Source organism: Rutidosis leptorrhynchoides, chromosome 9 (assembly GCF_046630445.1).
Source record: "Rutidosis leptorrhynchoides isolate AG116_Rl617_1_P2 chromosome 9, CSIRO_AGI_Rlap_v1, whole genome shotgun sequence".
In the NCBI taxonomy this organism is placed as follows: Eukaryota; Viridiplantae; Streptophyta; class Magnoliopsida; order Asterales; family Asteraceae; genus Rutidosis; species Rutidosis leptorrhynchoides.
In genome coordinates, this window is record NC_092341.1 from 92,986,364 (window position 1) to 93,058,452 (window position 72,089).

At 33.7% G+C, this 72,089-nt stretch overlaps 1 protein-coding gene across 1 annotated transcript; it reads left to right on the plus strand.

Moving 5' to 3' along the window:
* Positions 1-26,065: 26,065 nt before the first annotated feature.
* On the plus strand, positions 26,066-28,590 carry LOC139866901 (probable serine/threonine-protein kinase At1g01540). The gene is made up of 7 exons (XM_071855195.1): positions 26,066-26,783; positions 27,040-27,144; positions 27,244-27,366; positions 27,448-27,618; positions 27,715-27,844; positions 27,942-28,151; positions 28,232-28,590. The coding sequence occupies exons 1-7, from the start codon at positions 26,155-26,157 to the stop codon at positions 28,343-28,345; spliced, it is 1,482 nt and encodes a 493-aa protein (XP_071711296.1). The 5' UTR covers positions 26,066-26,154; the 3' UTR covers positions 28,346-28,590.
* Positions 28,591-72,089: the final 43,499 nt, after the last annotated feature.

Here is a 72,089-nt window from a genome sequence, read left to right on the forward strand (position 1 = left end):
CAGTTTTGTCATAATTAAATTCTTAATTATTTTGGGGACTCAACAAGAGTCCTCAGTCGAAATCCAAAGCTCGATAGACTTACTACAACCGGTGTACCTCGGTCGATCTTACATTGTATCCGATAGACTTCTCTTACCAAGGGGTGACACAGATAGTGTACTCTGAATCGGGGTTCGCAACTTCCCAATAACAGAGCCTATAACTACGTTCTATTAGTTGGAAAATCGATTGAGTTTAAAGCATAATCGGAAAGCATTTCGACAACATACACAAACCATAATATTATTTCGGCATTATAACTGCTTACATCATAGCATAAACTAAAGATAACTACTCGTTAATCATGGCAACAATATCATAAAACATTATATAAGATAAAGGATAGAAGTACCAGTAGATTAAACGAGTTCCGAATACAAAAGTGACAACTTCAAGACTCCAGACCGCTCCTAATACAATCTTCAGCGTTCTTCTCCGGGTACTAGGTTTCCCGCACAGAGTCGAAGGCCTTGAGAGTATGACTAATATTGTACAAGAGAGAGAAAGAAGTGAATTGAAGTGTGTGTTGGAATGAATGACAAGACCCTTTAAATAGACTTGGAATTTGCCAGAATACGCCTGGCAGGCCGCATGGCAGGCCGTATGGTGGGGCGTATTTGGCAGCCCGTATTGCTGGCAGACCGCATGGTGGGCCGTGTGTTGGGGCGTATTTGGTAGGCCGTATCCATACAGGCAGGCCGTATGGCAGCCCATATGGCAGGCCGAATTTGATGCTGGTCAGCCTTGATTCCCTGGATCGTAACTTGATTTCTTGTCTTTCACCGTTTTTGCTCTAGAATCTTCGTTTTAGCACCGATTCTCTTGATTCTTTTTGCACCGCCTTCGTAATTACTTGTTCTTCAATTCTAACCGACGAAGTGGGTATTTTGCCGACAAAGTTCGAATCTTTCTTGTTTTTGGGCCTTAATACCGGGGTGAAAACGTGACTTTTTAGCCGATATCAATGTAATTTTAGGAATGCCAAGATATGCTAAATTCCTGAAAGATCTAATCACAAATAGAAATAAAATGGAAGAACTCTCGGCTGTTACTATGAATACTAATTGTTCTGCAGTGATGTTGAATAAGCTACCAGAAAAACTTTCAGATCCAGGAAGTTTCACAATTCCATGTTTTTTGGGTAGTCTTAGTTCAATAGAAGCATTGGCAGATTTAGGTGCTAGTATAAATTTAATGCCGTATTCACTATACACTAAACTAGACCTTGGAGAATTAAAACCAACACGAATAAGCATGCAACTAGCCGATCGATCAGTAAAGTATCCTAGAGGGATAATGGAGAACATGCTAGTTAAAGTTGGTACTTTAGTATTTCCAGTAGATTTTGTTATTCTGGACATGGAAGAAGATTCTCGAGTTCCTCTCATATTAGGAAGACCATTCTTAAACACGGTTAAAGCAATAATAGACGTTTTCTTACCAAACTGACCCTAAGTATAGAGGACGAGAGTGTTACCTTTTCTGTTGATAGAGCCATGCAACAACCGCAATCTGCAGAGGATACATGTTATTATATTTAAACTATAGATTCACATGCAGAATTGTTAGAAGAATTTCCAGAATTACAAGGAACAGTAGAATGTTCTTTAGGAGAAGGAACTAAACCAATTGATGAAGCTGAAATGTTAGCCGCACTCATGGCTAATAATTATGAACCAACAACAGAAGAACTTCAAATGCTAAAAGAGGAAGACAGATATTGATACAAATCATCGATAGAAGAACCACCGACATTAGAGTTAAAGCCACTTCCAACCCATTTGGAATATGCTTATTTACATGATGAATATGAATTACCTGTAATAATATCGTCTTCTCTTACGGAAAATAAAAAATATCGACTCATTTCTATGCTAAAAGCTCATAAACCAACTATTGCATGGAAGATTCATGATATTAAAGGCATAAGTCCTTCGTATTGCACACATAAAATCCTTATGGAAGAAGGTCATAAAACGTATGTGCAACGCCAACGAAGACTAAATCCAAATATGCAAGATGTTGTTAAGAAAGAAATTATTAAACTGCTAGATGCAGGTTTAATTTATCCAATTTTTGATAGTCCATGGGTAAGCCCAGTTCAATGCGTACCTAAGAAAGGTGGCATGACTGTCATCACAAATGAAAAAAATGAGTTTATTCCTACTAGGACTGTAACAGGATGGCGTGTTTGTATTGATTATAGAAAATTAAATGACGCCACCAAAAAAGATCACTTTTCCTTACCTTTCATTGATCAAATGTTAGAAAGATTAGCCGGGAATAGTTACTATTGTTTTCTTGATGGTTTCTCCGGATACTTTCAAATTCCAATTGCACCCGAGGACCAAGAGAAAACCACGTTCACGTGCCCTTATGGTACTTTTGCTTACAAGCCATTTGGACTTTGCAACGCCCCTGCAACCTTTCAAAGGTGCATGATGGCGATTTTTCACGACATGATAGAAGAATGCATGGAAGTTTTCATGGATGACTTTTCAGTCTTCGGTAATACTTTTGAAACATGTCTAGTTAATCTTGAACGAACGCTTATTAGATGCGAACAATCAAATCTAGTACTTAATTGGGAGAAATGCCATTTCATGGTTAAAGAAGGCATCGTTCTTGGTCATAAAATTTCAAAAGAAGGAATTGAAGTGGATAGAGCTAAAGTAGATGTAATTGCTAAACTTCCACATCCCACCAATGTTAGAGGAGTTAAGAGTTTTCTAGGGCTTGCCGGTTTTTACCGACGTTTCATAAAAGACTTTTCTAAAATTGCCACTCCTATGAATAAACTCCTTGAAAAAGATGCTCCATTCATCTTTTCGGATGAATGCATCAAATCTTTTAATATTCTTAAAGAAAAACTCACTAATGCGCCGATCATGATAACTCCAAATTGGAATTTACCATTTGAACTTATGTGCGATGCAAGTGATTTTGCAATGGGAGCTGTTTTAGGACAAATGATTGAAAAACAATTTCAACCTATCTATTACGCTAGTAAGACGTTACAAGGAGCACAAACGAATTACACAACTACTGAAAAAGAACTCCTTGCTATTGTCTTTGCTTTTGACAAATTTCGTTCATATCTCGTTCTAGCTAAAACGGTGGTCTATACCGACCATTCTGCTCTTAGATACATATTTTTGAAACAAGATGCCAAACCACAATTAATCCGTTGGATCTTACTCTTACAAGAGTTCGATATTGAAATTCGAGACAAAAAGGGAGAAGAAAATCTCGCCGCTGATCATCTTTCTCGTCTTGAAAATTCTGAATTAGAAGTTCTAAATGAATCAGCTATGCAAGTTAACTTTCCTGATGAATATCTATTGAAGATAGATTATAATGAAATTCCATGGTTTGCAGACTATGCAAACTACTTAGTATGTGGATTCCTTGAAAAAGGGTTGTCGTACCAAAAACGAAAGAAATTCTTTAGTGATATAAAATACTATTTTTGGGAAGATCCACATTTATTTAAAAGTTGTCCCGATGGAATAATACGCCGATGCGTATTTGAAGATGAAGCTAGTCAAATCTTAAACCATTGTCACATAGGACCAACAGGAGGGCATTATGGGCCTCAACTTACAGCAAGAAAAGTCTATGACGCTGGATTCTATTGGCCTACAATTTTCAAAGACGCACACCTTCTTTGTAAATCCTGTGATGCTTGTCAAAGGGCCGGAAAAATAAGTCAACGTGATGAAATGCCACAAAATGTCATTCAAGTATGTGAAGTATTTGACGTTTGGGGTATTGACTTTATGGGTCCATTTCTAAAATCTCATAATAATCTCTATATTCTCATTGCCATTGATTATATATCTAAATGGGCGGAAGCACAAACTCTCCCAACTAACGATGCACGAGTTGTAGTCAACTTCTTAAAACGTCTTTTTGCTAGGTTTGGAACACCAAAAGCTTTAATAAGTGATCGGGGTACTCATTTTGGTAATAATCAACTTGAGAAAGTTCTCAAAAGATATGGAGTAACTCATAAAATCTCAACCGCTTATCATCCACAAACAAGTGGACAAGTTGAAAATACCAACCGAGCATTAAAACGTATTCTAGAGAAAACCGTAGGATCAAATCCGAAGGAATGGTCAATAAAATTGGAGGATGCACTCTGGGCTTTTAGAACAGCCTAAAAACTCCAATTGGCACCACACCTTTTAAACTCGCTTACGAAAAAGCATGTCACCTTTCAGTAGAAATTGAGCATAAAGCATTTTGGGCTTTGAAGACATGTAATCTTGATTTGCATGAAGCTGGACGTCTACGGTTAAGTCAATTAAACGAATTAGAAGAATTAAGACATGAAGCATACGAAAATTCGTTAATCTATAAGGAAAGAACGAAGAAATGGCATGATAAAAGAATCAGAAGTTCAAAAGAATTTAAGGAAGGAGACAGAGTCCTTCTTTTCAATTCATGATTCAAGCTATTTCCTGGAAAATTGAAATCAAGATGGTCTGGACCATTCATAGTAAAAAAAGTTTTCCCATACGGAACAATAGAGTTAATAAATTCAAATGGGACTGAATTTAAAGTTAATGGTCACAGAGTTAAACATTACATACATGGTCCAATGGAAGTTGACAATGAAGTTAATCACAATTTCAACACCACAGCTAACTAAGTGTGGGGAGAATCAAGTCTTTTTAAGGATAATATTTATTTATGTTAGAGTTAGATTTTCTGTTTTCGTATAGTTCTCGAGAATGGAATCCGAATGGTCTTTCCCTAGCAGACCCTAAAGAACTAGTCTTCTCCTTCCATTCTGAATTTTTATTTCTTTTAGATTTTACGAGATGAAGAATTCCTTTGATCTGAACCATGGTCTACTACTAAACGCTATGATTACTAAACGTAATAATAACACTTTCCCGAGTGAACTGGTATCATTCATAAGAGGCAAAATGGACGAAGTAAGGAAAGAACTCGGGAAAGATCATCATAAGACACATTTTGGTAAAGGAAAATCAAAATCCGCAACAAAAAGAAGAGCACGACACCTTGAAAGATGTCATAAATGCGGAAAATGGTCACACGAAGGTAAATGTTCGAACAATCAAACATATTCAAATACTGAATTTGTTACTCTATGCAGAGAAGGACCGTTCATATGTTTAGAAGAAAAGTTATTGAAGAATCGAGGTTACGCTTATGTAGCTATGGAAAACCAAATCACACGACTCTCCTATGAGTCGGCTAAAGCAGGTCTCTGAGAATTCTTTCTCATAGGTAAGTATGTACAGTTTTTATTTTATTTTATTGCTTTTAACCTTTTGATAATAAACGCTGAATCGTTCTCTATAAAGTATTAAATTGATATTCAATAAAATTAGGTATGCGAAACCGAAATTACTGATATCATACAAAAATTTATTACATTACTGCGAAATTTACCGTTCATTCTTAAGGTATAAATATCTTTAATCAATCAATCCAAAATATTTCAGAAATTCGTCAGGAGTAAAACTAGGTAAAATAGCTGAAATTACTTTACCCAAAAGAGGGGCGTATATTTTTGATAATATTTAATTAATTAAAGTGGGATAAAAGACCAAAAAGATTTTTAATTTTATTTTTACCTTGTTTTTAAAATTAATATATAAATATTAAATTAATATTTTAAATCTTTTTAAATCAATATATTTAAGTTTTTAAATATTTTAAAAATTAATATTTTCAATATAAAGTTTGTAAAATTAATGTATAAAAATATTAATAATATTAATATGAATTTTTAATTTTATGCATTTTAAATTTAAGTTTGGTGTGAATTTAAAAACAAAAATTTACTTTATTTCATTAAGTTAAAAATTTGATATTTAAAATTCGTCGTGAGTTGAAGACTAGGTCGTTGAACCGAAATTGCTTTACCCGAGGGCGGGACGAAAAATTTTGTTATCATTATTTTTTCTTATTGATTTAAAGTATGCCAAAAACATTTAAAAAACCCAAAAATCTTTGCTTTTAAAACAAACGCTTTAAAATGACAAATTTTAAAATTTTGTCGAGGGACGGACTAGGTAAACGTACCGAAACAACCTCGTCCTAAATAAAAAGGAAAACAAAATTTTAAATTTAATTAATTGTTTTAAAATTTAAAAAAAATTATTCATTTAAATTGTTTTAATAAATAAAGGATTTATAAAAAAATTATAATAAAAATATTATGTATGTTTGTAGTTTATCTAATGTAAAAAACAGGGTAAAACATCGCACTTTCAAAGACTGGCATTAAGTTCAGCAAAAGCTATTAATTTTGACGACAAAATGAAAAACAAGTGTGATGTAACAACAGAATGAATGAACAAATGATGTGTACCATTTATCATTCAACACAAACAACAATATGTTTGAAAACTTTGGTAAAATTTAATCGTTTTTCTACGCTAATCACTCTCAATAATTTAAATTGTTACTGATTTCTTGCAAATGAGGGCATTGCAAGATCTTAAGGGTGGGAAGGAGTTAAATTCTTTCAGATTTTTTAAAAAATTTAATTTAAACACTTGGTTACCATTAAAAATACTAGTAACGCAGTAGTTGTATTAGAATCTAGTGCTCTCTGATAATAAAGTACAACCCTAGTCTTATATACTGACTACCCAATTCTAGTAAAAATTTTCAAAATTTTCAATTAAATGAACTTAAAATCATGTTTATACATATTTATGAACGATAAAACTAGGTGTTAACACCGCAATTACTGTTACCTCGGAAAGGACATAAATTGAGAAACAACCCAAAATGCTTGAATTCATTTAAAATGGAATAGAGGATAATAAAAAGGCAAAGAAAGGAAAATAAAAGCCAAGTGTGGGAAAAATTTACCAAGTTATTTAGAACATATATCACATATTTGTATACAAATAATTGAAGATACTTTTGTTTTGGACAATTTTATCAGTTTTACCCGATTTCTTATAATATATTTGAAAGAAATGTGCAACTTGATTTAAAAGGAAGTAAAGTCTTCCGAGAAAAAGACACGCGCTTCTTGATTTAGGTCAGGAAGTTGTCGTCCAGACCAGTTGTAGAGTCTACGAAAAACCTTGAAAAGTTTTCTCGAAAATCAGCTGGAAATCCACGAACCTCAGCATCAAACAGGGTCGCCAAGTGGTCAGACTTATCCTAACCATGAGAGGATCTGTCTCGTACAATTGGGGGGCACCGTGAAAATTATCTTATAAGACTAATGAATCAGATCCCCAGAAAGGATAATCTCCTTAAAAGATCAAAAATCAGCTTTTAAGCCTGATATTACTCAATCCTTGAGATTGACCTTAAAGATTGAGAATTCAAACTCATGGAATTCAATGATATCTAAACTCGAGCTTGAACGAGAAAATATTTTGATCAAATTACAAACCGATTTGTTTTCTGAAAACCTATTTTCAATGCGTTCATTACCATTGAACGTAAAATCCTAGGAATTCACCTGGAATTCATTAGGTTACCTGAACCAAATCGGGTGTCAACCGTAAGAACGGTGGTTGCATAGCATGGTTAAAGACAGGACCTTGTGCCAGACCGAAACACTATAGGGTGATCTTTACTATTGCTCCTACCAAGGATAGTAATTGCATCCGACATGATATAGACCATAATCAAAAGCATGTCACGGGACATTGCCTTAACAGTTGCTTGTTCAACGCTTTCCTTTACAACCGGACGGTAGTTTACCGAAAGGTAATATACGGAGCAAGTATACTGGACGTGTTGCTTTCCTAATACAAGATTAGGAAGTGGGTGACACAAAACCGTAAGTTTTGAGCTAAAATTTTCAAATCTGAAACCCACAAAACCCACAAAAATATTTTGCAAACACCGGTGAAGGGTTATTCTAAAAAACTTATCTAGGGTAAAAGCTAGATTGAATTTTCAAAAAGATCAAATGTTTTCATAAAGATCCAATTTCCTAAAGGATCTAAATTTTCATAGTCATGTAGGACTGTAAACCACATTGTTACTACCATTGTTCATACCGCCGTATTGAAATCACTGATGTACAAAGTGTGAAGAATAAATAAGTGATTCTAGTATGTTTTTATTCAAGTTCTATATTGTTTGAGGACAAGCAACGCTCAGTGTGGGAATATTTGATAATGCTAAAAATAAACATATATTTCATAGCATTATCCTTCAAAAAAGATAAGCATTTAGTTGCAGTTGTTCTATTTACAAGTTATATTCGTTTAAATAATAAAAGGTGAAGACAAAAGATAGACTCGACGATTTGAAGACGCAAACGACCAAAAAGCTAAAAAGTACAAAGTACAATCCAAGTGGTTCAAATTATTGATGAGAAACATCTAAAAATGGCAAGAGTACAAGTCGCAAAATTCAAAGTACAAGATATTAAATTATACGAAAAGGCGTTCGAAAATCCGGAACCGAGACATGAACCAACTTTCAGCGTGCGACGCAACGGACCAAAAATTACGAGTTAACTATGCACAAGAATATAATATAATATATAATTAATTATATATATTATTATATATTATAATTATACGCAGCCCACATTTTGAATTTGATCTATGAGCTGGATACCAGACCTCCGCACTCGCGGAGCTTTGATGAAGAAAACCTCCGCACTCTCGGAGCTCAACAGTGAAACGTGGGCCTATAAAAGGCCGCGCATTCTGATCAATTCATTACCCCTTTTCTTTCTTTTATATATATATTTTATAATTTTAATTTTAATTTAAGTTTAATAATAATAAGGTTATAGTGGAGAATGTTGTAAGTTTGTAAGTCGAAATTATGTCCGTGTAACGCTACGCTATTATTATTCATTGTAAGTTATGTTCAACCTTTTTAAATTAATGTCTCGTAGCTAAGTTATTATTATGCTTATTTAAATCGAAGTAATCGTGATGTTGGGCTAAATATTAAAGACGGGGTAATTGGGCTTTGGACCATAATTGGGGTTTGGACAAAAAAACGACACTTGTGGAAATTGGACTATGGGCTATTAATGGACTTTATATTTGTTTAACTGAATGATAGTTCGTTAATTTAATATAGAGATTTACTATTTGACGTATATATAAATAACCATATACACTCGATCAGACACGATGGGTAGGATATTTATAAATACTAATAATTATTCATTTAACCGGACACGGGAATGGATTAATAGTCAATGGACTCATTAAAACAGGGGTGGATTACATACAAGGACACTTGGTGTAATTGATAATAAAGTATTAAAACCTTGGATTACACGCAGTCGATAACCTGGTGTATTCATTAAACGAAGTATTAAGACCTTGTTAAAGTTCGAATCCCCAATTAGTTGGAATATTTGACTTCGGGTATAAGGATAATTTGACGAAGACTTTCGCACTTTATATTTATGACTGATGGACTATTATGGACAAAACCGTATGGACATATCGAATAATCCAGGATAAAGGACAATTAACCCATGGTAATAAACTAAAATCAACACGTCGAACATCATGATTACAGAAGTTTAAATAAGCATAATTCCTTTATTTTATATCTTATCGCACTGTTAATTATCGTACCTTTTAATTATCGCAATTTTATTTACTGACATTTTATTTATCGCATTTTTATTTATCGCACTTTTATTATCGTTATTTACTTTACGCTTTAAATTAAGTTATATTTATTTTTAATATTTTACATTAGGTTTTAATTGCGACTTAAGACAAAAAATCGACAAACCAGTCATTAAACGGTAAAACCCCCCTTTTTCTAATAATAATACTACTTATATATATACATATTTATATTTTTACAATTATAGGTTAAAATAATTATAGCGTTAAACTTGTTTACTGTATACCTGTGGAACGAACCGGACTTACTAAAAACTACACTACTGTACGATTAGGTACACTGCCTATAAGTGTTGTTGCAAGGTTTAGGTATATCCATTCTATAAATAAATAAATAACTTGTGTAAAATTGTATCGTATTTAATAGTATTTTGTAGTAAATATATAACTATTTCGTACCCCTCTGCTTTAACATCACATATCATATCGACGCATCTATATATATTATTTGGAATAACCATAGACACTCTATATGCAGTAATGATCGAGTTCTCTATACAGCCCCGAGGTTGATTCTATAATAATATATATACTTTGAGTTGTGATCGAGTCTGAGACATGCACACGGGTCACGATACGTATTAATTAATTCGAATATTATATATTAAACTATATATGAATTATTGGACTGTTAACTGTGGACTATCGACTGTTGACTAATAACATTGGACAATTAAAATGAATTAAAATATTGATTATAACATATAAAACTAAACATTCCTTCAAGTTTGCCATTTGATTTCATCTTAAACCTCATTTGTATCTTGACGATTACAATCTGCGTTCAAACCCATCATAATTCTTGAAAACACCTCACTCGAGAAAATGAACCAACCACACTTCATCAACGAAAGGAAAGATTTATGCATATAGTTATGCACCTGAAAACACTCGGAACCTGAGTAAACGTTTAACTCGTATCCGTGCTAGCTCCTTTGGTGTTGTTATTATCGAAAATAATTTTTATATCCCTTTCAAAGTTGCAAATTTTGTCACAGCTCCAGCAAGTCAACTTCGACTTTTCGTTCGAAACAACTTTATTATAACCTTGATATATATGTGTGCTCTTTTATTGTCACCAGGAAACCTTCTATATTCCAACATATTACCAGCAGACGTACCAGCAACCTCGTTGCTCCTTGGCTTAAATCTCTCCGACAAATCACTATATTTATCTATTGAAGTCTTATCATATACTCATCCGCATCCTGTAACAAGAATTGCCATACCAATTACAGGAAATCAGCAATCAGTATTTTGAATCTCGTAGCATTTCTACACCAACAGTTATATGTATACATATAACATTTATCTCATAGAATTATGAACTTTCATTCTAAAATTCTGAAAAGCACTCTAGCTTACGAATCAGATCTCTGAGTTATAAAAAAAATGAATCGAGCAAACCATGAAGGCGACCAAGGACAAATACAAGGACCAAACCCTGTATTTAAAGAATCCTGATGATTCTGTTTCTGATGAAGTCTTTAGCGAATACCTTATTCCGTAATTGTTCTAACCCATTGTGAATGAATTTCTTCATCACATTTTGATGGTAGAATTATCAGATATTATCGTATCTTTTATTATAATATCCTCAATATTTCTGAAGATATCTTCATAAATATTCTCGTCCAATATTAATTATCTCTTCGTGCTATCTATATTACATCATAAAGAAAACTACTTTAGTTCCTAAATTTCTTTAAAATTCGAGTTTGAATTATGAATAATTTTGAAGTAGTGTTGGAAATTGATGCATGAGTTAGTATAATATAATGATACTTGATCAACGTGATTATATAACAGTAAGTCATGCTGAGTTTCTAATGGAACGTGATGATTCACAGGTCATAACGTCATCATGTGCCATGTTACATGACTCTTACATTCTATCTAATCTACAAACATATCAAGAACATATTTTCTTGATAATCTTATTTTTTCCCTTGAATTCTGGTAATCTGACAAGTCAGATTGTGCTATTACCGTTTCTTTCTTAGAACAGTAGTCATGATCATTCGAAACTTCATATCTACGAATTCTGGACCATTATTTGCTTAATTTAAAATCGAGAAGAGAAAACAAAAGTATGAATTGAGAAAGAAAGAATAGAAGATATGAGCTGTGGAGATAAGGAAACGAAGAGGGTGAATTTATAGGGAAATATCAGACAGAGCAATCGAGACAGATCATCGCATCTAATCAAAGCGGATCCTAAGTTCCTTAATTATCGAAGAACCAAATCTTATTACGAAGAGTTTTTCTAAATCCATTGAACTCTGGAAATCAATCATATCTACGTCAAAAGATATGATGAATCCACACATACTCATTTCACTCTTTTGTGATAACTTCACTCGTACGCTTCACTTTTGCAAATTGTTTTATCCATATCGCTCACTGATGATAAAACTCTCATTTATCAACTCATATTCGTCATGAAAACATTTTTATTGTTAGCCATGACGACCACGATCAAATTTCGGGACGAAATTTCTTTAACGGGTAGGTACTGTGACGACCCGGAAATTTCCGACCAAATTTAAATTTAATCTTTATATGTTTTCGACACGATAAGCAAAGTTTGTAAAGTTAAGTCTTAAAAGTTTGAACTGTTTCATATATCCAATTGACCTTTGACTGTTCCCGACGATTCACGAACAATTGGGTGTAATTAAATATGTAAATATATATAAAAATAAATTTAAAGGTATATGTAATATTTTGAATTAATAGAATACACTTTAATCAATTGGAACTAAAAATGTAAAATAATACACATAATAATTAAGTTACTATTAAAATATATATATATATATAAATATATATATATATATATATATATGTGTGTGTGTGTGTGTGTGTGTGTGTGTGTGATTGTCATATATAATTATTATTATATTGCAAAATATATAAAATGTATAAATATTAAATATACAACATATGTTATTATATATAGAAATTATATAATTAATAAATATTACATAACTAATAATATGTAATATTAATTACAAGTTAAAATATAGTTGATATAGTAATATTATTACTACTTTCATCATTACTATTAAATATCAATATTATTAATTTTATTAGATTGTTATTAATATATGTATTACTATTATTAATATGATTAGGATTACGAATTGATGTTATAGAAGCTTTAGTCACTAGTTTAGAAATTAAAAACGAAGATTTCAATTACTATGACTACAAAGATAAAAGTTTTAATGATTTTGTTAAGATTATGAATATAGAAATCTTGGATATAAATATTATTAAATGAATGATTAAGATTATAAATTAATTGTAATGTAAATATTATTAGTTATTATCATTATTAATACAAATTAGCATTTTTAATTAAAAATATTATTATCATTATTCTTATTACTATTAGTATTATCTTGATATTAATATTATTACTATTATTAATATTTCTAATATTATTATTATTAGTATTTTTATTATGAATAATATTAACAATATTTTGTATTAATATATGTATAATTTACTGATTATTAATACTAATAACTATTATATATTATATATTATATATTATACATAGATAAAAACAAATGAATAAAACAGATTCAGTTTTACATCTATATCAAAATCTCATTCTTTTCTCCTTCACGCGATTTTGTTGTCGAATAATATTAGTATTTTTATTATGAATAATATTAACAATATTTTGTATTAATATATGTATAATTTACTGATTATTAATACTAATAACTATTATATATTATATATTATACATAGATAAAAACAAATGAATAAAACAGATTCAGTTTTACATCTATATCAAAATCTCATTCTTTTCTCCTTCACGCGATTTTGTTGTCGAACTTTATCACTAAAAAACAATCATACTACTGCTTCACATATTCGATTTCTAATGTTATATAGAAATTTATTCTCCTGCAAGTCAAAAAGGGAAAAACAGAAAAAACCAAAAGAAAACCCAGTTCGTCTCTGTTCTTCATTAATTTCAGCCAAATTTCCAATTCAAGCTTTACTTCAAAATCTATTAATGCCAAAGTGTTAATAATCCTCTACTCAAACTATCTGTAAATGTTGAGCTTTCAATTCCTCATATTGAACACTAATTTAAAAGTCAAAGTTAATGTTTCAAAAGTCAAACGAATGGTTCTCGACAAAAATTCGAATTTGTTTTTGAGTTTATGGATCAATTAATGATTCAAATAGTTTCTATAAAAGATTTGCAACATATTTCATGTAGGATTCATGAGCTAAAACGTCCTTAAATTCATAATCAATTTTCTTATTTTGAACCGCGATATAGAGCAGGTATTTTCTTAATTTTTTTTTATTTTTGTTTTCTAAATATTGCAACCACTAAACATTGATGTTTTCTAATTAGTTTGTTGAACCAAAAATTTGTTTTATAAATTGATTCACTGATATGAAATTTCCCCTGGTTGAGTTGTGTTTAAAAAAAAAAAAAACGAGTAACAACTATTGCTGTTGTCATTTATCTCATTCTCTGTTACTAATTAATTTCAATTCACACAAATAAATTGTTTCTGTTGTGTTTAAAAATCCTAAAACCAATTCGTTACCCTGATGTATTTTTAGTTTCAGTCCTGGTCGATTCAAATTTGGTAATGATGATGAAGAAGAAGGGAGATAGTAATATATATGGTTTATATTTAAAAGAAGGTAGATTATAACAGATAAACAGAAACAGAGTATTGGTGATGATTGTTAGCGGGTGAGCGGGAGGTCGCAGGTTCGAGTCCCGTCGCGGGCAGTTTATTTTTTTTATGTTCCTAAGGTATTAATTGATATTTTAATTATTATTATTATCATTATTATTATAATTATTATTATTATTATTATTATTATTTTTAATACTAATTGTTATTATTGTTATTGTTATTGTTATGATAAGTATTATTAATATGAACATTATTAATATAACTATTATTATTGTAATTATTATTATTGTATTATTGTTATTATTATTATTATTATTATTATTATTATTATTATTATTATTATTATTATTATTATTATTATTATTATAATTATGAGCATGTTAATAACGTTGATATTTGGAAGTGAACAATAAGTTAATATGGTAAAATTATGAAAAATACTTATAATTATACGAAGGTATGTACAATTAGGAGTATGATTATGAATTAACAAAATAGGAACAACAGTTATAAGTCAAGAAATTTAACACGAAGTTTACGATGAATCTGATTATTATTATTATTAATTACTATAATTACTAAAAATATCATTACCTTAACTCTACCATTTTTTTATTAAAACTATTATTATTGCTATTATTACTTATTCTAATATTATTATAACTATTAATTTGCAAACACGGATTATATTTAATATACAAAATATATAAGATATTGATATAAAAATCACTAATAAAAAATATATAATTGTTCGATTACGATTATAGGTTTTAATATATATACAAATGATATAGGTTCGTGAATCCAAGGCCAACCCTGCATTTTCCAGTTGTTCAATGTCGTCATGTGTATTTTTACTACAAAATACAGTATTGTGATTTTCATTACTCCCTTTTTTAAATGCTTTTGCAATATATATTTTTGGGACTGAGAATACATGCGCTTTTATAAATGTTTTACGAAATAGACACAAGTAATCGAAACTACATTATATGGTTGAATGATCGAAGCTGAATATGTTCCTTTTGCTTGGTAACCTAAGAATTAGTAAACCAGTCTACTAATTAACGCGAATCCTAAAGATAGATCTATTGAGCTTAACAAACCCTATCCATTGTAGCGAATGCTTTAGTACTTCGATGTTGTTTTATCATGTCCGATGGATATCCCGGAATGATATGGGATATTCTTATATGCATCTTGTTAATGTCGGTTACCAGGTGTTCAATCCATATGAATGATTTTTGTCTCTATGCATGGGACGTATATTTATGAGAACTGAAAATGAAAATCTTTGGTCTATTAAAATGATGGAAATGATTATTTATGTTAAACTAATGAATTCACCAACCTTTTGATTGACACTTGAAAGCATGTTTATTCTCAGGTATGAAAGAAATCTTCCGCTGTGCATTTGCTCATTTTAGAGATATTACTTGGAGTCATTCATGACATATTTCAAAAGACGTTGCATTCGAGTCATTGAGTTCATCAAGATTATTATTAAGTCAATTATAGTTGGATATATTATGGTATGCATGCCGTCAACTTTCGATGTAAAGAAAGATTGTCTTTTAAAAACGAATGCAATGTTTGTAAAATGTATCATATAGAGGTCAGAACTTCGCAATGTAATCATATGTTATTGTATTCGTCCTTATGGATTAGGACGGGTCGCTTCAATATGGGCGACACCGGGACATTTGAGAAAGTATATAGCCTATTCGTAGTTTTAACCCTTCTAGCTTATATAGGCCGGTGAGTTGGTTTAGTGTTAAACAATATATATTTAGAATGTGAAAGTGTTTACTAGGATTATAAATCTTAAAAGAAGAAATGTGTGTCAAAACAGTAGCATTGACGGATTACTAATGTATGATTAATTTTGTTTCTAATAAAGAATTATGTATCGGCCCCCAAAAAAACATCAGCAACAACAGAAAGGCAATACGTCTTCTCATGGATCACCATGACTTAGACCTATTGTCTTAGAACTCCAGTTAAAATGTCTTGCCCACATCAAGAACCTGCACTGTCTACGTTTTTAGCTCTTATGTTCATCATACGATATTGACAATCTAGCTAAGAAAATTATTTGACCTATAAAAATCCCAACTCATTTATTTTTTATTCCAGGGGAGAAGAATTTCATAGTGTTAACATTTAGCAAATGGATAGTTAGTCGCTATGAAAATCAATAACAGATTATACGACAGTGATGACCCGGAAATTTCTGACCAAATTTAAACTTAATCTTTGTATGATTAACATTTCCGACACGATAAGCAAAGTCTGTAAAACTGAATCTCAAAATTTTTGAACTATTCAAATACCTTTCGGTTATTCTCGACGATTCGCGAACAATTATATGTATATAGATACATATATATATACTATAACTTGAAAACGTAACAATGTATTAATTGTTTGATACCGTACATTAAACTTATTGGTTTAAATATTTATTTGAATATATATATATGATAAGTTGGAATTGTATGAATAACTTGCGACGTATATTTAAAACGTGTTTATGAATGTTGAAAATATATATTAACTTGGTCATAAAACGATTTGTTATTATATATATATCAACAAATAGCGAGACAATGATTTATAGAAGTAAATGACCAAAACACTCGAAAGTTTAAGATAAACTTTGAATGATATAGTTTATTGATAATTTAAGACTATATTTTGACAAAGGTACGAGTCACAAAACGTAAATTGCGAGTTTTCTAAGCGTACGAAAATGCATTCGAGAAACCAGAACCGGGACATAAGTCGAGTGACAACATACGAGTCATCGGAATGAAAATTACAAGTCAACTATGCACATGAATTTAATATAATATATAATTAATTATTTAAATTATATATATTATATATATTATATTTAATTATGTCGGCAAACAAGAAAACAAAAAATATGTGAGCTGGATCTGACGGCCATGAGATCGCATGGGAAATAGGCATAAAACCCATGCGAGTGCATGAGCTCATACAAGTGCATGAGATTTGCACTAAAATCCCATGCACTCGCATGGGCATCAGAATCAGGAATTATGCCTATAAAAGGCCAGTTTTTGCTCGATTTATTTTACACAAATATCTTCTACTCTCTCTGTATTATTATTTATATTATTATTATTATTATTATTTTTATTATTATTATTATTATTATTATTATTATTATTATTATTAAGATTATTATTATTTATTTTATTATTATTAGTAGTATTATTATTATTATTAATTATATCACTTAAAATACTACGACGAGAACATGAGCGTGTCACTTTCAAAATGGGTTTTCAAGCGGGATAGAGCTAAGGAAACTATGGGTTATTACTAAGGAGGTTATGGGTATTGTTCGAGGGTATTGTTCGCAAGTCAAACCTAGTATTTATCATCTCTGTTGCGTCTACGTACTTTCCTGCAATATTGAATCTCAATATTGATACGTGAGCATTCATATCTTATCTTTTATATATTAATAGTGTATACATGTCTAGTGCTCGAGTATATATTTATACATGCTTGTATGCTAAATTTCGTCGTTAAACAGTTTATAATGAATCACGAACTAAATACATATATTACTGGTAAAAGGTATATGATATACATGTTTTCGGAAAGCTGGCGAAAAATCAATAACTTTTCATTTAGAAATCGCGTAATTTCGATGAACGAATCAAAAGATATGGTCAACTGAATTATAATTGACGTTAATTGGAATTGCTTTTGAATCTGCAATTAATATTTAAACAACCTGTTTATGAGATTGATAAAATACTACTAGCCAAGTAAATGAATTCTTATATAAGGCACGTCTCGTTTTGTTGAACAATTGTCAAAATTGACTTTTTGAAATGACTTTTGATAACTTTTGTATGTCGATCTCGAGCATTAGGATTATGATACACTATAACTCAACCTAGTTTATTAGACATGTATTGACCAACATATGTTCTCTAGGTTGAGATCTACGGTTAATTTTGCATTCTGAGTTTCGGTCACTTTTTGGTGAATGACCTTATGTGTTGCTAAGGTGAGTTTCATTTACTCCCTTTTTAAATGCTTTTGCAATCTATATTTTTGGGCTGAGAATACAAGCACTTTATTTTAAATGCAATGGATACAAGTACATACTTAAATCAACACTGAGTTTGAACCAAAAATCCCTTAGCTTTGGTAACTAGTAGCTACCAGTTATAAAAACTGGTGGGCGCGAATAGTTGTATATGGATCCATAGGGCTTGACATCCCCGTCTGTTCCAGGTATAGAAACCCTAGCCTGAACTATAAAACAGACGTATGCTATTTGAGTTTAATATACGTTAGATTACGTGTATTGTACATGTTGGTTGCATGTATGTTAAAACAGGGGTACTTATTATATATACGTTAAGTTTAATTACCAGGGTGCTCAATTTTGTAGAATATTTTGATAAACGTTTCTGGATGAAACAACTGAAATCTTGTGGTCCACCTTTATATACAGATTATGCGCAACATTAAAACTATGAACTCACCAACCTTTGTGTTAACACTTTTAAACATGTTTATTCTCAAGTTCCTAGATGTCTTCCGCTATTTGCTTATACGTTATACAAGCTATGTGCATGGAGTCATACATGCTTTATTCAAGAAAACTTTGCATTCACAAAATCATCACCGTGTATCTTATTTTGACTGCTTTGTCAACGGATGTAGGATTGTAAACTATTATATACGGTAATTGTCTATACGTGGAAATTATCAGACGCTGAAAACCTTGGATTTATATATTCATTTATGGTGTGCCTTTTTAAAAGAATGCAATATTTACAAAACGTATCATATAGAGGTCAAAACTTCACTATGAAATCAATGAATTATGTATTCGTCCAAAGGGATTTGGAAGGATCGTCACAGTTGGTATCAGAGCTTGAGGTCATAGGGAACCAGAATTTGCATTAGTGTGTTTAACTGGTAATTGTTAGGATGCATTAGTGAGTCTGGACTATAATCGTATCTATTTTTACCGAGTTTTGCTTATCAATTCTTGTCAAGAAATTACATGCTTATTTAGACACATTTTCCTGCATTTACTGCACAGATAGTGTATCGACAAAATTCAAATCTTAGCGTATCTGTTACTGTAAACTTTACTTGACATCTTCCGAAAATTTCCCCGTGATTTATGGAATTTTGGTATTATATATACATATGTAAATTATGTATTGAAGAGTACCAATCTAAATTCTATAATCTATTTCATATCAAAAATCATCTCTCTAATTATACAAGATGGATCCCGTATCTAGTTCAAATTCCTTAAACTCCGACAGCTATTCCGATATGGATATTCATCTGAACTCCGAAGACAGTGTAACCGGAATGAATCAATCAATTAGCCATCACCTATTCTGGATGAATTGGGGATGGGTTTGTAGCCTCCTCAATCATTGGAGACAAGAAGAAGGTGATCCCTTCCATCCACCACATTCACCTCTTGGCGAAGAACCTGAAGCACTTACCGGGAAACCTATTCGAAACACCATTTTCTCTCTCATTTCCCGAGTATCTCGTCATGATTATATACTATCCCATATTCTAAATTTTATTTATCCGATCGTCCGAACCATCGATCATCCCAGTATAATAGAAGAAGTCAACGAGCTTCGCGCTCGGGTAGTGGCTTTGGATAATATGCTGCAAAGATTACAAACACCACCAGCAGCATCAGCAGCATAACCAGTACCACCATCATCAACACCAACAGTATCATTACCACCACCAACAACAACATCCGCATCCCACACCTCAACATCACAATCTGTACCTCGAACATCAACATCATACGCACCATAGATACCAAGAAATACCAACAACAACAAACGATGAAGTATTGATTCATAACTTCATCGAAGAAATATTCTGCAGAGAATATGTAGTTTCTAAAAGTTTAGAGATTTTATATTCTAGTCCTAGTCGAAAACCAGATGAGATTAATATTATGTTAACTCATTAAATCCATGATTACATCTAAAGAAAATATATATGTAGGTATATTTTCATAAAGATTGTAATTAAGAAAATTCTTTTGTACAAACTGTTAATGGTGAGAATATTTTAACGGGTAGGTAATACCCGAGAGATATATAAATTCACAATTAATATGTTACATTCTTCAATTCTGATTCAACAAATCATCAACTATACTCACTACTTTCATAACAATATATATATTCTTTTGTAAAAATCGAAACAACCATCCGCATCCAAATTTGATTACATATTCTGATTTTGAAAAATCAGAATCCAAGCCAAGATTTAACAGAAAACATCACTCTTAGATTCTTACACCTTTCAAATGTCATACTTTGAATTCAAAACTGTAATAGAACATCATATGTATACATATAACATTCATCTCTTAGAATTATGAGCTTTCATTCTGAAATTCTGAAAAGCAACCAGTCTACGAATCAATACTCTGAATGTTGAAAAAGCTGATGAAGCATCAAAAATTGTAAATGACTTTAACAGTCAAAAGTTTGATGATAAAGAATGGTGTGTTGGCAAAGCTCAGAAAAAGTTTGGTACTGAAAAATGGATTGAGCAAAGTATGAAGGAGGCTGTTGATAAATCACAAAGACTAAACCTGCCTTCAAAGAATCCAAATAATTTAGTATTTGCTGAAGCCATTAACGAATACCTTGCTTCCGAATCTAAACCCTTGCGGACAATATTCTTCATCATCCTCTGATATTAGAAATTCTAAGATATCATCGTATCTTTCATTATAAATATCCTCCATATTTCTGGAGATAATTCCATAATCATTCTTATCGGAAATCAATTTTCTCCTTATGATATCTGTGTTACATCATAAAAGAAACTATTTTAGTTTCTAAATTCTGAAACCTTCGAGTTCAAAATATGAATATTTTTAAAGTGGTGTTGGGAGCTGAAGCATGAGTTAGTATAATATAATGACACTTGATCAACGTGATTATATTACAGTAAGTCATGCTGAGTTTCTAAATGGAACGTGATGATTCACAGATCGTAACGTCATCATGTGCTATGTCATACGACTCTTGTATTCTAGTTAATCACTAAAATATCAAGAAAATATTTCTTGATGATTCTGTCTTTTCTAGGGTATTCTGGTAATTTAACAAATCAAGATCGTGCCATTACCATTTTCTTCTTAGAACATTAACAATGTTCATTCCGAAATTCATATCTACGAATTCTGGACCATTACAAGCAATGCTTAGTCACAAGAAGAAGAAACGAAGGGACAAAACTCCGAAATAGAAATGGGGGTATAAATCGCAGCAAATAAAAGAAAGCATTAACTGGAGATGACAATAATTATAGAAGACAGAAGCAGGATCTTTGAAATAAAGGGAGAATATAAAGCCCGATAACAACACATAAATTACAAACCGTGTATATCAATGTTTATCGCAACATAAAGACACGGGAGAATTAAAAGCATTATAACCCCAAGGGCAAAGTAGAAGTAAGCAGATTCCTCCGGTGGTAGATAAAAAAGAAGAATGACAGATATGAAAGTTAGGAGTATATCAAGAATCAGAACTGGATGAAGCATTTTTTTTACAATCCTTTAAAAATAGGAAATGAGGAAGAAGATATAAGAGTGATGAAAATAATGAAACGGAAGAGGTCAATTTATAGCGAAATATCAAACATAGCAATCGAGGCAAATTACGCATTTAATCAAAAGAAATCTTAATTTCATTAAATTCCGAAGAATCAAATCTTATTTAGATTATGAAAATTTTCTATTCCTTAAATTACGGAAATCAATCATTAATACGTCAAGAGTTAAGACGAATCTCTATTCTTCATTTCACTCTTTTACGATAACTTCTCTCATACGCTTCGAATAATCGGATTGTTTTATCCATATTATTTAACGGTGATAAAACTCTATTTATCAACACATATACGGCATGAAAACATTTTTATTGTTAGTCATGACGACCTCACTCAAATTTCGGGACGAAATTTCTTTAACGGGTAGGTACTGTGATGACCCGGAAATTTCTGACCAAATTTAAACTTAATCTTTGTATGATTAACATTTCCGACACGATAAGCAAAGTCTGTAAAACTGAATCTCAAAATTTTTGAACTATTCAAATACCTTTCGGTTATTCTCGACGATTCGCGAACAATTATATGTATATAGATATATATATATATATACTATAACTTGAAAACGTAACAATGTATTAATTGTTTGATACCGTATATTAAACTTATTGGTTTAAATATTTATTTGAATATATATGATAAGTTGGAATTGTATGAATAACTTACGATGTATATTTAAAACGTGTTTATGAATGTTGAAAATATATATTAACTTGGTCATAAAACGATTTGTTATTATATATATATCAACAAATAGCGAGACAATGATTTATAGAAGTAAATGACCAAAGCACTCGAAAGTTTAAGATACACTTTGAATGATATAGTTTATTGGTAATTTAAGACTATATTTTGACAAAGGTACGAGTCACAAAACGTAAATTGCGAGTTTTCTAAGCGTACGAAAATGCGTTCGAGAAACCGGAACCGGGACATAAGTCGAGTGACAACATACGAGTCATCGGAATGAAAATTACAAGTCAACTATGCACATGAATTTAATATAATATATAATTAATTATTTAAATTATATATATTATATATATTATATTTAATTATGTCGACAAACAAGAAAACAAAAAATATGTGAGCTGGATCTGACGGCCATGCGATCGCATGGGAAATAGGCATAAAACCCATGCGAGTGCATGAGCCCATGCGAGTGCATGAGCTCATGCAAGTGCATGATATTTGCACTAAAATCCCATGCACTCGTATGGGCATCAGAATCAGGAATTATGCCTATAAAAGGCCAGTTTCTACTCGATTTGTTTTACACAAATATCTTCTACTCGCTCTGTATTATTATTTATATTATTATTATTATTATTATTATTATTATTATTATTATTATTATTATTATTATTATTATTATTATTATTATTATTTATTTTATTATTATTTGTATTATTAGTATTATTATTAATTATATCACTTAAAATACTACGACGAGGTCATGAGCGTGTCACTTTCAAAATGGGTTTTCAAGCGGGATAGAGCTAAGGAAACTATGGGTTATTACTAAGGAGGTTATGGGTATTGTTCGAGGGTATTGTTCGCAAGTCAAACCTAGTATTTATCATCTCTGTTGCGTCTACGTACTTTCCTGCAATATTGAATCTCAATATTGATACGTGAGCATTCATATCTTATCTTTTATATATTAATAGTGTATACATGTCTAGTGCTCGAGTATATATTTATACATGCTTGTATGCTAAATTTCGTCGTTAAACAGTTTATAATGAATCACGAACTAAATACATATATTACTGGTAAAAGGTATATGATATACATGTTTTCGGAAAGCTGGCGAAAAATCAATAACTTTTCATTTAGAAATCGCGTAATTTCGATGAACGAATCAAAAGATATGGTCAACTGAATTATAATTGACGTTAATTGGAATTGCTTTTGAATCTGCAATTAATATTTAAACAACCTGTTTATGAGATTGATAAAATACTACTAGCCAAGTAAATGAATCCTTATATAAGGCACGTCTCGTTTTGTTGAACAATTGTCAAAATTGACTTTTTGAAATGACTTTTGATAACTTTTGTATGTCGATCTCGAGCATTAGGATTATGATACACTATAACCCAACCTAGTTTATTAGACATGTATTGACCAACATATGTTCTCTAGGTTGAGATCTACGGTTAATTTTGCATTCCGAGTTTCGGTCACTTTTTGGTGAATGACCTTATGTGCTGCTAAGGTGAGTTTCATTTGCTCCTTTTTTAAATGTTTTTGCAATCTATATTTTTGGGCTGAGAATACATGCACTTTATTTTAAACGCAATGGCTACAAGTACATACTTAAATCTACACTGAGTTTGAACCGAAAATCCGTTAGCTTTGGTAACTAGTAGCTGCCAGTTATAAGAATTGGTGGGCGCGAATAGTTGTATATGGATCCATAGGGCTTGACATCCCCGTCTGCTCCAGGTATAGAAACCCTAGTCTGAACTATAAAACAGACGTATGCTATTTGAGTTTAATATACGTTGGATTACGTGTATTGTACATGTTGGTTGCATGTATGTTAAAACAAGGGTACTTATTATATATGCGTTAAGTTTAGTTACCAGGGTGCTCAATTTTGTAGAATATTTTGATAAACGTTTCTGGATGAAACAACTGAAATCTTGTGATCCACCTTTATATATAGATTATGCGCAACATTAAAACTATGAACTCACCAACCTTTGTGTTGACACTTTTAAACATGTTTATTCTCAGGTTCCTAGAAGTCTTCCGCTGTTTGCTTATACGTTATACAAGCTATGTGCATGGAGTCATACATGCTTTATTCAAGAAAACTTTGCATTCACAAAATCATCACCGTGTATCTTATTTTGATTGCTTTGTCAACTGATGTAGTATTGTAAACTATTATATACGGTAATTGTCTATACGTGAAAATTATCAGACGTTGAAAACCTTGGATTTATATATTCATTTATGGTGTGCCTTTTTAAAAGAATGCAATGTTTACAAAACGTATCATATAGAGGTCAAAACCTCACTATGAAATCAATGAATGATGTATTCGTCCAAAGGGATTTGGAAGGATCGTCACAACGACACAATGATGTATAAACCTTGTGTTGTAGCTCATGTGGTAATGGTCTGCCTCTCTTAGCGAGAGGTCTGGAGTTCCACTCCCGTGAGGTGCAACATTGCAGACAAGGTTGCCCATTAACTTTTGAATTCTACCCAAGGGTAGGTTGCCCCTTAACCTTTGAATTCCACCCAAGGGTGTTTTCAGTAGATCGCGTTGCGGGGGCAGTGGGGAGGGGGTTTTACCGCTCATACCTTCGGATTGGCCGGGTTTTCTCATGAGAAGCAGTTGAGGGCAGGTTATGCAATTGCAAAAGATGAACACGTTGGTGGTTTAGTCTCTCCTGAATAATCTTCAACTGCTAACTGCTGTTAAAAAGAACGACACACGAATGTAAAATGGTTAACATAGTAATTTAAAACTCGGATTTTACCCTGGAATTTTATTTTATCGGGTACAAGATGGTTTTGTTTTGATGCGAGTGTGTGACCCTCACAAAAAGATATAGCCCCTTGGCATCATATTTATTGCATCTTTAACTATTAAGAATAAATTGATTGATTGTGCATTCTAATCTTTCAAAAGTCAAAACTATATAGTAAACTATTACTGTAATTGATAGTAAAATTCTTATGAGTTGTATTGTATTATGACTAAAAATCAGCGAACATTTTTTTTCCTACATATATGTTGTATAAACTAATAACCTTGTTTTGATCCAATGTGATTTATATAATGTAGTACTAACAAATACGGAGTAACAATATTTAACTTATTACAACATGACATCAAATAATTTCGAATTTAAGAATACAAAACAATATTTAATTTTTAATTAGCATAATATACGGTAGATATTTCTGCTATCATTGAAAAATGCAGGGTCCTCTCTCTCTTCCTCAGTCCCCACTTGATTCTGTCGTTTTCTTCTTCTTCTTCAACTCAACCAATTTCTTCATACTTTTGTCTTTTTTTCACCATCTTTTTTCTTTCTTTCTTTCACTCACATGATTCATAAATTATTTTCAAACCAAACAACAGACAACCACCCCAGCAAAAATGTCCGGTTTTTTCAAAGATGAACTCACTAAAAAAACCTCAATTCTCGGTTTAAAATTTTATGTCGTTTTAGGAGTTTGTTTAGGAGCCGCCATTGTCATCATCATCTTCTTACTTTCACTTTATTTCACCTCCAAAAGAAAAAAATCTTTTAAAATGATTAAAACTTTACCTCAAAAACCCACAATCCCAACTACCACAGACGAAATTTCACAACCCCGAGTCGGGCCGACCCGACCCGAACCCATTGAAACCGAAAAGATACATAAGCAAGAGCAAAACCAAGTAACCGAACCGGGTTCGTTAGCTATAGTTAAGAACCATGCAAGTGAAGATGATGGTAATCTAAATCTAAATGGGTATGATAAAGTGCACCGAATTTCTTACCCGGGTGGCGGCGGCGGGTCGAGTTATGGAAGCGGGTCGGGTGATCAGTTATCGATTATTTCGGTTCAACCCGAAGTGTCTCATTTGGGTTGGGGTCATTGGTATACTTTGAGAGAACTTGAGATTGCAACAAATGGGTTCTCAGATGAAAATGTAATTGGTGAAGGTGGTTATGGGATTGTTTATTCTGGTATTTTGACTGATAATACAATGGTTGCTGTTAAGAATTTGCTTAATAACAGGTCCTCTTATTATGCATGTTTAATGTTTATTTATTTACTATTTTACTAATTTGTTGTATATAATGTTCATTAAATTGTTACCAAGTAAATGGAAAAGATTTTCCATAATTTTTACTGGCCTATCTTGTTATCCCATTAGTAAATGTTGATTGTAAATGAAGTGTTGTTTGAGTCTAGGAAATTTAGGGATTTTAGTTGACTAAATTTAGATAAAGTTAAATAAAATGTAGTTAAATAATTGTGTTGTTTTTGGTAGAGGGCAAGCTGAGAAGGAGTTTAAGGTTGAAGTCGAAGCGATTGGGCGAGTTCGACACAAGAATTTAGTTAGGCTGCTTGGATATTGTGCTGAAGGAGCTCAAAGGTATGAACTTTGGTTTCCTTGAAATCAAGTTGACGTTGACTTTGATTTTGACTTTGACTTTGAATTGTATTAGTATAGTGATTTGGTTATTGTGTTTAGGATTCTTGTTTATGAGTATGTAAACAATGGGAACTTAGAGCAATGGCTTCATGGCGACGTAGGACCACTTAGTCCTCTTACATGGGAGATTCGTATGAACATTGTGCTTGGAACGGCTAAAGGGTACTTTTGGAATCCAAAATGTGAAATTTGTTTACAATGTAAATGTTTGATTGATATTAAGAAAAAAATGGGAAATTGTAGGTTGACTTATTTGCACGAAGGACTCGAGCCGAAAGTGGTTCACCGTGATATTAAATCAAGCAATATTTTACTTGATAGACAATGGCACCCTAAAGTTTCGGATTTTGGGTTAGCCAAACTTTTACAATCTGAGAAGAGTTACGTCACGACTCGAGTTATGGGAACATTTGGGTAAGTAAGCTAATGCTTCATTGTATCCGATTTTATATGTATAAGTGATATACGCCGTATGAGTTGATTAATCGCGTAATTTATTTTGTTACATAGATATGTTGCTCCCGAATATGCTAGTACGGGCATGTTGAATGAGAGAAGTGATGTTTATAGCTTCGGGATTCTTATTATGGAGATTATTAGTGGTAGAAATCCTGTAGATTATAGTCGGCCTCCAGATGAGGTTAGTAATTGTGAATTATTAATTAATTTCATCTTTCGAGGGCGTTTTCGTTTCTTTTTTTCTTTTTTTTTTAATTGTAAGGCGGGACTATTTGTAGGTGAATCTTGTGGATTGGCTTAAAAGTATGGTAACAAGTAGGAACGCGGAGGGAGTTTTGGATCCGAAATTACCTGAAAAACCATCTTCAAGAGCTTTGAAACGTGCCTTATTAGTGGCGTTACGCTGTGTGGACCCCAGTGCTCAAAAGAGGCCTAAAATGGGTCATGTGATTCATATGCTTGAGGCTGATGATTTTCCGTTCAGAGACGTACGTTTTCTGTAATTAACCTTTCATCTAGTTAAACTTTTGTGTCGGGATTCAATTTTCATTTTGTCGATCGTTTACAGGAACATAGAGGGAATCGGGAATTAGGAAGGGATCGGTTGATGGAGAAAAGATACATTGAATCCGGTGATAGTAGTGGTTACGAAAGCAGTAGGGCCCCTACAACGTCTAATTAGCTGTTTTTTAAAACTTAGGAGCTCGCGTCTGTAGATATCGCTGTTAGTTCATTCAATTAGTGTAAGCTTTTCACGGTTTTTAACCCCATTTTAAACGCGTACTTAGTTTTTTGTTTTCCATTTGTGTTGATTGTTGTTGAAAAAACAGAAAAATGATGACTAAAAGAGACCATGTCATCGGGTCCTTTTGTATTCAAATTAGGTCAACAATTATTGCAAGTTGTTCACTTGTTCTTCTTTAGCTTTAGACGTGTCAAATTCAGTTAAATGTTTATATGCTATTGTAACTTGTATTATATGCTTTAGAAGCTGTACATTGACCGGTGGTAACGATACTTATAAAACTGACAAACCGGGCCATTCTATACCAACCCGAAATATAGCAGAAACCTGGTTCTATGGACAAGAAGATTTTAAAGGCCGAAGGGGTTGTAATTTGGGGCTTAGGGGACAAAGGTACAAGTTTTATAGGACAAAGGTGCAAGTGCCATAAGCACAAGGGACAAGGTTAAGACTGCAATAAAAGTTAAAACAATGGGCCAATATTGAGTCCCCGAAATTGATTTGAAGGAGATTTTGTGCCTGCACTTCTATTATATGAGTTGGATCCAACTGATGAGTCTTGTGATTTTTATTTTTTTATAATTGACCAAATTAATACAACTAGTTAGTGTGGACAATTTAATGAAATAATAAATAATAAATGTGACAGTTGGTAACTTAAAATGACGGTAACGTTTTGAGATTTTGTAGGTGTTATGTGCATAAAGCTTTTTGTATATATATGTATAATAAACCTGTACTGTAGCAGGTAGAATAAACCTTTTTGAATGTTTAGGCAAATAAGTCACATGGTTTGATATGTTTGTAGGTTAATTTCAGGTCAAATGTGGTCAATCTTTTTGGGTTGGTAACTAGTTGGTACATTGTTTTTAGTCAAATGAGTCAAAAATTGGATCCCACTGCTCAGGTGAGCAGAGTAAATGTAATCTTATTCTGTTATTACGGAGTATTATTTTACCAAATATACAAGTAGACGCAGATGTAGATTATAGGAACATGTATTGTAATTGTAAGCAACGTGTTTTAATAGTCTGCAAGATATATTTAAACCATTATATGAAATTAAAATGTTACCCCACATGGTGACAGTAAATGACATGAAATTAAATTTGAATCTGATGTTCATTTTAATAGTTCTGTTATTCTGTAGATAGAAGAACACAGAACAAACCACTTGCACATTCAAAACTCATTAACTGTGTGACCTTTAAATAGTGTCTAACAATTCTGAAGTTAATTTTGTAAAATACTAGTTATCTTAACATGCCAAAACTAACTCTTCACTAACACAAAAGTAGATACATACCACCTAAATGTTGAATCACTCAATCAGTACAGTGATTGACGACAATACGGTAAAGATTAATATCTTATCCTGAATGGTTTTCATTTTTTAAAGATCATCAAAACTGCATGATTGGATTGAGATCGCTAGATTTTATCAAGATGTCTAAGTACATTCTATCATGTGTGTTTATGGAAATTAGGTAATACGGAGTATACAAATTACTTAAGTGCGAGGAACACTCAAAACAAAAACAAACCCTATTAATGACGTACGTCACGCCATGACGTCACATGACTACTCGCGTGACGCATGACGTCACATGACTACTCGCGTGACGCATGACGTCCATCACATGAACCTATCGGGAACCTACTGCTGTGTCACATGCAACACGCGATGTCCAGTTAAATGGAGTTGTGTGCTCAAGTCAACGTCACGTTGTTGCTTGCGTGACGTACTAACGAGGTTGACTTGATATTGCTGAATTGGACCATATCCCTACATTTCAGGAACGTGGAGAACGTGGAGTAGGTTGTAGGCATGATTAGAAGGCTCTAGTGGCAGTTACAGATCGTGGGTGCTATTATGATGGTTATCATGCATAACCGTCAATTATCAATCTATAAATAGCACCCCCAGGCCTCATTTGAAGGCTAATCGACCAACTGATCAACTCGCACATACTAACCTTCTTCTGTAGCTTACCTTGGAGGCTCGGAAAAAGACAAACAACACCACCACATTCATACCCTATTTAACCGTAGGAACCACTTCCAAAGGTTAAATTCTTTCTTTAATTCACTTGCACTCAGACCGAATAATTTTGGTTTGATCATTTGGCCCCATCCGTGGGTCCCGATTGATCAACGCTTTCATAGCAAAATGACAGAAGGTTCCAACCCGCAACCCACTACCAACAATGGCAAAGAACCATATGACCCTTTCAAACCTAATGACGATAGCACTTATGAAACTCCGAATGATTCCATTAAGGGCACCCGGTTGCAGTTCGATGATGATGAGAAGGAAACTGACCAGTGTGACTCAGAAGAAACGGAAACCCAGGAGGAAAACTGTAACAACCCTCACTTTTCTACTTCTAAATTTACTGAATTAACCCTAGGGTTATCTGCCTGACTATATGTATTAAGGGTTGTTATATACAATTAAATATTGACCGAATAGTAATTTTTAGTCAACAATGTACGCTTAAATAAATAATATATTATTAATTTATATAATTTGACATAATTTAACTAAGTATATAAACTTTGTATCACTTTTATTATTTAGTTAATGTATTATATATTTAACTATATAATAAATCCAATTATATATAAATGTAATAATATTTACAAACTTACTAAAACTATAGTTTAATAATTAAAATCATAATTATTATTAAAAATACAAAATACCGAATTCTTTATTATTTTTATGCAAAATTTATATTTATTAATTAAAAAAAATTGACAAATATTCTTGGAAAAGCACTAAATCAATTTGTTTATTTATATAAAAAAAATCCTTAAAATAAATGAATTTAAAAAAATAAATAAATAAATAAATAAAATACTTTTTAATTAAAAATTATAATGGAAAAACTACTTTTATTATTTTATTTTGTGCATTATCTCATGACCTAATATTTAATACTTTTGAATTTTAAAATCCCATTAAAAATTAAAATATTTCTTTTTCTTTTAATTATTTTATTCATTTTACCTAATTTTTTCAAGTATAAATACCCCTCATTTCTCATTCAAACTCACACCAAAATTTCTCTCATTCTCTCTTTGAAGAATTACTACTAGTAAGTATTATTTTCTTACTTTTTATTTTTTACTTTTTACTTCGGTTTATTATTTTATTTTTTACCAAAACATGTAAATAATGTTATAAATTATATGCAATTAAAAATAAAATAAATAACATGTTATAATTAGTAATATATGTTACTAAAAATTATAAAAGTATTTTTATGAATTAATATATAGGAATTATAATTAAAATCGAATTAATGAATATATATGTATATACGCACCTAACGTGAAGGTTATAATTAAAGATAGCGTACAAAGACTACAAACATCACCGCTACTTGTGGCCTAGGGTGATCATTGTTACCATTATGGGACGCTTGTGGATCTCGAATGCCAAGACTTAGATTCTGGTCAAGAGATCCTGGGCCACTCGGTAACAATAGATCATTCGAGTGACTTGCATGTTAGCAACGAAGTTTGGGCGAGATTGTACAACATCTTTGTTAAGAATTATAACCCGAACATTTTTAAACTAGAAGCTTACTATAAGTGGAAGCTTTCCATAAATAGTAAGTTTCCAAAAATAGAAACTTTTGAGAAATAGGAACTTTTCTCGAAAACCGTCACTGTCAATATAGTTGCTATATTAATAAACATACTTTATGTTAGTTAGACATTAACTAATCAAACGTTATACCTCTAGGTTGATATCCAGATCACTTACTTGCTTTACTTTCCTTCTTGCGTGGAATACTTCAACTGCTATTTAAGGTGAATTCATAGCCCCTCTTTATTTCTAGCAAACTTACTTACTTTACTTGGGGTGAGACACATGTTGTTTTTACTTTTTACAATTTAGACACAAGTACCAAACTGTTAAACTATGCTATACCCGGCTATGTTCGACTAAGTCCCTACAGTGATATTTTTAATTGCTGCTGCATGCTTAATTATTGGGGGTAGGCCTATCGGGAGTAACGTCCCCGATACATTTGACTAAGTCTTTGTATTACTTGATAATGAAATTAAACTGACAAGGACAGACACAACTTGTCATAGGGCAAACTTGAACGTTTAGTCAAAATATCACGCTTTGGCATAACTTTTTGATCCTGCGGGAGATCAACTTTACAAACTAAATCTTGTGGTCTAAAACAACGGTTAAACTTTTGTTAAACCTATGAACTTCACTCAACCTTTTGGTTGACACTTTAGCATGTTTTGTCTCAGGTGCTGTTTGATTCAAGCTTACTTATCTACTGCTTATGTGATGCTACTTGGACATAGGATCAAGAGATTATCGCATTTATTACTATTGCGTTTAAACATTTACTTTACTCCTTTGTAACGACATTTTATTTTCTGTTGCGTACTCAATAAAGTTTAACTTTCTCATTTAGTATTGTTCTCGTTATTATAATATGTTGGTATATTTTGATATTAAGTCACATTTCGCCCAGGCCCTAACTGGGGGTGTGATAGATTGGTATCAGAGCATAACCAGGCTGTTATAGAGAACCAGGATTGCATTTTTGTATGTGCCTTATGTGTTATCTAGGGTGCTTTAGCAATCTAGGAAACTATAACCTTTCCTGCCATAGACTTTAATGCACTTAGGATTGTCCTATAATCTTAACATTTATGCTTTCCAAAACTTGACTAAAAGATTCTAATCAAAGTCTCTTTCCTAATGATAGGATGTCAAGCCCAAGCGTTAACAAGCCTAACAAGGCAACTCACAACCTTACTACCGAAGTAGGTGTTGGACACTCTGAAACATCAAGACCTGTTCGAAGTCCTTCTTATAGTCCTGCTTCACCAAACTATAGTCCAAATACTCTGCGAAATTCACAAAGGTCTCCTCAATATTATCCAACTCCGAGAATCAAAGATAAAGAAAAACGTCATGAAGAAGCCGGTCCATCAAGGAAGAGAGCCCGGACTCCTTCTTATAATGATGCTGCTAAGTATGAGGGTTTGCTTCACCACATGGTGAGAGTGGAGGTCCGTATGGATGAGAAGGACCGCGAAATTAAGAAGTTGGTGGAAGAAAATGTTGAACTAAGAAAAGAATTAAGGCTCCTAAAGTACGAGGAAGAACGCAACACTCGTCGGGGAAAGCAATCACTTGCTCATCTCCAGGAGGATGTTAACTTCCGAATGAAAATGGAGAGAAGTCGAGTCAACAAACAACTTGCCTTAAGGGAATACGACATCAATGTCATTAACAGTCGTGTTACCAACCTTTACGACAATCTCGAGTACCTCTACGAAAAGCAAAAAGGAAAGAACGAGCGATATGATAAGTTTATCAAAGAATCTCTTGAATCTTAAACCGAAAGGCTAGAGAAACTTGTGAAGGATAACATGGAAAAAGTGATGAAGCAGTTTGAGGAAGAGAAGAAGAGACATGAAGACTACTCCAATCTTATTTTTCTTTAGTTATTTTTCCATTTTCTATCTATGTAAAGGCTATGCCTTAAAACTATTTCTATTTTCGAATCGTGCACTAAAAGGCTTATTTAATGCCTCGTTCCTTAATAATATAAGGTGTTTTATATATATCATGTGTTACGATAAAACTGTTAATGTTCCATTGGGAAATGGAGAGACTCTCATCATCCAAGGTGAAAAGAGTGGTTCCAATCTCAACATCATCTCCTGTATTAAAACTCGCAAATACCTTAAGAAAGGTTATCCAGCTATTCTAGCTCACGTTAAGATGATTGAATTGAAAGAGAAGTTTATTGAAGATGTACCAGTGGTTAAAGACTTTCCCGATGTGTTTCCCGAAGATCTTCCTGGTCTTCCACCTCCTCGACAAGTTGAATTTCAAATTGATTTAACTCCCGGTGCTGCTCCTATTGCTAAAGCGCCGTATCGTTTAGCACCCTCCGAGATGAAGGAATTATCCAACCAGCTCCAAGAACTATTGGATAAAGGTTTCATTCGTCCAAGCTCGTCCCCATGGTGAGCTCCTATTCTATTTGTTAAAAAGAAGGATGGTACGTTAAGGATGTGCATTGATTACCGCGAACTTAACAAGCTTACTATCAAGAACTGTTATCCGTTGCCACGTATTGATGATCTATTCGACCAACTTCAAGGGTCAAGTGTTTATTCAAAGATTGATTTGAGGGCCGGATATCACCAACCTAGAGTCAAGGAATCCGATATTCCTAAGACTGCTTTTCGCACTCGTTATGGGCACTATGAATTCTGTGTCATGCCTTTTAGTTTGACCAATGCTCCTGCTGTGTTCATGGATCTTATGAACCGTGTTTACAAACCCTATCTCGATAAATTCATCATTATATTCATTGATGACATCTTGATCTATTCCAAGAGTGAGAAAGAACATGAGCAACATTTGCGTATGATTCTTGACCTCTTACGAAAGGAACAACTTTATGCTAAATTCTCTAAGTGCGAGTTTTGGCTCAAAACCGTACAATTCCTTGGACATGTTGTTGATAGAAGAGGAATACATGTTGATCCTGCTAAAATCACTGCTATTCAGAACTGGGAGATACCAAAGACTACGAAGCATATTCGCCAATTTTTGGGACTTTCCGGTTACTATCGGAGATTTATAAAGGATTTTTCACTTCTTGCTAAACCTCTTACGAAGCTAAACACAAAAAGGGAAGAAATTTGAGTGGTCCAAAGGACAGGAATCTGCTATCAAGATTCTGAAGGAGAAGTTAACCACAGCCCCGATTCTATCTTTACCTGAAGGTACTGACAATTTTGTTGTTTACTGCGATGCCTCAAAGCAAGGCTTTGGTTGTGTTTTAATGCAACATGAAAAGGTTATTGCCTACGCATCTAGACAGTTGAAGAAACACGAGGAGAACTATACCACACACGACCTTGAGTTAGGTGCCGTGGTATTTGCATTAAAGATATGGAGACATTATCTATATGGTACCCAGTTTACGGTGTACACTGACCATAAAAGTCTTCGACACATCTTTGATCAAAAACAGCTGAATATGAGGCAAAGTCGATGGCTCGAGTTATTGAACAATTATGATTGTAAGATGGAATATCATCCTGGCAAGGCAAATGTTGTTGCCGATGCCCTTAGTCGAAAAGACAATGTTAAACATGTTCGTGCCTTAAACCTGAAAATCAAATCAAATCTTATATCACGAATTTGCGAAGCTCAACTGGAAGCTATTAAACCAACACTTATCGAAGGTGAAGGACCTATCGTTTTTGAGAACCAACTCCAAGTGAAAGCTAATGGTACACGGTACTTTGGCAACAAATTTGGGTTCCTCGCTTCGGTAATCTCTGTGAACTAGTCTTGGATGAAGCGCATAAGACTAGGTATTCTATTCATCCGGGTTCCAGTAAGATGTACCACGATGTGAAGGAATTCTACTGGTGGCCTAACATGAAAACCGACATTGCTACTTATGTTAGTAAGTGTCTCACTTGTTTGAAAGTCAAGGCTGAACATCAAAAGCCTTCTGGTCTGTTGACACAACCCGATATTCTGCAGTGGAAGTGGGAATGTATCGCTATGGACTTTATTACTAAATTGCCCAAGACTTCTAGTGGAAATGATACTATATGGGTCATAGTAGATCGTCTTACTAAATCTGCTCATTTCTTACCGATCAAGGAGACCGACAAGATGGAGAGATTGTCACAACTGTATATAAAAGAAATTGTCTCTCGTCATGGTGTTCCTATATCAATCATATCCGATCGCGACAGTAGATTCATTTCCAGATTCTGGAAATCCTTACAAACTGCTCTTGGAACTCAACTCGACATGAGTACTGCTTATCATCCGCAAAATGATGGTCAAGGTGAATGAACCATTCAAACATTGGAAGATATGCTTCACGCTTGTGTTATCGACTTCGGCAAAGACTAGGATAGACATCTGCCTTTGGTTGAATTTTCTTATAACAACAGTTATCACTCTAGCATTAAAGCTGCACCTTTTGAAGCTCTATATGGATGGAAGTGTAGATCCCCTCTGTGTTGGGATGAACTTGAGGACAGACATTTAACTGGTCCTAAAATTATTCACAAAACTACCAAAAAGTTCGTTCAAATCAAGCAACGTTTAGAAACTGCCCGTAGCCGACAGAAGAGTTATGCCGATAAGAAACGAAAGGACATCGAATACCAAGTTGGAGATAAAGTCATGTCGAAAGTATCCCCTTGGAAAGGTGTTGTCCATTTCGGTAAACGAAGTAAACTCAGTCCACGATATGTTGGACATTTCACAATCACTGAAAGAATTAGTCCCGTGGCATATCGATTAGAACTACCAACCGAACTCAGTCAAGTACATGATGTGTTTCATGTCGCAAATCTTAAACGGTGTATTGCTGATGACACTCTCGTTATTCCTTTGGATGACATTCGCATTGATGATAAAATGCACTTCATAGAGGAACCCGTAGAATTCATGGACCGATCTGCTAAACGCTTAAAACAAAGCACCATACCTATTGTTAAGATCTGTTGCAATTCAGGACGTGGTCCCGAGTATACCTGGGAACGTGAAGACCAAATGAAACAGAAATATCCCCATCTCTTCTCAACCGCCGATGCATCCGAGAAGTCTACCTAAAACTTCGGGACGAAGTTTTTATTAACGGGGAGGTACTGTAACAACCCTCACTTTTCTACTTCTAAATTTACTGAATTAACCCTAGGGTTATCTGCCTGACTATATGTATTAAGGGTTGTTATATACAATTAAATATTGACCGAATAGTAATTTTTAGTCAACAATGTACGCTTAAATAAATAATATATTATTAATTTATATAATTTGACATAATTTAACTAAGTATATAAACTTTGTATCACTTTTATTATTTAGTTAATGTATTATATATTTAACTATATAATAAATCCAATTATATATAAATGTAATAATATTTACGAACTTACTAAAACTATAGTTTAATAATTAAAATCATAATTATTATTAAAAATACAAAATACCGAATTCTTTATTATTTTTATGCAAAATTTGTATTTATTAATTAAAAAAAATTGACAAATATTCTTGAAAAAGCACTAAATCAATTTTTTTATTTATATAAAAAAAAATCCTTAAAATAAATGAATTTAAAAAAAAAAAAAAATAAATAAAATACTTTTTAATTAAAAATTATAATGAAAAAACTACTTTTATTATTTTATTTTGTGCATTATCCCATGACCTAATATTTAATACTTTTGAATTTTAAAATCCCATTAAAAATTAAAATATTTCTTTTTCTTTTAATTATTTTATTCATTTTACCTAATTTTTTCAAGTATAAATACCCCTCATTTCTCATTCAAACTCACACCAAAATTTCTCTCATTCTCTCTTTGAAGAATTACTACTAGTAAGTATTCTTTTCTTACTTTTTACTTTTTACTTTTTACTTCGGTTTATTATTTTATTTTTTACCAAAACATGTAAATAATGTTATAAATTATATGCAATTAAAAATAAAATAAATAACATGTTATAATTAGTAATATATGTTACTAAAAATTATAAAAGTATTTTTATGAATTAATATATAGGAATTATAATTAAAATCGAATTAATGAATATATATGTATATACGCACCTAACGTGAAGGTTATAATTAAAGATAGCGTACAAAGACTACAAACATCACCGCTACTTGTGGCCTAGGGTGATCATTGTTACCATTATGGGACGCTTGTGGATCTCGAATGCCAAGACTTAGATTCTGGTCAAGAGATCCTGGGCCACTCGGTAACAATAGATCATTCGAGTGACTTGCATGTTAGCAACGAAGTTTGGGCGAGATTGTACAACATCTTTGTTAAGAATTATAACCCGAACATTTTTAAACTAGAAGCTTACTATAAGTGGAAGCTTTCCATAAATAGTAAGTTTCCAAAAATAGAAACTTTTGAGAAATAGGAACTTTTCTCGAAAACCGTCACTGTCAATATAGTTGCTATATTAATAAACATACTTTATGTTAGTTAGACATTAACTAATCAAACGTTATACCTCTAGGTTGATATCCAGATCACTTACTTGCTTTACTTTCCTTCTTGCGTGGAATACTTCAACTGCTATTTAAGGTGAATTCATAGCCCCTCTTTATTTCTAGCAAACTTACTTACTTTACTTGGGGTGAGACACATGTTGTTTTTACTTTTTACAATTTAGACAAAAGTACCAAACTGTTAAACTATGATATACCCGGCTATGTCCGACTAAGTCCCTACAGTGATATTTTTAATTGCTGTTGCATGCTTAATTATTGGGGGTAGGCCTATCGGGAGTAACGTCCCCGATACATTTGACTAAGTCTTTGTATTACTTGATAATGAAATTAAACCGACAAGGACAGACACAACTTGTCATAGGGCAAACTTGAATGTTTAGTCAAAATATCACGCTTTGGCATAACTTTTTGATCCTGCGGGAGATCAACTTTACAAACTAAATCTTGTAGTCTAAAACAACGGTTAAACTTTTGTTAAACCTATGAACTTCACTCAACCTTTTGGTTGACACTTTAGCATGTTTTGTCTCAGGTGCTATTTGATTCAAGCTTACTTATCTACTGCTTATGTGATGCTACTTGGACATAGGATCAAGAGATTATCGCATTTATTACTATTGCATTTAAACATTTACTTTACTCCTTTGTAACGACATTTTATTTTCCGTTGCGTACTCAATAAAGTTTAACTTTCTCATTTAGTATTGTTCTCGTTATTATAATATGTTGGTATATTTTGATATTAAGTCACATTTCGCCCAGGCCCTAACTGGGGGTGTGATAAAAACGTACGTCATCTCAAACATATTAACGGTGACGAAGCCATACGCTTCTTGGCAAAGGGAGGATTCGTTTTACCCTCACTCATGCCCAAAGGCGCTGAAAGGCCTACCGGTATGTCCAAAGTACAACCCGTATCTCTACGCGTTCAGTGTCGGAGACCGGTAAGAGTTTCGATAAAACTCGGGAGGAGGCACGCAAGGACCTAATTGAGAATTTGATTCTTGCCGCACCAGAATCTATGAGTGCTCAGGTCGAGCAACCCGGCTTGGCGGACAACATGCTGAATAACTGGTATGCTATGATGGGAGACAACTTCAAGCGTTCATTCGAAGTTTCCGCAACATCGTAAAAGTTTACCAGGGAAATAGCTACCCATCCGCTGCCCGCCGTCCTCACTACCCCCTCACGCTAGGGATGTATGACGGTAGCTCGGATCCGGAAGACTTTCTACAGCAGTTTGAGAACGCCGTCAAGATGCAACATTGGGACAATGCGACGGCATGCCACATGTTCCCGGGACAGCTTCAGTCCGTGCGCAAAGGAGTGGCTTGCCAAGTTGCCTGTGTTGAGTATTACTAGCTTCATGGACCTCAGAACCAAGTTCGTGCAGCGCTTCCAGAATTTTAAACGTACAGAGCTGACCCATTTGGACGCGCATAACATCAAGATGAGGTTACGCGAGTCTTTGATGGGTTTCACCTCTCGCTTCACGCCGGAATGTCAGAAAATTCCAGACTTGTCGAAGTCGCAACAAATTTCTGCGTACATCATGGCAATCTGTCAGGTTAGGCATTTGTCCCTGGTAAAAGCGATGCGGCGAAAGTTATCGAAAACATACGTTGAGGCGGTAAAGATGGTAAAAGACTACGTACGGTCAGAAGAGTTCGTGGACGCGGCCATTGGTGAACACAGGACAACGGATCGCAATGATAAAGATGACAAAGGCAATGGTAAGGGACACGCGAACAGCAGCTATAAGGGTAGCAGAAGTAATAGCGGCAAAGGTTACGGACGTTCCAGTCATAAGTCTAGCAACCGCCACAACTACCGCCCACACGAACGTTACGGTTCTAAGAGGCTGTCACCAGAGGAAGAAAGTTTAATAAAGTCGTTGTCCAAAACTCCTAAGGAAATTTTGGCAACAGAGGAGATAAGCAAAGACTTCCCGCCACCTAAACCTATGAAACTGCGTTTCGCGGTGGACGAAACGCAATATTGTATCTTTCACGAAGACAAAGGATACGACGTTGATGATTGCCGTGAACTGAAGAAAGTCATTATCGAAAGGCTTAAATTAGGGGAGTTTAACCACTTGAAACCCTCGAACAAAGGAGGATCCGCAACCAGGAGGTTCGCGTGGCAGAAAGGGAAAGATAAAGCACCTGAAAAGCACATTCACATGATTCAGATGTGGCATTCGGGTCACGTAAGGAAGGCCGAAGCACTGGAGGAATAGGAATGCGCACCAATCATGTTCTGGCATTTTGGAAAGTCTGTCCAACGGACCTACCGTTAACAATTACCGCAACAATTGGACGCTGCCGGGTATCGCGTATTTATATCGATACGGGTAGCGCTGTGGACGTTATCTATGAACATTATTTTTTGGAGTTACCACAAGACGTGAGGGATAAGGTCAAGCCCCCGTTGCATCCCGTTGCGGGATTCACTGGTGAAACGACTTAGCCCCTGCGACGTGATAATATTGACGTAACGCTAGGAGATGACCACCGATCCCGTACCGTGCAATTAACATTCGTAGTGGTTCATAGCCAATCCAAGTATAATGTGATTCTAGGATGGACGGTGCTTCAGGAATTAAGTACCATACCTTCTACGGTTCACGGTATGTTGAAGTTCCCCACAAGGGCAGGCGTAGCAACTTTATTTTCAGACCGTGCCCAAGTCTGCGCCGATGTCAGTCAACCGGTCTTCCAGCCGGTACCCATTAAGCAGGAGGGGGTGTCGTAATCAATAACGCATTTCCCGAAAAAGTCATTAAGATTGGCAACACCCTTTCGGAAGAAACTAAAAGTGCCCTCTGCGAGCTACTATCTAACAATGCCGATGTTTTTGCTTGGCAAGAGTCGGCAACGGGACGTGGCGCATGTGTGTTGATTTTAAAGACATCAACAAAGCATGCCCAAAGGATAACTATCCGTTACCGGAAATTGATTGGAAGGTCTAGTCACTCGCTGGGTACCGCTTTAAATGCTTTCTCGACGCGTACAAAGGGTACCACCAGATTCAAATGGCGGAAGGAGATGCGGATAAGACGGTGTTTCACACTGACCATGGCATCTTTTGCTACACTAAGATGCCGTTTGGACTAAAAAACGCCGGGGAAACGTATCAGCGAGTGATAGACGCTGCCTTCAAGAACCAGATATGTGACGACCCGGAAATTTCCGACCAAATTTAAACTTAAATCTTTATATGATTTCGACACGATAAACAAAGTCTGTAATGTTGAGTCTCAAAAAGTTTGAACTGTTTCATATGACCATTCGACTATTCCCGACGATTCACGAATAATTATTGTTAATATATATATATATATATATATATATATATATATATATATATATATATATATATATATATATATATATATATATATATGTGTGTGTGTGTATGTGTGTGTGTGTGTATATATATATATATATATGTATATATATACATATATATATGTATATATATATATACATATATATATGTATATAAATACAAATATAGGTGTATATTAATTAATAAGATACGATTTAATCATTTGAATTGGAAATGTAAAGTAATATACGAAGTAATTAAGCTGTTATTAAAATGAATCTACATATATATGACTTCTATAAATAATCAATATTATATGTATATTGTAATCTAAATATAAAAATATACAAATAGGTTATTATATAAAATAAGTAATACATAATTAATAAAATGTAAGTTTAATATATTAAACCTTATTACAAGTTAAAATATAATTGTTATGTTAATATTGTTATTATTACTTTTATTAATATCAATATATGTATTTGATGTGCGCAGAGGTGTATATGAAATAGCTTATATTTTACTAGGAAAAACTATTAAATACGATACAATTTTACACAAGATATTTATTTATTTATAGAATGGATATACTTAAACCTTGCTACAACACTTATAGGCAGTGTACCTAATCGTACAGTAGTGTAGTTTTTAGTAAGTCCGGTTCGTTCCACAGGGAAAATCTTTTAACAAAGCTTAACGCTATATTAGTTTTAATTTATAAAAATACAAATATATAAATAAGTAATATTATTATTATAAAGGGGGGTTTTAACCGTTTAATGATCGGTTTGACCATTTTTAAAACTTTAGTCGCAGTTAAAACCTAACGTAAAATATTAAAAATAAATACAAGACTTAATTTAAAGCGTAAAGTAAATAACTATAATGAAATTGCGATAAATAAAAGTGCGATAAAATAAAATTGCGATAATTAAAAAGTTGCGATAATTAAAAGTGCAATTAAATACAATAACAATAAATAAAAAGTACGATAATTAGAAGTGCAATTAAATATAAAATAAAGGAAATTAAATATGAAATAAAAGAATTATGCTTATTTAAACTTCCGTAATCATGATGTTTGATGTGTTGATTTTAGTTTTATGCCCATGGGTTAATTGTCCTTTGTCCTGGATTTTTCAATATGTTCGTCTGGTTTTTGTCCATAACAGTCCATCAGTCATAAATATAAAGTGCGAGTATCCTCGTCAAATTATCCTTATACCCGAAGTTAAATATTCCAGCTAATTGGGGACTTAAACTGTAACAATATTTTAATACTTTGTTTAATAATTACACCAGGATATCGACTGCGTGTAACCCAAGGTTTTAATACTTTGTTAACAATTACACCAAGTGTCCTTGTATATAATTTCACCCCTGTTTTAATAATTCTAGTGACTATTAATCCATTCCCGTGTTCGGTTAAATGAACGATTATTCGTACATATAAATATCCCGCCCATCGTGTTCGATCGAGTGTATATGGTTATTTATAGGGACGTCCAATTGTAAATCTTTATATTAAAATTAACAAAATATCATTTAGTTAAACAAATATAAAGCCCATTAATAGCCCATAGTCTAATTTCCACAAGTGTCGTTCTTTTGTCCAAACCCCAATTATGGTACAAAGCCCAATTACCTAATTTTAATATTTTTAGCCCAACATCATGATTACTTCGTCTTAAATAAGCATAATAATAATTTAGCTACGAGACATTAAATTAAAAAGGTTGAACATAACTTACAATGATTAAAAATAGCGTAGCGTTACACGGACAGAATTTCGACTTACACCCTTACAACATTCGCTAACATACCCTTATTATTAGAATTTAAAATTAAAATTAAAATTAAAATATAAATATATATATATATATATACGTTTACATATATAGAGAGAGATGATATATGGATATATAAAACGTTCAGAATGCGTTAGCTTTTATAGGTATTTTTAGAATTTGGGGTTCCGCGAGTCGCGGCCCATTTGCTCTTAGAACTCCGCGAGTCGCGGAGATATCGGATCCAGCTCACACCTTTTAGATCTTTGTTTGCCGACATTTTATTATATAAATATAATATATATAATTTATATAATTAATTATATATTATATTATATTTATATACATAGTTAACTTGTAATTTTTAGTCCGTTGCGTCGAGCGTTGAGAGTTGACTCTGGTCCCGGTTCCCGATTTTCGAACGTCCTTGCGTATAATTTAATATCTTGTACTTTGCATTTTGAATCTTGTACTCTTGTAATTCTGAGACGTTTCTTATCAATAATTGGAACCACTTTGATTGTACTTTGTACTTTTGAGCTTTTTGGTCGTTTGCGTCTCCAATTCGTCGAATCTGACCTTAGTCTTCACCTTTTATTATTTAAACGAATATCACTTGTAAATAGGACAATTGCAACTAAAAGCTTGTCTTTCTTGAGGGATAATGCTATGAAATATATGTTCGTTTTTAGCCTTATCAATTATTCCCATACTTGAGCGTTGCTTGTCCTCAAGCAATATAGTCTTGAAATACTAGAATCACTTCTTTATTCTTCACACTTTGTACATCAGTGATTTCTATACGGCGGTATAAACAATGGTAGTAACGATGTGGTTTACAGTCCCACATGACTATAAAAATTTAGATCCATTAAGGAAATTGGATCTTTATGAAAACATTTGATCTTTTTGAAAATTCAATCTAGTTTTTTACCCTATATAAGTTTTCCGGAATAACCCTTCACCGGTGTTTGCAAAATATTTTTGTGGGTTTGGTGGGTTTCAGATTTGAAAATTTTAGCTCAAAACTTGTGGTTTTGTGTCACCCACTTGCTAACCTTGTATTAGGAAAGCAACACGTCCAGTATACTTGCGCCGTATATTACCTTTCGGTAAACTATCGTCTGGTTGTAAAGGAAAGCGTTGAATAAGAAACTGTTAAGGCAATGTCCCCTGACATACTTTTAATTATGGTCTATAACGTGTCGGACGCAATTACTATCCTTTGTAGGAGCAATAGTAAAGCTCACCCTTATAATTTTCCGGTCTGGCACAAGGTCCTGTCTTTGACCATGCTATGCAACCACCGTTCTTACAGTTGACACCCGAATTGGTTCAGGTGACCTAATGAATTCCAGGTGAATTCCTAGGATCTTACGTTCAATGGTAATGAACGCATTGAAAATGGGTTTTCAGAAAACAAATCGGTTTTAATTTGATCAAAATATTTTCTCGTTCAAGCTCGAGTTTAGATATCATCGAATTCCATGAGTTTGTAATTCTCAATCTTTAAAGTCAATCTCAAGGATTTAGTAATATCAGGCTTAAAAGCTGATTTTTAATCTTTAAGGAGATTATCCTTTCTGGGGATCTGATTCATTAGTCTTATCAAGCTAATTTGCACGGCGTCCTCCCCATTTTACGAGACAGATCCTCTCATGGTTAGGATAAGTCCGACCACTTGGCGACCCTGTTTTATGCTGAGGTCCGTGGATTTCCTGCTGATTTTAGTGATGACTTTTCTAGATTTTTCGTCAACCTACAGCTGGTCTGGCGACAACTTCATGACCTAAATCAAGAAGCGTGTTTCTTTTTTGGAAGACTTTACTTTCTTTTAATGATGAAATTGATTCATCGTGTAGATCCATCTTTCTTGCAGTAAATCGGGTAAAACTTTTTAGTTTAGTCCAAAGCAAAAGTATTTTCAGTTATTTGTTACAGAAAAATGTGACATATGTTTAAGATAACTTGGTAAATTTTCCCACACTTGGCTCTTTTTTTTTTATTGTCCTGTATTCCATTTTAAATGAATTCTAACATTTTGGTTTGTTTCTCAATTTATGTCCTTTCCAAGGTAACAATAATTTCGGTGTTAACACCTAGTTTTATCGTTCATAAATATGTATAAACATGATTTTAAATTCATTTAATTGAAAATTTTGAAAAATTTTACTAGAATTGGATAGTCAGTATATAAGACTAGGGTTGTTCTTTATTATCATAGAGCACTAGATTCTAATACAACTACTGCTTTACTAGTATTTCTAATGGTAACCAAGTGTATAAAGTAAAAAATTTTAAAATCCGAAAGAATTTAACCCCTTCCCACACTTAAGATCTTGCAATGCCCTCATTTGCAAGAAATCAGTAACAATTTAAATTATTGAGGGTGATTAGCGTAGAAAAATGATCAAATTTTACCAAAGTTTCCAAACATATTGGCGTTTGTTTGCTGAATGATAAATGGTGCATATCATTTGTTCATTCCGTCTTGTTGTTACATCACATTTATTTTTCATCTTGTCGTCAAAATTAGTTGCTTTTGCTGAACTTAATGCCAGTCTTTGAAAATGCGTTGTTTTACCCTGTTGTGTACATAAGATAAACTGCAAACATATATACATATTTTTGAAGTTTGGTATATTACCCCACATTCAAAATTATTAAAATCTAATAATAAAAGTTAGAAAATTATAAAAACTATTACAATATCAACATAAGTGTTAAATGTAGTAACATTACAAAAATAAAATAAATAAAACTAAATAAACTAGGGTTGATACTGATACCAGTAGGGGTTCCATGCATAACCGTATGTGTTATAAAATGCTTCAGTTGGGTTATAAGTAGGATACGGTGGTTGGATCTCTATAGACCAGGGAGGAAATACGGGCTTTGGAGTAGGAATATAGTTTCTACCTACATGTTGGCAATGAGCTATGATGTGGTTTTGATGAACTTACCAATCTTCAAATGCTCGATGTCTAGCATTTTCATATTCTTGTGAAGCTATAAACCTTTGCATTTCTGTCATTTCATTTCCCCTCCCACATTACCTGGCTGTTGATTTCTTTCAACCTGTGGATGTCTTCCATTATATTGTACTGCGGCGTTATTTCGCCTCTTCAAAACCGTAGCACCATGATATACATTTAAACCAATTGTATCGTGGGGTTCTGGTTCTTCGATTAATAATCCCCCCCGACTTATATCCACATCGAGATACTCAGCAATTAATGTAATAAATATACCACCTCCTATTATACTGTACGGTCTCATCCCCCTAACCATAGCCGATAAATAATAACCCACACAATAAGGTATACTTACAGCGCTTTGTGGGTCTCGAATACACATGTGGTAAAATAAATCTTGCTCATTTACCTTTTCCTTATTTTTACCTCGCTGTGTAATCGAGTTTGCTAGAAACCTGTGAATTACTCTTAACTCAGCTCTATCTATATCCGTATAAGAGTAATTTCCCCCTTTAAATCGGTGATGGCTAGTCATTTGACTCCATACACCATGCGTATCAAAATTTTCATCAATCTTTCCACCATTTAATATCAACCCTTGACAATCGGCAGATGCTAGCTCCTCAGGCGTATATATACGTAAGGCCCGAGCCATGTCTAGTAGAGACATGTAGCGCATCGAACCTCCTAACAAAAATCTAATAAAAGTCCGATCGGTTAAAGTAGCTACCCGATCATTTATTTCTGTACTACACAATAATTCTTCACACCATACTTTATATACAGGTCTACACATGTTGAATAAATGTACCCAATCGTTAAAAGTAGAATTACCATACCTCTGTGTAAGTAATTCTCTAATTGGCTCGGCCAATTCCACTACCTCTAATGGTTCCCATTCTATTACCCTAGGTACTTCAACAGCTTTTGAATGAAGAGTGTGCAAGCCCCTTTGGTATTTTGGATAATCTATCCAACGTCTGTCTAATCTCAAGTTCGGGTGCAAATCTTCCACGTGCATATCTGAAAATGTCATAACTGGATGAGGTATATCTTGTTTGTAATAGTTATCAACATCCTGTTGTTCTGCATTCTCAGGAGGAGTGTTAGGACCCCGAAGTTGTATAGTGTTAATGTGAAATAAGCTTAATTGAAGGTTCCTTAGAAGAGGGCTATATAAGGAACCTAAGTAGTCCTAATTAGATAGCCATTGCATTGTAACTGAGTTCTAGAAGCTGTGGAATGTAATTGTACTGATTCTCTCTAATATCGAGTCTCATGCTTACATACCGAATCTCTCTTTATCTTATCATTTCTCTCAATCTCAACATGACCTGACCTATCATTTGGTATCAGAGCTTCCAGGAAGTGATTCTACATCACTATATCGATCCAGAGATTGTAGATTACAGAATCTGAATACTCTCGGTATTTTGAATCATATTTGGTATTATCGAATTTGATAATCTGACGTTCAGATTCTTGTGATAAGTTCAGCGAAGGTGCATTAGGTATTTTTGAAAGAGTTTCGATCATCATTACAGCTTTTTAACTTCAATTATGGAGAATCAAGTTGATTTTTAGAGTTTGTGACTAAAACTCTCGGTATTGCTTAATTCAAGCTTGATTCTGGATTTTTGTGAAGATTTAAGGTTTCAGTTGTGTTCATGAGGTGTTAAATCACATTTCTGACGGTTCAATTTCTTCAATTCATCAAGTTTTGAAGATTTGATCAACACTCGGTATCGTAACTGTCATACCGAGTCTGCTTCATTACTTAAATTCATCTTAAGTGTTGCAGATTGTGGTGTGATTGTGATTCTATCACATTCGGTTTGATTATACGCAGCTACTTGGTGTGATTTAAGAAAGGATTCTATCATATTTCTAAGTTTTAAACTTAGACTCGGTATTGTCAACTGCTACAGTTGACATTCGGTATTCTGTACTTTCGGTATCTTTGATATTTTGTGTGATACTAACGTGTTTCCTTGTGCAGCAAGGTTATAGAATCTAATTCAAAAGGATTGAATTGAGTTTGAACTTCAAATTCATACAGAATCTGACTACCGAATCAAATACAGAATCTGAGTTTCTGTATCACTTAATCCATTGTTTTAAGTGGTTACAGGCTACAATTCTTGTGATTACCGAATCTATACTGAATCTGGGTGTGTCTCTTGTATTTCTGATCAGTTTCTTTTACAGAATCTGATATACAGAATCTTTACCGAATCTGCTACAGTACCGAATCTGCTAAAGTACCGAATCTGACATAGAATCTGACATTCTGATCAGATTGTTGTGATTTTTCATCTTAGATTTGTGTGATACAGAATCTTTACCGAATCTACCTCATTTTCAAGATGTCTACTCAAGATACTTTGATCATTGGATCAGATTCCCGTCCTCCAGTGTTGTTTGATGGAAAGTACACTCAGTGGCTTCACCGTATCACTCAGTACATAGACTATAAGGGTGAGAAAGCAAAGTACATTTGGGCTTCTCTGAGAGATGGTCCAGTTGTTGATTATCATCCGGATACTGGTATGCCAATTCCAGTCTATGAACTTTCTGGTGATAAGCGTGAGAGAGCTCAGGGTGACATAGAGGCAAAGAATATTGTTATGCAAGCTATCCCGTATGAATTGTTTAAAAATATTGATAGCAACAACAGCAAAAGATATATGGGATGAGATCAAACGATAGCAAGAAGGTTATGACATGTCAGACGTTACTAAATTGAATAAGGCTCTGGGATTCTATGAAGATTTCAAGCAGGAAACTGATGAACCACTCAAGGATACCTATCGTCATTTCAATGGTGTTCTCAATGAGTTGAAAAGGTGCAAGATCATAAAAGTAAATGCTGAAGTCAACATGAAGTTTCTCAAAAAGCTCAATGCTGATTGGCTTCCTTATGGAACCATTGTTCGATCTACTAAAGAGATTGACAAGTTGACTATTCATGAGCTTGTTGGAGTTCTTATGCATTACCAACCTGAAGTGTCTAAACTTCAAGAAGAAAGGAAAGAGTCTTCTCCGGGAGATCCACTTGCCCTAATTGCCAAAAAGAAGAGCAAATCGTTGACGTCTTCCAAAAGCTTGTCCAAGAAAGTGCTTGTAGAAGAATCAACTGATTCAGAAGATTTGAATCTTTCTGATGTTGATGATTCTCACCTTGAATTAGTCAAGATGGTAGCCATGTTCACAAAAGCCTTGAACAAACACAAGTTTAAAGGCAAATCAAGCAATCAACGCAAAAACTCATCATCTTCCTCGTACTACAAGAAAGCTGATCAATCTAAACAACAACGTGCTGATGATTCCAAGAAGGAAGATTCAATTTGTTTCAATTGTGGCAAAGCTGGTCATTACTCTCGTGAGTGCAAGATGCCTAAGAAGAAGGACGCAGCTTACTACAAGAAGAAAATGTTGATGGCTAAGATTGTGGAAACTGGGGGAGAGCTAAAACCGGTTGATGATACTTGGTTTAACTGGACTGACGATTCAGATTTAGAGGTGGAACATGCAAATGTTTGCAAGGTGATAAAGCTCATCAAAGCTAAGGAAGCAATGGAGAATTCTGACTCAACATCTGATGATGATGAGGTACAATCAACTAAAATCTCACCTGATTTTATAAAAATGCAAAATGACTTGATGAAGAATCTGGTCTCAATGTCAAAAGAAGTCAAAGGCTTAAAATCTGAAAACAAAGTTTTAAAAGATAAAATCAAAATGAATGAGACCAGACCTTCCTCATCCAAATTGCAAACGGATGTGCAACAATTGACTCTCCAACTCAACTCTACGGAAACTGAGTTGGAAGATCTAAAAAAGACAATTCATCCAATTAAAGTTGAAAGAACTGATTATCGTTTAAAATCAGAACGACTTGCAGAAAAAGTTCAATTTTTAGAAAAAGGATCTTTCTGATTTGAAAAACCAACATGAACCCACACTTTCAAAACTAAACAAGAAAATCGTTCAATTGAAAAACACCATAATTGAAACGAACACTGAAATTTCTTTATTGTCAAAAGAATCTTTTCAAATGAAAGCTCAACTTGCTCGATATGAGGAAAAACTCTATCGAACAGAGCAATCAAAAGCTATCATGGATATGGAACTTTCAAAACAAACGATTTTCATGAATAGACCAAAAACGATTCATGGTGAAAAGTGGGGGTTGGGTTACGAAGATCCGAAAATTTTGGAAGATGCTTCCAAAAAGATTCCAGGATTATATCATTCTGATTATTTTCAAGCCGGTTTACCATCGCATTTTGTACATGCTTCTGATGCTGATTTTGATGATATTATTGTAAATCGTAAATCTAGGAAATACCATCAAATTAGCTTAATGTATGAAAAAATCAATGCTAAGATAGGTAAATCGAATCCCGATTTCTTGAAAAATCTTGTTAAAACTGAAAAAACATGCAACGTGAAGATTATGTGCCTAAGGGTAGACTGGTTTATATCCCAACACTCATGCTAGAGAAATACATTTTAATGCTTGAGAATGAAGTGTTTAACAAACCTAGTTCTAGCATTACTGCAATAGATGAGGTGTTTGATGAACCAATTTTTGATGTGAAACCAATTCTACCAACTTTACCTGCATGTCCAGATGACGTTTTCCGTGAAGACCTAGCACATGAACTAACTGTCTTCTTTGAGACAGATTCTCTAGGTCAAAATTCTTTAGATGAAAAAGTAGAACCTCAGGATGAACCGAACATTGAACCTTTGATAGATTTTGAAAGTCAACTTGATCCTTTGCATGATTATTACTTGCATTTGCCTGCTGTACGTAATTTGAATCGTATAGTAGCTCAACTTGAACAGGAGAATATTGACTTGCAACTTAAGTGCCAATCATTAGAACAAATGCTTGCTTTGTGTGATAAATTGCCTTCACTGCCTAAGAAAGAATGTACTTATGCTTTTAAGGAGGGTGAAGTGATAGTTTCTGCTGAAGAATTATGTCTTGAGATTAAAAGCTTAAAACAAAAGATAATTCAAATGAAACAGGCTAACACACTTAAGCAAATGTCTAATGTTGCAACCAATGTGCTTGAATGTACTGGTGGGATTACTAAGAAGGGGAAGGGAACAACAACATCTAAGGATGTAAAACCCATTACTATTCTTAAAAATCCTCTACGTTCTCAATTTGGCAATCATGGTTTGAAAGTTATTTCTACAACTCAGTATATTGTTAAAAAGGTTCATTCTCCAAATGGTTCTGTGTTAACTGAAAAGATTCCTATGATTCCTATGACAAAAACTTCAAAAGCGAGTCTTTTAAAGAAATCTGTTAAGTCCACAACACACACAAGTTCTAAACCTGATTTAAGTGAGTATGATGCAAAAGAACGTACAATCAAATTGGAAATTCTGCAAAATCAGTCATCTCATGTGTCAACTGAAAAGTTTGGACGTCTAACTAACAAAGGTGTTTCTCGTGTCACAGGTCATAATCCAAACTTGAATTACAAATCTGTATGGGTTCCTAAGTCCACGACTAAGAAAGTAGCAACCAAACCAAAGCAATCTGCTAGTCGACCTAGGAAATCATCTCATGTTTTTCAATTTTCGTCTGTGAACAAAACATCTACTTGGAATAAATTGTGTGTTAAGACTTCTGATAATGATGTAAAGATTGATATTGCGTATGATGCTTCATGTAATGTGGTTTTAAATGATGCTTTATTGTCTAAACTACATGATGCTTTACGTGATTATTTCATCATTGATCCAAAGTTTGTTGTTAATCAAAAGTTTATTGCTGGTACTAACCGAAAAGGACCCAAGAAACTTTGGGTACCTAAACTCTATAGAATTTACATTTACAGGGTTTCGACATCTGTGTTTGGTATATCGATTCCGGTTGTTCTCGACACATGACGGGCGATAAATCCTTGCTTGTCAACTTCATTGACAAATTCCTAGGAATGGTTACATTCGGAAATGATGAGATTGCAACAATAACGGGTTACGAAGATTTTGTGCAAAATGGCATAACAATCAAACGGGTTTCATATGTTGAGGGTTTGGGGTGCAGTTTATTTAGTGTGAGCCAATTCTACGATGGAGATCTCAAAGTTTTGTTTAAACGTCGACAATGCTCGGTGCAATCCACCGAAGGGAATGATCTTCTTGTTGGTAAACGTTGTGCTTCACTATATACTATTGACCTCAATGATGCACCATCACATGCAACCATGTGTTTGGCCACTCGTTCTACCAAAGAAAATTCATGGTTATGGAATCATCGGATGTCACACCTGAATTACAAGGGTATCAATATATTAGTCTCTAAAGATTTAGTTGATGGTATTCCAACCTTTCAATATGATAAGCATCATGTGTATCCATCATGTGCGATGGGTAAGCTGAAACGGACTAATCATCCGCTTAAGCAAAACCCCAGTACTTCATCGTCTTTGCAATTATTGCATATGGACTTATGTGGACCCATGCGTATTTCTAGCCTCGGTGGCAAGAAACATGTGCTTGTCATTGTTGATGACTATACCCGGTTTACATGGATTTTTCTTTTGCGAACTAAGTCAGAAACCCCCGCCATTATCATTGAATTCATTAAAAAGATTCAACACTCTTTTAACAAACATGTTAAGAGCATCAGAACTGATAATGGGACGGAATTTAAGAATGACCCACTTGATAGTTATTTGAAAGACCAAGGCATTGAACATCAGTTCTCTGCTGCTCGGACCCCCCAACAAAATGGAGTAGTCGAACGACGTAATCGTAAGTTGTGCGAAGCAGCACGAACGATGCTTGCATACTCCAAATTACCTCCAAAAATGTGGGGGGAGGCCATTTCAACTGCATGCTATACCCAAAATCGTTGTATTGTAAACAAACGTTTTGATAAAACTCCATATGAGTTATTATATGGTAGACGCCCGAATGTCAAATATTTCCGTGTTTTTGGTTGTATATGCTATGTGCTTAATGATTTTGACAGCCCCAGAAAGTTTGATCCTCATGGCGATCAGGCCATATTTCTTGGTTATTCCTCGAACAAAGTTGCTTATCGTGTTTATCATAAGCGGACAAAGATGATTAAAGAGAGCATTAACGTCAAGTTCGCTGAATTTTCGGGAATGGCTTTTGAACAACTCAGTTCAAAACCCGATCCTAACCTGGCTACTACTTCTTCCGCACAAAACTCAATTTTATCAAAGAAGGGTGTTCCTACGGTTACATCAGAGGAACTGGATATCTTGTTTGATAGTCTTTATACTCCTCAACGGGATTCAAATGTTCAAGCCGTACCGGTTACACCATCAAAGTCAACTACTGTGGAGACTCTTCAAAGTCTTTTGATGAAGATTCAACACCAACTGATTCACCTGTTGCTTCTTCATCCTCCCTCCAACCTCCTGTTATTGATAATCTTGAACAAGATCAAGATTCATCATTTGATACAACTCCAGCTGTTTCTCCAGATATTCTATTGAATCCATTAGATACTGTTACATCAGATCAAGCAGATCAAGGCTCAACGTCAACAACAGTTGATGTTCCGATGGATACAATTGATGTATAATCTCTTCCACACACCCGATGGACTAAAAGTCATCCAATAGATCTTATTACTGGTGACACCTCTGCTCTAGTTTCAACTCGAAGGGCTACTCAGAATATTTGTCTATTCACAGCCTTTCTTAGTAAGATTGAACCAACAACGGTTGCTCAAGCTTTACTAGATCCATACTGGGTAGTTGCAATGCAAGAAGAGATCAATCAATTTGAACGATTGAAAGTATGGTGATTAGTTCCAAGACCAACGGGTCAACGACCAATAGGGGTTAAGTGGATTTTCAAGAACAAGAAGGATTCTGATGGAATTGTGGTTCGAAATAAGGCACGTCTTGTAGACAAAGGATATCGACAATAAGAGGGCATTGATTATGACGAAACGTTTGCTTTGGTTGCTAGGATTGAGGCAATTCGTCTTTTCCTTGCATTTGCTTCTCATATGAAGTTCACGGTGTTTCAAATGGATGTCAAAACTGTTTTTTTGAATGGTTATCTTCAAGAGGAAGTCTATGTTGATCAACCAGAAGGCTTTGTCGATCCCATTCATCCAAACCACGTTTACTACTTGGAGAAAGCTTTATACGGTCTGAAGCAAGCACCGCGTGCATGGTACGAGACTTTAACAAAGTATTTGCTGGACAATGGCTTCTCTCATGGAACGATTGATACAACGTTATTCATTCGTAAAAACCATGGTCACATTCTCTTGGTTCAAATTTACGTTGATGATATTATTTTTGGTTCCACGTCCCCGGCCTTATGCAAAGAATTTGGTGACCTTATGGCCAGCAAATTCGAAATGAGCATGCTTGAACAGTTAACTTTCTTCTTGGGGTTACAAGTAAAACAATTACCAAACGGGATTTTTATCAGTCAAACAAAGTATATCAATGATATGCTAAAACGTTTTAAAATGACTGCTTTAAAACCAATGACAACCCCAATGAGGACTTTACTGGATGCTGATACTAATGGGAAACCCTTTGATATTACGCTTTATCGAAGTATGGTTGGTTCTTTAATGTATCTGACTGCGAGTCGACCAGACATTACTCTTGCCGTAACTGTCTGTGCCCGCTTTCAGTCCAACCCTAAGAAATCTCACTCCAAAGCGGTTGTTAGGATTTTTCAATACCTTAAAGGTACACCTAACCTTGAGATCTGGTATCCTCATGGATCCGATTTCAATCTCACTACTTATACTGATGCGGATCATGGTGGTTGCCATGTTGATAGAAAGAGCATATCTGGATCAATTCAGATGTTGGGGAATAGACTAGTTGGTTGGTCATCCAAAAAGCAGAACTGTGTGTCTTTATCAACAGCTGAGTCTGAGTACATTGCTGCTGCTCACTGTTGTTCACAAGTTTTGTGGATGCAAACTCAACTCTTGGACTATGGCTTTAAGATTTCTAAGACCCCGATCTATTGTGATTCACAAAGTGCTATTGCAATAACAAGCAACCCGGTTCAGCATTCTAAAACTAAACACATAGATATTCATTATCATTTCATTAAGGACCATGTAGAGAAAGGGGATATAGAGTTATACTTTGTGCCTACTAAAGTGCAATTAGCTGACATGTTCACTAAACCTTTAGATGAACTTAGGCTAAATTTCTTGATCAAAGAGATTGGCATGGTAGAGTATAGTGCTTGATATTCCTTAGATCTGTTGGAACTTATTTTTGAGATCTTGTGTTTAGGGGGAGTAGATACTTTCTAGGGGGAGCCACTAAGTTTCAGTGCTTTAGATAAATTTTTTTTAAGGGACTGCCTTTAGATTAATGATAACTTCCTAGATATATTTGTTCAATGGTTACGCAAGGGGGAGGTAACTCATTGATATCCTATTTCAAGGGGGAGTTAATTCATTTTCTTGGGAATATAATCAAAATGTTGATTTACTTTCTTGTATATCACATTTTGAGGGGGAGAAAACGGGAGAATATGAGAAAATAATTCAAAAATATTGTTTTTCAAAAGTGAATTCAAAATTTCTTTGTTTTTATCTGAAATAATTCACTATGGCTTGTATACATCTCAGTATGCAACCCGTGTCAACAATTGGTATCGCTGAAGATTTGTATTTTGTATAAAATTCAAAGTTCTTTTAAGTACAAATCTTATTTTGAAAAATTCATAAAAATTGGAAAAGATAAAATCCAAAAATATTTAAATTTTACTGAATAAATGCTATTTTTAGCATTTTACCGAATCTGAAAACCAACAGTACACATTCGGTAAGTTTAAAGTTTTCAGAAATTATCTCAGAATTGTTTTTCATGAAAAGATTGAAATGGATTTCAAGAGGAAAAATCAATTTGTCAAAATTTGGAGTTAAATTGTTAAAGTTTTGAAAAATTGGACTGTATTCGGTATTTTAGGCCCATTCTGTAAAGCCCATTCGGTATTTTACTTTCGGTATCTATAAAAGGAGAGTCAAAGTCAAACATTACTCTCTTACTGTTATTAATCACCTACCGAGTCTGTTGATTATACCGAATCTGCCTAATTCTACCGAGTCCGTCATTCTATTTCTTCAAATTCTTGGTAATTGTTCATTTTAATCAATGTTTAAGATATATAATTGTAGATCTGAGATAATTAAGTTTTTATCAACCAGAAAAGATCAAAATAACTGGATTATGACTTTTAATTTTTGAAATCTTGTTGATTATACCGAGTCTGAGTCGATTTCAATTAATCTTTGATTAAACTCAATTGATTTGAAAAATCAACATGAAATCTTGTCTAATCTGAGTTAAATTGACTGATCTATTATTTGACCGAGTCTGATTACATGTTTAATTACTTATTTGATGAATTCTGTATCTACCGAATGTGTTCTTATCCTGATACCGAGTTTGTTCATACAATTAACATGTTAATATACTTGTAATTGAATGGTTAATTGATCATGGTTGTGATATTACTTGATATATGATAGAATATGCATGTTTGAGTGACTTTCTGTTAATTGTTGAAGATACCGAATCTGGTTTTCTTTCTTGATACCGAGTCTGAAATTTGGTACCTTGAAAATTTCTGATTTTTATCTTCAAACACTTAACATGTTTATTCTATATCTTTCTGATATGAAAACTCAAGCTTATTTGGTTACAGAATCTCAAGTTTTCATAACTACCGAATCTGCTTGAAATGTGTTTAAAAATTGACTAAGTGTTGTTCTGAGTCCTTGTGTTATATAATTGACTTTGCATGATGATTTTGTACTAAGATGAATATCATATGAATATCGTGGTTGTCAATTATTTGTTCATATTTGAGAATAAAAGACTTTTATATTCTTGAAAAATCATAAAAATCTTAAAATTTAAAAATATAAAAAGGATTTCAAAGGCAAATAAGAATAGAGATATATGTTTTTTGTTAAATATCTTGTGGTCTTCTATTTCTTATTTATACAGCTAAATGGCGAACAATCACTTCATCAACTCTGAAACCAGCATACCCTGCAACTACTGGACAACAATTCTAGAGAGGCACACACTGTGGCCTGCTCTCAATACTACTGCCAGTGTAGCTGTAACAGATCCGGAGTTACTTAATAGAACAATTAGGTTTGTGGAAGCTACACAACCTACTACTGAAAATCCAGAGGGAACACAAGCTCGTTTTGAATTTCAACTAAGAGGAGTTCAAGGGAGGAGGAGTTTCACTAAAGCTGATTTCAGGAGGGTCTTCAGACTTCCTCTTGTACAGAATGCTCCTGCTTTTCCTGCTACTCAGCAAATGATGACTTCTGTCTTTGATCTTGGTTATGTTGGAGCTACCAACGTTCCACCAGCTAAGTTTCAGAAGAAATATCTGCACTTAAGGTGGTATGTGATCTTCTCAATCATCAACAGATGCTTGCTGATGACAAGGAGTGGATCTGATAGCTTTGGCTGTGCCAATGCTGAAAGTATTCTACTCTTTCATAAGAGTAGAGGCTCCTGACTATGCTGAGCTTTTATGGGATCTGGTTCAAGCTCAAGTTGATAAGCCAAGGGGTTCATACATCCCTTGCGAAAGGTTTTTCTGTATCTTTATCCATGATGCTATAAATGCTTGCAGAAATGCAAATATATTTGTACCAGGTACACATGGATTACAGATGAAAAGGTTTGGAGAGCTGAAGATGAACACCCCTATGGTGTCTGATAATCAATTCACTGCGCCAATTCCAAATTGGATAGTGAGGCTAGCTGAACCACAAGACGCTCGTATGCGTTCTTATTTTCAGGCTGTAGGAATACCTCTTCTGAACCCGGTACAACAAGAACAAGTTGAACCTGCCATGGTTCCAGCCCCAGAGGTTGTAGAGGAACTTGTAGTTCAACCACCCGGGCCAGCTAATCCTCCACTTAGGGTGAACCTCAAACGATCTAGGGTAGCACACCAAGCTCAACCCGTGAGGATCAGGGAACCTAGTCCAACTAGGATTGAACCAACCCTTTCTACAACACCCGAAGTAAGCAGTGACACTTCAGCAACAGCATCTGAATTATCTCCTGAACATTCTCCTAAGAGAACTCGATACATGCCTGATGAGATGATTCAGACTCCGCCAACCCAACGAGTAACTAGATCTAGGACTTTGACACCCATCGTTCGCCAAACAGTTACTCCAACCATTGGTGATACGGATCAAGACCAAGAGCCAATTAGGTCACCCTCACCTATCTCCGTATCACATCCAAGAATAACAGTAAGCCCTACGCTAAATGAAGCGCAAGCTTTGGTAGGCAAGAGATCTAAACGCACGGATGGTAAAAAGACCACTAAGCCCATCCAATCTAAACAGGACTTAATAATAAATCCTACAAAGCAAGATGCATCGGCATCTAAGGAAGTAAAGTCTTCCTCTGCAGTAAAGTCTGCGTTGACTCAATCGATTGAGGAAACTCAATCATTGAAGTCCAGAACGGCCGAAGGGGAGCCGAAAAATCTTGAAAAGGCACCCTGCGTATCGGCTGGAAATCCTCCTGTACCTCAACGTACAACAGGGTCTCGAGGTCCGGCTTATCTTGATGAGGAAGATCTGCCGCGTCCCATGGAAACGAGTCAACATGACAATCCTTCGGGATATTTATCAGACTTCCAGCAGACTGTTCCCTTGGTTCATGAAAGTGATCCATTGGTTCAAACCACTTCTCTTCCGGATTCTGAATCTCAGGGTCTGGAGGAAGAGTCTTTAACTGAAAGAGATGTGCCACCTCATGGTATATCAATGATTTCAGGAGTCAGGGATAACAATATCTCTGCGAGAACTAAACCGACAGGTAGTCCTGCTACTTTGTCAGAGTCCCATGAGACCAAAGTCATGGAGGCGGATGCTTCGAAAGAAACTTCGCCGGTGACAACTCCGGTTGTTACCCAACCTCCATCAGAAGGGGATATCATGAATCTGACTAGTAGTATGTATAGCCCTACATATAAGAATAATACCGCACAATCATCCTTACCTGCCCTCACGGCAACTCAATAACTTCCACCAACATCGCCTTCAACAGTTGCTGCTGCTGGTGTTCCTATTGTTACTTTTCCACCATCACCTTCTCGTTTACCACATTTCTATGATGTTTTGGAGCAAGAATATTTTAGTCGTATGTTTTCTATAGTCAATCTAGATGTTCTTTAACGCACTTCGCTTCAAGCATTGTTTCGTGCTCGTGTTCGCTATCCACTTAATTCCTGCTCTTCTCCGTTGAGTCCTCACCGTGATGATGAACATGACGATTCTGATCCTCAGAATAGCCATGAGGGGGAGATAGGAGTAGATGGAGAATATCTAACGGTAAATATTTCAACTAAGGGTGGTGGTGTAAGGTCTTCATCAGCTTCACAAGCTCAACAAGTTTAGATGGAATCAGAAATGGTTACTACACATGATGAAATTGATGATAAGGAGCCTGAGCAAGTTATAATTCCAATTGTTCATAATGAGGCTGATAGTGGACTGGTAGATGAGGATTTAAACTTGAGTGATTTCTATCTTGAAGAGACGGATGAAGATGGATTTGTCATTCTAAGCAAGTTATCATCAGTATCTTCAATTCCGGAAGATGTAGAGATTGTAGATGAAGAGAATCCTGAACCAGTAATAGAAAGTGATGATGAAATGGATTCTTCTGATGACGATGAAGACAATCTTTATGTTAATCCAAATGAAGATGAGATCTTTGATCATGTTGAAGATGATGATGTTCCAAATAATGATGCAACAAATCCTACTGGTCATTCATCAAATTCAACACCCTCATCGAGTTCAAATCCAACAAATGCTAATGAAAGATCAACTTCTGGTACATCTACATCAAGTGAAACAGTGAATTCCAGATTCAAATACAATCATGGAATATTCTTTAAGAATCAGGAGCAAAGATTATTGTTGAGAGTAGAACATGATTTTATAACATTACGAAACACATTCATCGAAGAAAATGCTTACAAGATCTTCCGCATCAATGAATTACCAAGGAGTAAAAGGTTTACTTATATAGGTTCACGATTGCTTCCAGCAAGTGAAAGGAATTGGTATGAGTTTATGTGGAGGAAACATATCAACAAAGATGAAGATAATTTTTGGCTTCAAAGAAAATATCGTATTTCAGAAGTGTTGAATATTACTCGAGTCGGAGTAGAGATAAGCGAAAAGAAAGACGTCATCAGTCAGTTCCACATTATCAGAGAAGATGAGAAAGAGTACAAGTTCACTGAAACAGATTTTCATAATCTAGATATGCTTGACATCATTCACATCTACAACTACCTAAGTATCATCACCATACAACCTTTTGCTAAGGCTCAAGCTTTGGAAGCTGTGAAAAGATACATGATGGAGACAATTGAACTGATGAGACGTGAAGACTTTCAAATAGGTCTCGAAGCAAAAAGGAAAAAGATTCAAATTATGTGTCCGAATTAATTTACAGAGGGACTGAAGGATATGAGGATGTTTCAAATGCAATTCGAACCCGAAGGGTTTGTTTTTGTAAATTCTCAAAAAGAAAAGGTGTTCATTCGTACTGAAGAGCTAAACAAATATTCAGATGGAATACTTAAGGCTGCACTGAAGTATCTTAAGATTCATCAAAGCAAGTTCCATGACATTGACATGATAATGGGTCTTGGAGAATTCATAAAGCATATAAGAGATCGTCTGAAACTCCGAGTTCGTACAAGACAGTTTGAGATACTTCGTGGACAGAGAAAGAGAAGATATTTCAAGGAAATGGATGAATATCCATTATATGAGGGAGATCCAAGAAAAGCGTGGGGTGTCTGGAAACCTTCTAAGCAAATTTTAGAAAATCAAGTAGAAGTTTCAAAACCAGATGGCACACGATGGAAACTAACGTTTGGACCTCTCAAGATTACAAAATAGGATTATGTTGTAAAGTTCACATTTAACACTAAGGGGGAGATTGTTAGGACCCCGAAGTTGTGTAGTGTTAATGTGAAATAAGCTTAATTGAAGGTTCCTTAGAAGAGGGCTATATAAGGAACCTAAGTAGTCCTAATTAGATAGCCATTACATTGTAACTGAGTTTTAGAAGCTGTGGAATGTAATTGTACCAATTCTCTCTAATACCGAGTCTCATGCTTACATACCAAATCTCTCTTTATCTTATCATTTCTCTCAATCTCAACATGATCTGACCTATCAAGGAGCTATGCGAGCTTGGGATGAAGATTCACCCCTTTCAGTCTGCAAAATACATCAAACACAATTTTTGTGCATCCAAATATGCATTAGTGTCAGCAAAATCATCAATCAAAATAATTACAATGACATGTTCAATTTATATCAAACTTATGCTCATTTTCATATTTTTATCAAATCTACACTTTTTCAAATAAGCATATACGAAAATGTACGCCAAGTTCATAAGCATTCAACTCAAATAACATGTCAAAATAATCATTATTAGCAATTAAACAAGTTTCAAATGGCATTATCTCTCAAAAATCAAGTTCATGAATTTTAGACTTGAAAAAGTCCACTTTAATTCACAAAAATCATGTTTAGGCTCAAAGTTTGGATCATTTAACTACCTAAACATGTTACACTACTTAATTTAGCAATAATTCATGACAAAAATCGGCCATAACCAGTTTATATCAAAAAGCCCCAAATTGCTCAAGAACACAAACCCTAGATTACTCAAAATTTGAAGTTTAAGGCTTCTAATCATGTTAAATAGCATGAATCTAGGTTATACAAGCATAATACATAAACAATTTAAGTATAATTACACTAAAAAGCATCAAAATCGAATTGGGTATAAATTTGCTCAAGAACACTAAATATTCGGATTAAAGGGTGTTTTGATGTAGAAATTTACATTTTTCCTTGAGTAATTCCTTGATAGCATTCTTCTTAACATGATTTTATGAAAGATTTGATGAAAAATGGCCAAAAATTGCGAATTTGGAATGTGTTTGTGTGTGTATTTTCGCAGTAAAATGGAAATGGGGAAGGAGCTGGTCTGTTTGATGTGTTTTATTTTTTTTGGATTTTACAACTTCCGCGAGTCGCGTTGTTTGTACCTTACAAACTCCGCGAGTCACGGCATTAATATATATATATATATATATATATATATATATATATATATATATATATATATATATATATATATATATATATATATATATATATATATAAACCTTTTACTAATTAAAACTTATAATTAATTAAATTTTAAAAATTTTGTTTCTTTTTAGGATGAGGGCGTTTCGGAACGATGTCCTAGTCCGTCCCTCGACAAAATTTTAAAATTTGTCTTTTTGAAGCGTGGTTTTAAAAGCAAAGATTTTTGGGTTTTTTAATTTTTTTGGCATACTTTAAATTAATAAGATTAATAATAATGATAATAAAAATTCTCGTCCCGCCCTCGGGTAAAGCAATTTCGGTTCAACGACCTAGTCTTCAACTTACGACGAATTTTTTAAAAATCATATTTTTAACTTAATGAGATAAAGTAAATTTTTGTTTTTAAATTCACACAACTTAAATTTAAAATGCATAAAATTAAAAATTCATATTTTAAAAATTCACACCAAACTTAAATTATATTTTTGTTTTTATACATACAAACTTATATTAATTTTTCAAATATTTACAATTTTAAATAAGTTTACAATATTAAATTAATATTTATATATTAATTTTAAAAAAAACATGGTAAAAATAAAATTAAAAATCTTTTTGGTCTTTTATCCCACATTAATCAATCAAATATTATCAAAAATATACGCCCCTCTTTTCGGTAAAGTAATTTCGGTTCCATAACCTAATTTAACTCATGACGAATTTTTGAAATATTTTGAGTTGATTGATTAAAGATATTTATACCTTAAGAATAAACGTTAAATTTTGCAGTGATGTAATAAATTTTTGTATGATATCAATAATTTCGGTCGCAAGACCTAATTTTATTGAATACCAATTTAATACTTTATAGCGAACAAATTAGCGTTTATTATCAAAAGGTTAAAAATAAAAATAAAAATAAAAACTGTACAGACTTACCTGTGAGGTATTTTCTTAGTGATATGCTCTAGCCCACTCATAAGATAGTCGGACTAATTGGTTTTCCATGGCTACATAGGCGTAACCTCGAGCATTTAATGTTTTTTTCTTCTAAACATATAAACGGTCCATCTCCGCATAAAGTAACAAATTCGGTGTTTGAATAGGTTTGATTATTTGAACATTTACCTTCGTGTGACCATTTTCCGCATTTGTGACATCTTTCAAGGTGCCGTGCTCTTCTTTTCGCTGCGGATTTTGATTTTCCTTTACCAAATTGTAACTTATTATTTTCGCATCCGGATTCTTTTCTTACTCCGTCCAATTTTTCTCTGATTACTGATACCAGTTCACTCGGAAGTGTGTCATTATTACGTTTAGTAATCAAAGCGTGTAGCATTAGACCATGGTTTAGTTCACAGGAAGTCTTCATTTCGTAAAAACCTAAAAAAAAAAAAAATCAGAATGGGGGGAGAAGACTAGTTCTTTAGGGTCTGCTAGGGAAAGACCATTCGGGTTCCATTTTCGAGAACTACATGAAAACAGAAAATCTAACTCTAACAAAAATACATATTATCCTTTAAAGACTTGATTCTCCCTACACTTAGTTAGCTGTGGTATTAAAATTGTGATTAACTTCGTTGTCAACTTCCATCGGACTATTGATGTGCAGCGGGGTAGTATATAAAATAGTTATTAATTTTAGCAGAAAACACTATTAAATACGATACAATTTTACACAAGATATTTATTTATTTATAGAATGGATATACTTAAACCTTGCTACAACACTTATAGGCAGTGTACCTAATCGTACAGTAGTGTAGTTTTTAGTAAGTCCGGTTCGTTCCACAGGAAAATCTTTAAACAAAGCTCAACGCTATATTAGTTTACTTTTATAAAAATACAAACATATATATAAGTAATATTATTATTATAAAGGGGGGTTTTTACCGTTTAATGACCGGTTTGTCGATTTTAAAACTTTAGTCGCAGTTAAAACCTAATGTAAAATATAAAATAAATACAAGACTTAAATTAAAGCGTAAAGTAAATAATGATAATGAAATTGCGAATAATAAAAGTGCGATAAAATAAACTTGCGATAATTAAAAAGTACGATAATTAAAAGTGCGATAAAATAAAATAAATAAAAGTGCGATAATTAGAAGTGTAATTAAATATAAAATAAAGGAAATTAAATATGAAATAAAAGAATTATGCTTATTTAAACTTCCGTAATCATGATGTTTGACGTGTTGATTTTAGTTTTATGCCCATGGGTTAATTGTCCTTTGTCCTGGATTATTCAATATGTCCGTCTGGTTTTTGTCCATAACAGTCCATCAGTCATAAATATAAAGTGCGAGTGTCCTCATCAAATTATTATTATACCCGAAGTTAAATATTCCAACTAATTGGGGATTCGAATTGTAACAAGGTTTTAATACTTTGTTTAATGAATACACCAGGTTATCGACTGCGTGTAAACCAAGGTTTTACCACTTTGTTAACAATTACACCAATTACCCTTGAATGTAATTTCACCCCTGTTTTGATTATTCTAGTGGCTATTAATCCATTCCCGTGTCCGGTTAAATGAACGATTATTCGTACATATAAATACCCTGCCCATCGTGTCCGATCGAGTGTATATGGTAATTTATAGGGACGCCCAATTGTAAATCTTTATATTAACATTAACAAACTTTCATTTAGTTAAACAAATATAAAGCCCATTAATAGCCCATAGTCTAATTTCCACAAGTGTCGTTCTTTTGTCCAAACCCCAATTATGGTACAAAGCCCAATTACCCAATTTTAGTAATTAGCCCAACATCATGATTACTTCGTTTTAAATAAGCATAATAATAACTTAGCTACGAGACATTAATATAAAAAGGTTGAACATAACTTACAATGATTAAAAATAGCGTAGCGTTACACGGACAGAATTTCGACTTATACCCTTACAACATTCGCTAACATACCCTTATTATTAGAATTAAAATTAAAATTAAAATATAAATTATATATATATATATAAGTTTTACGTATGAATGAGGAAGAAAAGATGATAATATTTTGATCAGAATTCGGTTTGCTTTATAGGCAGAGTTGAAATTTGGGGCTCCGCGACTCGCGGCAAAAGCCTCTTCAAACTCCGCGAGTCGCGGAGGATGAATTTACAGCTCACACCCTTGGAGTTTCTCTGCCGACGGTTTTTAATATATATATATATATATAATATATATAATTAATATAATTAATTATATATTATATTATATTATATTTATATACATAGTTAACTTGTAATTTAGTCCGTTGCGATGAGCGTTGAGAGTTGACTCTGGTCCCGGTTCCGGATTTTCGAACGTCCTTGCGTACAATTTTATATTTTGTACTTTGCGTTTTGAATCTTGTACTCTTGTAATTTCGAGACGTTTCTTATCAATAATTGGAACCTTTTTGATTGTCTTTTGTACTTTTGAGCTTTTTGGTCGTTTGCGTCTTCAATTCGTCGAATCTGTCTTTTGTCTTCACCTTTTATTATACAAACGAATATCACTTGTAAATAGAACAATTGCAACTAAAAGCTTGTCTTTCTTGAGGAATAATGCTATGAAATATATGTTCGTTTTTAGCATTATCAAATATTCCCACACTTGAGCGTTGCTTGTCCTCAAGCAATATCGTCTTGAAATACTAGAATCACTTCTTTATTCTTCACACTTTGTACATCAGTGATTTCTATACGGCGGTATAAACAATGGTAGTAACGATATGGTTTACAGTCCCACATGACTATAAAAATTTAGATCCATTAAGGAAATTGGATCTTTATGAAAACATTTGATCTTTTGAAAATTAAATCTAGTTTTTACCCTAGATAAGTTTTCCGGAATAACCCTTTACCGGTGTTTGCAAAATATTTTTGTGGGTTTGGTGGGTTTCAGATTTGAAAATTTTAGCTCAAAACTTGCGGTTTTGTGTCACCCACTTGCTAACCTTGTATTTGGAAAGCAACACGTCCAGTTTACTTGTCCCGTATATTACCTTTCGGTAAACTACCGTCCGGTTGAAAGGAAAGCGTTGAACAAGCAACTGTTTAAGGCAATGTCCCGTGACATGCTTTTGATTATGGTCTATAACGTGTCGGACGCAATTACTATCCTTGGTAGGAGCAATAGTAAAGCTCACCCTTATAATTTTTCGGTATGGCACAAGGTCCTGTCTTTGACCACTATGCAACCACCGTTCTTACGGTTGACACCCGATTTAGTTCAGGTGACCTAATGAATTCCAGGTGAATTCCTAGGATTTTACGTTCAATGGTAATGAACGCATTGAAAATAGGGTTTTCAGAAAACAAATCGGTTTGTAATTTTTGATCAAAATATTTTCTCGTTTAAGCTCGAGTTTAGATATCATCGAATTCCATGAGTTTGTAATTCTCAATCTTTAAGGTCAATCTCTAGGATTGAGTAATATCAGTCTTAAAAGCTGATTTTTAATCTTTAAGGAGATTATCCTTTCTGGGGATCTGATTCATTAGTCTTATCCAGCTAATTTGCATGGTGCCCCCCATTGTACGAGATAAATCCTTCTCATGGTTAGGATAAATCTGACCACATGGCGACCCTGTTTAATGCTGAGGTCCGTGGATTTCCTGCTGATTTTAGTGATGACTTTTCTAGATTTTTCGTCAACCTACAGCTGGTCTGGACGACAACTTCATGACCTAAATCAAGAAGCGCGTGTCTTTTTCGGAAGACTTTACTTCCTTTTAGTGATGGAATTGATTCATCGTGTAGATCCATCTTTTCTTTTCTTTCATCGGGTAAAACAGTTTAGTTTAGTCCAAAGCAAAAGTATTTTCAGTTATTTGTTACAGATATATGTGACATATGTTTAAGATAACTTGGTAAATTTTCCCACACTTGGCTTTTATTTTCCTTTTTATCGTCCTCTATTCCATTTTAAATGAATTTTAACATTTTAGTTTGTTTCTCAATTTATGTCCTTTCCGAGGTAACAATAATTTCGGTGTTAAAACCTAGTTTTATCGTTCATAAATATGTATAAACATGATTTTGAATTCATTTAATTGAAAATTTTGAAAAATTTTACTAGAATTGGGTAGTCAGTATATAAGACTAGGGCTGTTCTTTTTTATCAGAGAGCACTAGATTCTAATACAACTACTGCTTTACTAGTATTTTTAATGGTAACCAAGTGTTTAATATAAAAATTTTAAAATCCGAAAGAATTTAACCCCTTCCCACACTTAAGATCTTGCAATGCCCTCATTTGCAAGAAATCAGTAACAATTTAAATTATTGAGGGTGATTTGTGTGAAAATGATTAAATTTTTACCAAAGTTTCCAAATATATTGGCGTTTGTTTGCTGAATGATAAATGGTGCACATCATTTGTTCATTCCGTCTTGTTGTTATTTCACATATATTTTGCATCTTGTCGTCAAAATTAGTTGTTTTTGCTGAACTTAATGCCAGTCTTTGAAAATGCGTTGTTTTACCCTGTTGTGTACATAAGATAAACTGCAAACATATATACATATTTTTAAAGTTTGGTATATTACCCCACATTCAAAGATTATTAAAGTTTAAGAATAAAAGTTAGATAATTATAAAAATGATTACAATATTAACAAAAATATTAAATGTATCAATAATTACAAATTACAAAATAATAAAAAAAATAATAAGTAAACTAAGGATGATATTGGTACCAATAGGGGTTCCAGGCATAACCATAAGTGCTATAGAATGCTTCGACAGGGTCATACGTAGGATATGGTGGCTGCATCTCTATAGACCAAGGAGGGAAGACGGGTTTCGGTGTAGGAATATAGTTTCTACCTATATGTTGGCAATGAGCTATGATCTGGTTCTGATGAACTTGCCAATCTTCAAATGCTCTCTGTCTAGCATTTTCGTATTCCTGAGAAGCTATAAACCTATGCATTTCTTGCATCTCATTCCCCCCTCCTACATTACCTTGCTGCTGGTTTCTCTCCACCTGTGGATGTCTACTATGGTATCGTACTGCGGCGTTATTTCTCCTCTTCAAAACTTTCGCACCATGGTATACATTTAAACCTATAGTGTCGCGGGGTTCCGGTTCTTCTACTAATAATCCCCCCCGACTTATATCCACACCGAGATATTCACCAATCAAAGTAATAAAAATTCCACCTCCTATTATGCTATGTGGTCGCATCCCCCGAACCATAGCTGATAAATAATAACCCACACAATATGGTATACTTACAGCGCTCTGTGGGTCTCGAATACACATATGGTAAAACAAATCTTGTTCATTTACCTTTTCTTTGTTCTTACCCCTTTGTGTAATCGAATTAGCTAAAAACCTATGTATCACTCTTAATTCGGCTCTATCTATATCCAAATAAGAGTAATTTCCCCCTTTGAAACGGTGATGGCTTGTCATTTGACTCCACACACCGTGTGTATCAAAATTTTCATCTATCTTTCTACCGTTTAGTATCAATCCTCTACAATCGGCAGACGCTAACTCCTCAGGCGTATATATACGTAAAGCCTGAGCCATGTCCAGTAAAGACATGTGGTGCATCGAACCGCCTAACAAAAATCTAATAAAAGAACGATCGGTTAAACTAGCTACCCGATCATTCAACTCTATACTACATAACAACTCTTCACACCATACTTTATATACAGGTCTGCGTATGGTGAATAAACATATCCAGTCATTAAAAGAAGAATTACCATACCTCTGTACAAGTAATTCCCTAATTGGCCCGGCCAATTCTACAGCTTCTAAGGGTCCCCATTCTATAACCCTCGGTACCTCAACAACCTTAGAGTGAAGAGTATGCAAACCCCGTTGATATTTTGGATAATCTATCCAAAGTCTGTCAAATCTCAGGTTCGGGTGCAACTCTTCCAAATGCATATCGGAAAAGGTCATGACTGGATGAGGTACATCCTGCTTGTAGTAGTTATCCACCTCCTGTTGTTCCAAATTCTCAGCAGGAGCATTGCGGGCTTGGGATGAAGATTCACCCCTTTCATTCTGCAAAACACATCAAACACAAATTTTGTGCATCCAAATATGTATTAGTGTCAGCAAAATCATCAATCAAAATAATTACAATGACATTATCAATTTATATCAAACTTAAGCTTATTTTCACATTTTTATCAAATCTACACTCTTTCAAATAAGCATATACGAAAATGTTCGCCAAGTTCATAAGCATTCAACTCAAATAACATGTCAAAATAATTATTACTAGCAATTAAACAGGTCTCAAATGGCATTATCTTTCAAAAATCAAGTTCATGAATTTTAGACTTTGAAAAAGTCCACTTTAATTCTCAAAATCATGTTTAGGCTCAAAGTTTGGATCATTTAACTACCTAGACATGTTACACTACTCAATTTAGCAACAATTCATGACAAAAATTGGCCATAACCTGTTTATATCAAAAAGCCCCAAATTTGCTCAAGAACACAAACCCTAGATTATTCAAAATTTGAAGTTTAAGGCTTCTAATCATGTTAAACAGCATCAATCTAGGTTATACAAGCATAATACATAAACAATTTAAGTCTAATTACACTAAAAAGCATCAAAATCAAATTGGGAAAAAAATAGCTCAAGAACATCAAATTTCGAATTAAATGGTGTTTAGGTGTAGAAATTTACCGTTTTTCTTGAGTAATTCTTAGATAGCATCCTTCTCAACATGATTTTAGCAAAAAATTTGGTGATTAACGGTTAAAAATTGGGATTTTTGGGGTTTTTTTTCGTGTTTTTCGGGTGCAGTTTCGAGCTGTATTTTTGCAGTGTGTTTTTGTGGGGAGTAAACTGATCTGTTTTTGCGTTTTATTTTTTTTTTCTGGGTTTTGGTCCCTCCGCGAGTCGCGGAGGTTTCCCTTTCAAACTCCGCGAGTCGCGGAGTTTGCTATTTTTTTTTTTTTTTTTTTTATAATCTTTAACTTATAAAACAATTAAGTATTTAATTTTAAAATTTTGTTTCCCTTGTTATTTAGGACGAGGTCGTTTCGGATCGATGTCCTAGTCCGTCTCTCGACAAAATTTTAAAATTTGTCTTTTTGTAGCGATTTTTTTAAAAGCTAAGATTTTTGGGTTTTTTAATGTTTTTGGCATACTTTAAATCAAAAAGATTAAAAATAATGATAATAAAAGTTCTCTTCCCTCCCTCGGGCAAAGCAATTTCGGTTCAAAGACCTAGTCTTCAACTTACAACAAATTTTAAAAATCATATTCTTAACTTAATGAGATAAAGTAAATTTTTGTTTTTAAATTCACACAACTTAAATATAAAATTCAAAATTAATATTAAAAATTCATACCAAACTTAAAATTTGAAATGCATAAAATTAAAAATTAATATTTTAAAAATTAAAAATTCATACCAAACTTAATTTAAAAATTTATAAATTCATATCAAACTTATATTAATTTTTCAAATATTTACAATTTTAAATATATTGTTTTTACAAAGTTTACAATATTAATTTAAGATTTAAATATTAATTTTAAAAACATGGTAAAAATAAAATTAAAAATCTTTTTGTCTTTTTATCCCACTTTAATCAATCAAATATTATCAAAAATATGCGCCCCTCTTTTCGGTAAAGTAATTTCGGTTCCAAGACCTAATTTAACTCATGACGAATTTTTGAAATATTTTGGGTTGATTGATTAAAGATATTTATACCTTAAGAATAAACGTTAAATTTCACAGTGATGTAATAAATTTTTGAATGATATCAATAATTTCGGTCGCCAAACCTAATTTTATTTAATACCAATTTAATACTTTTTAGCGAACAAATTAGCGTTTATTATCAAAAGGTTAAAAATAAAAATAAAAATAAAAAACTGTACAGACATACCTGTGAAATAAATTTCTTAGTTATATGATCTATTCCATTCATAAGATAGTCGGTTTAATTGGTTTTCCATGGCTACATAGGCGTAACCTCGAGCATTCAGTGTCTTTTCTTCTAAACATATGAACGGTCCGTCTCTGCATAAAGTAACAAATTCGGTATTTGAATAGGTTTGATTATTGGAACATTTACCTCCATGTGACCATTTTCCGCATTTGTGACATCGTTCTAGGTGTCGTGCTCTTCTTTTCGCTGCGGATTTTGATTTTCCTTTACCAAATTGTAACTTATTATCTTCGCATCTGGATTCTTTTCTAACTCCGTCCATTCTTTCTCTGATTACTGATACTAATTCGCTCGGTAGTATGTCATTATTACGTTTAGTGATCAAAGCGTGTAGCATTAGACCATGGTTTAGTTCACAGGCAGTCTTCATTTTGTAAAAACCTAAAAAAATAA

Excerpts from the sequence above, each read along its gene's own strand:
- LOC139866901 (XM_071855195.1), top strand. The coding sequence starts at position 26,155 with ATGTCCGGTTTTTTCAAAGATGAACTCACTAAAAAAACCTCAATTCTC. Across the intron at positions 27,145-27,243 it reads TGTGCTGAAGGAGCTCAAAG|GATTCTTGTTTATGAGTATG; the intron begins GTATGAACTTTG and ends TATTGTGTTTAG. Across the intron at positions 27,367-27,447 it reads GTGCTTGGAACGGCTAAAGG|GTTGACTTATTTGCACGAAG; the intron begins GTACTTTTGGAA and ends GGGAAATTGTAG.